The following is a 72,089-nucleotide window of genomic DNA, read 5'->3' as shown; positions in this document are numbered from 1 at the left end:
ATACTGTATTTGCAGAAAATGCTAAAATGCAATACCTACATCATAGCAATAGAAATCTTAACCTGGGCATTACACACATTTGCTATTGAGAGAAAGAAAAGACAAAACAAATGAAGAGGCCCATGACAGTTAAATCAGTCTAAATATGCACACAATATTGGAACTTTATCTTCTAAAGCTAGGGAGTCAGGGGTGTTTATCCTACTCATGCTATTCTCTTCATAGCAAATAGCATTGTAACAGGCCATTCTGTCCCAACAAGCACTATTGCCCCATAAGTCTTTGAAATGAAAGCAGAAACCAAAACACCTGGGGGAAGCCTATGCAGTCTCAGTCAGAATGTACAAAACTCCTTACAGCCACATATCATCCGCTAGTACACAACTTCATTGGTGTTGAATAGCTTACTGAAATGAGAGCATGAAGAAACTTACTTAAGTTCAATTTATTACTCTTATTTGTCAGCAGTGCTAATGCCTGGCTGCTCAGAAGGTTACTGATTCTGTGTTTCTGGGAAGATGCCATGTTTCAGATCCGATGTTAAACTGTATCTCTCTGTCCATTCATTGGATGTAAAAAGCCTTTTGTCAGGACACTGGAGCAGGGATCCAATCGCAGACCCAGTACTGTGCACACAGTGATATAAACTAAGTAACAAATCCCGAGGTGCAAACAAAGTTGATGTCAAAGTTCAGACAGAGATCAAAACATCCAGAGAAATCCAAAAACCAAAATCAGGAAACAGGCAGAGTCGATATTCAGACATATAGAGTACAGATACAAATGCTGGAAAGGCTCAGGAAAATTCACTGGCACAACCTGGCAACAAACAGGTGAAAACACAGGACTGAAATACACTGAGCAATAAACAGAGAGGCAGCTGATAGGTGGAGCACAATGAGACAGAAGTGGCAGCAACACAGGTAACAATGAGAAACAGGTGAGGGGCATACACCTCAGTGATACAGTGGTCAGAGCAGAGCAGGATCGGGGACAGGAGCACATGGGGCATGAAAACAAACAAGAGCACATGGCAATATAAAACCACAGACTGACAGCTAGGAGGAGACATTTTAACTAGAGGTAATGACACCTTTAGCATCATTTAGAAGAATGAGAGGGGATCTGATTGAAACATATAATATTATTAAGGGATTGGACATGCTGGAGGCAGGAAGCATGTTCCCGCTGATGGGTGAGTCCAGAACTAGAGGCCACAGTTTAAGATTGGGTAGGCCATTTAGAAAAGAGATGCGGAAAAACTTTTTCACCCAGAGAGTGGTGGATATGTGGAATGCTCTGCCCCAGAAGGCAATGGAGGCCAAGTCTCTGGATGCTTTCAAGAGAGTGTTAGATGGAGCTCTTATAGATAGTGGGGTTAAGGGATATGGGGAGAGGGCAGGAACGGGGTACTGATTGTGTATGATCAGCCATGATCACAGTGAATGGCGGTGCTGGCTAGAAGGGCCGAATGGCTATTGTCTATTGTCTATTTTGCATAAGACCACAGAAACCACCCAATGTTAGTACTGATCCCTCAGTCAATCCCATTTTAAAAACAAGTTTATCTGGCCCTTATGAAATTGCTGCTCATGAAAGCTTGTTACATCTACTTTGGTTGCAACATTCAAAGATTCAAAGTACATTTATTATCAAAGTACGTATACAGAATATATACAGTAGGCTGCCAGGAAACAAACACCATGGAGCCCATTCAAGGAAATATCAAACACCTATTTCACGAAAATAACACGCAAATGGCGCAAATCAAGTGAAAACATAAAATATTTCATATAAGTGACCTTGCATCTGGTAGTATTTAATTTTCTGTGGAATGTTTTGATGAATACTTGAAGTTCTAATGTAAATGTTGGATAAAAACAGATAACATTGAGGTTAATCGCTAGATCAGGGAGCGTCTTAGGAGCAAGCAATAAAGCTTTACATCAATTAAAAACCAAGTTCTAATTAATTATATGTTCTATCTTTGGCTCAGTTTATCTGTCTTCATCTACCTTTGTTTAGTTGACTGGATTTATCCAATCATTTTTAAAAAAACAAATCTTTAGCTAAATGAAGTGACTAGCAATTTACTTAATAAATTACAGCTACATTAATAATGACAATAAAATAATACCTGCACATCCAATTTTTTTTTCAAAAGGTGCTTGCTCTCTCCTTGAGTTGTTTGGTCATGTCTCTGAGAGGTATATTTTTATGTATTCAGAAATAAATGAATTTGGTCAGTAGTCATGCATAAATCTGCCTTATTAGTTCTCCTTAGTAGAAAAGATTGCACAAAATGCATCACCACAGGTAAATAATAACTTTTTTTACAAAAATTAAGTAGCTCTTTACTGTTTTTCCAGCATTGTCAATTAAACTGAAATCTTGAAGTTCTAAATGTCTGTGATTCTTTCTTTCACATGTGGTTTTGGATAGAGTTCTGAGGTAATCTCAATGCATGCTGTTCAGGTTATGACTCCAGTGAAAAACAATATTGCTCATGACATTGGTGTATAAAATGTTAATTGTATTGCACAAATCTGTGCCACATTGTCCTATGTCATATAACTCAATTATTCTGTCAAAGTCAAGAGCTCTAATTGTGTGCTACAGAGAATTATTTCAGCTTGTCTTGCCTGCTCCCTTACTTCTGATGTCTCCCAAGGCTACACATATTGAGGCCCCTTTTAATTCTCATCTACTTCCTGTGTCTACTTTCGGCTTCATTCTTTTTTGCTGATGATGCCCAGTTCTGCACTGCAATCACCACTCCAGATTCCATTAACAACTTTAAGTAGTCAGATTTCTTACTCAATAACTGCTGTTAAACACACAGTAATTTCCAGCAGCCAAACAAAGAAATAATTATACATAGTATTTTTGCATTATACCCAAACCATCATTCTGCCTTTCTCCCCATGACTGATTCAGCCTTCACACAATATTATGGTCATATCTGAATCCAAAATAAGCTTTGGATCATATTTTGAAACAACCCTTTATTCATTGATTAAATCCTCCCTGCCTCATACTTGAAACCTTGTTCATCATTTTGTTAATTCTAGATAATGTTTTTAATACACCGTTGCACCTGCTTTATCCACCGCAGACCAGGAGAATCAGAATACTGCTGCCCAGGTCTGAATTTGCATCACACTCACACATTTTCTCTGCACTTGAGGAACTATGTTGATTCTTAATTAATCAATAATTCAATTTCACAATCACTTCAGAGTCTTGTTGATCCCCATTCTTGTAGCCTCCTCCAGCCCTCCAAATGTTCTGAATAATTACTTCCTGTTAGTTGTTGGAGATAAGTGAAAGAGCAGAAAATCATCAAGATTATAGATTGTATTGAATGACAAACTGAAAATGACAGCAGAGTCTGACCATCAAATTGTGCAGGTTTACAATAAATTCTTGCTCAAAGAAAAAGAGATTTCACTTTGTTCACTTAGCCGAGATTCTGAAGCATAGTCTAGACGTACATGAAACACGCTAGCTTCCTTGGCTGCATAAGTCTAGGGAAGACAACCTCTGACCTCACCAAACTTTAGAGACTGAGATGCACTGGATCTCACCGCAGACCCCAGTTTGTGTGGACGCTGTGTCATTTGCTACCCTGTTACAAATTAATGCCACAAAATAACAGACAGTACACTGCATATGATTAAAGGAATTATATTTATGAATCTTAACTGAAGGGTTAGTAAAGAACAACAAAAAGAAAAGGGCCCATTCTAAATAAGTAATCAAATGTGCAAAGTTGGAGCTCATCTTGAATTTCTGCCTATCATTCACACGCTGGGTCTTTGGTTAACATGAAAGCATACACCACCTTCCAAATGTTGTTCACAATCCATCTCAAACAAGTGGGCTCCCACTGGATCGTATGCTATGATCAGTTCTCCCCAGCATGTTCTCTCTTCATCTCCTCTTGAACAAAAGCCCAAGACCAACCTTATTGTCCGTCACCAAGAAAGACCTCCAGCTAATTGGATGGCACACATTCCACATCATCCCTTATCTTCAACAATAAACCAAATAGGCTGAAAACAGAACAAACCGCTCTTACAGAGCTGCTGAATGAAATACCTACAGCATAACAGTAAAGATCTGAACCAGGGCATTGCATACAAATGATGCAGCATGGACCCATACTTAGCATTACACACACGACATTGTACATTATTGTTTTGGTTGTAATATGAAGAATATTGAGATAATCTCAGTGAAAGACATGCACTGCAATAATTCTCCATCAGAACGGATGAACAACATCTGCTGTTAACGTCAAACAACATATTACCTGATTACATTAAGTTCTTATATTTGTAATTCAATTAAAATTTAGTAGAATAATTTCTCAATCTACAGTCATGTTTTAAGTTTGGATGAGTATTAAAATGGGATGGTAAAGCATAGAAGGTATATTCTGCATGCACAGTTACTGAGGAGATGTTGGATTGTGCATAATTAGGAACTTGGCAAGGGCCAATAAAATGAAGTTTGGTTTAAGCAGATTGGCATTGTGTGAGTGGGTCGGTGTTAGTGAGTGGAGCAAAGACTCTGATTCATAGAGGCTTCGGTGAGGAGAAGCAAAGGCTGCAGGTATATTTTTTCTTTCTTTCTTATTGGAACGTTAGAGCAGTGGAGATGCCAGACAATAGAATGGAATGTTCCTCTTGCGGAATGTGGGAAGGCAGGGAGACCTCCAGTGTCTCTGACGACTACACCACAAGAAGTGCATCCGAATGGGCAGCCAGTGCAGAGAAACCCTGTGGCCGTTCCCCTCAGCAGGTTTAGAAACTTTGTCTGATGAAACAGAGGAAAGCCACAGCAATCAGGACTCTGGCACTGAGTCGTTCTGTGCCTCAGAAAAGAGGTGGGGTGGGGGAGGGGAGAGGAGTGCAGTAGTGACAGGAGATTCTATACTTAGAGCAGATTCTCTGGATGTGAAAGAAAAACCCGGATGGTATGTTTCTTCCCAGGTGCCGGGGTCAGGGACATCTTGGATCAGGTCCACAGCACTCTAAAGTGGGAGAGTGAGTAGCAAGAAGTCCTGATATATATTGGTACCATCAACGTAAGAAGGAAAAGGGGGAAATCCTCAAGAAAGAATATAGGGAGTTAGGTAGAAAGCTGAAAAGCTGGGCCACCAGGTTATTCATCTCTGGATTACTGCCTGTGTTACACACCACCGAGGGTAATAATAGGATGATTCGGCAGGTGAATTTATGGCTGAGGAATCGGTGCATAGGGCAGGGTTTTGAATTTCTCGATAATTGGAATCTCTTCTACAGAAAGTATGACCTGTACACCTAAACCCGAGAGGGACCAATATCTTTCTGGGATCACCCCTAAGTGGTTGGGAAGGAGGATGGGAACCAGGGTGATACAGATAAGGATGGAGTAGTTGGTATACAATGAGGAGGAACAGGCAGATAACAGAGCAAAATTGCAGTCAGTTGGATGTGAGGAGTCGCTTAAAAGACCTTATTGTATCCGCTTCCACCAACGTTATTGGCAGCCCATTTCATGCACTCACCACTCTCTGTGCAAAAAAAAACTTATCCCTGACATCTCCTCTGTACCTACTCCCAAACACCTTAAAACTCTGCCCTCTTGTGCTAGCCATTTCAGCCCTGGGAAAATGCATCTGACTATCCAGATGATCAAAGCCTCTCATCATCTTATACACCTCTATCAGGTCACCTCTCATCTTCTGTCACTCCAAGGAGAAAAGACCAAGTCCACTCAACCTATTCATGTAAGGCATGCTCCCCAATCCAGACAACATCCTTGTAAATCTCTTCTGCACCCTTTCTACAGTTTCCACATCCTACTTGTAGTGAGTTGACCTCAACTGAGCATAGTACTCCCAGTGGAGTCTGACGAGGGTCCTAAATAGCTGTAACATTACCTCTCGGCTCTTAAACTCAATCCCGCGGTTGATGACGGACAAAGCACTGTATGCCTTCTTGGTTACAGTCAATCTGCATAACAGCTTCGAGTGTCCTATGGACTCAGACTCCAAGATCCCTCTGATCCTCCACTGTCAAGAGTCTTACCATTATCACTATACTTTGCCATAATATTTGACCTAACAAAATGAACCACCTCACACTTACCTGGGTTGAACTCCATCTGCCACTTCTCAGCCCACTTTTGCATCCTATAAATGTCCTGCTGTAGCCTCTGACAACCCTCAACACTATCCACAACACCCCCAACCTTTGCATCATTAGCATATTTACTAACCCATCCCTCCACTTCCTCATCCAGGTCGTTTATAAAAATCACGAAGAGAAGGGGTCTCAGAACAGATCCCTGAGGCATATCACTGGTCACCGATCTCCATGCAGAATATGACCCATCTACAGCCACTTTTTGCCTTCTGTGGGTAAGCCAATTCTGGATCCACAAAGCAAGGTTTCCCTCGATCCTATGCCTCCTTACTTTCTCAATAGGCCTTGTATGGGGCACCTTATCAAATGCCTTGCTGAAATCCATATACACTGTATCTACTGCTCTACCGTTATCAATGTGTTTAGTCATACCCTCAAGAAATTCTAATAGGCTCGTAGGGCACAACCTGCCTTTGACAATGCCATGCTGACTATTCCTAATCATATTATGCCTCTCCAAATGTTCATAAATCCTTCCTTTCAGAATCTTCGCCATCAACTTACCAACAACTGAAGTAAGACTCACTGGTCTATAATTTCCTGGGCTATCTCTACTCCCTTTCTTGAATAAGGAATCAACATCTGCAACCCTCCAATCCTCTGGAACTTCTCCCATTCCCATAGATGATGCAAAGATCATTGCCAGAGGCTCAGCAATCTCCTCCCTCACCTCCCACAGTAGCCTAGAGTACATCTCATCCAGTCCTGGTGACTTATCCAACTTGATGCTTTCCAAAACCTCCAGCACATCCTCTTTCTTAATATCTACATGCTCAAGCTTTTCAGTCCACTTTAATTTATCCCTACAATTGCCAAGGTCCTTTTCTGTAATAAATACTGAAGCAAAGTATTCACCAAGTACCTCTGCTATCTCTTCCAGTTCCATGCACACTTTCCCACTGTCACACTTGATTGGTCCTATTCTTTCACGTCATATCCTCTTGTTCTTCATGCTTGCAGAATGCCTTGGGGTTTTTCTTAATCCTGCTCACCAAGGCCTTCTCATGGCCCCTTCTGGCTCTCCTAATTTCATTCTTAAGCTCCTTCCTGCTAGCCTTATAATTTTCTGGATCTCTATCATTATCTAGTTTTTTGAACCTTCTGTAAGCTGTTCTTTTCTTCTTGACTAGTCCAGCCTTTGTACACCTTGGTTCCTGTACCCTACTATCCTTCCTCTGTCTCATTGGAACGTACCTATGCAGAACGCCACACAAATATCCCCTGAGCATTTGCCACATTTCTGCTGTACATTTCCCTGAGAACATCTATTCCCAATGTACGCTTCCAAGTTCCTGCCTAATAGCTTCATATTTCCCCTTTCTCCAACTAAAGGCTTTCTTAACTTGTCTGTTCCTATCCCTCTCTATATTGTGGTGTTAGGCAGTACATATGGTGACTAACAGGAGATAATAGAGTAGTGCTGTTGTTGGTGTGTGGAGGTGTTGAGCAGCCTCACTGCTTGGGGAAAGTAACTGTTTTTGAATCTGGTGCTCCTGACATGGATGCTGCCTAGCCTCCTCCCTAATGGGTGTGGTGAAAGCTATCCTTGAGCAGAGTGGGTTGTATTGTTCTGGAGGTGTAGAGTTCTTTGGTACAAGGATAATGGGAGAATTACTGCTTCTCACTGGAATTGTAAAATTATATATTTTAAAAATCTGACATGATTTTGTGTCTAGCTGACTCCGTGCACAGACCATTTATCTGATAATATGGGGTTCTATAAACATCTCAATTAGTGGTTGTGAACAATGCCTTATAGGTGATATAGTTTCCCTGTAAGCTCTGTGACTTTTGTACTGATTGGTCTTTCTAAAGATGATTTAGGTGAGCTGTCAATTAGGATTGTAGCTTGTAGCTGGACTTGAGTGTCAGACCTAATTTGCCAATAGTAACGCCCATTATTTCTGTGCTGAATGAAGTTCCTTTACATAGTGGAAATCAATTTTTAACATCAGCCAGGAAACACATTTTTAGCTTTTCTTTTGAGTTTTTACACTGAAGAGTTGAAAATGTCAATTATACGTATATGGATCACTTCAATTCAATCAGTCACAAAGAATAGAAAATTCCAGATAATATCAACTACAGTCTGTTCATCCAGTGGACTGCTATTGCAGTCTTGGAGTTTGAATGATAGAGAAAAAGCAATTTGCAGTTCAAATATGACTGTGTTATTCTACACCCTCTATGTTAATAGTGAAATGTTTCGGAATCAAGTTGATTTTCTACAGCAGCATCTTCACTGTAGTTGGAATGAGCTGATAAAACTTTTAGTGAAATTGTCTCTCTAAGCTGAATGACTACACACAGAAAGTGCAAGATGTTAATATTCTTAGTGCTGCAACTGAATGTGAGTTGACTATTCTGTTTTATACTGTAGCTTGTCCTGAACTTGCCTTCACATCTTAGTGGATATGTTCATTAATCCCTCCAGACAAATGTTTTAAGTTCAAGTTTATTATCATTCAACCATATACGATTATAACACCAAAGGAAACAACATTCCTTTTTATAGGAAAGATAATAGCCTGGACAGAAGATTGGCTGTCTGCAGAAGCCTTTTCTGGTTGTCTGTAGGGGTCAGTGTTGGGACTGCTTGTGTTTATATTATATGCCAATGATCTGAATAACAGAATTGATGACTTTGTGGCCAAGTTTACAGACAATACAAAGATAGTTGGAGACACAGGTAATGTTGAGGGAGTAGTAAGTCTGCAGAAGACTTGAACAGAGTAGGAGAATGGGCAAAGAAGGCATAGATGGAATACAACGTAAGGGAATGTGTTGTCATGCACTTTACTAGAAAAGATAAAGGCACAGACTATTTTCTATGTGGGGAGAAAATTCAGATTCAGAGCTGCAAAAATTCCCTGACGGTTAACTTGCAGGGTGAGTCAGTAGTAAGGAAGCAAATGCAATGTTGGCATTAATTTCATGAGAATATAAAAGCAAGGATGTAATACTCATGGCTTATAAGTCCTTTGTCAGACCACACTTGGAATATGGTGAACAATGTTCAGCTTCTCATCTACAAAGGATATACTGGCGTTAGAGAGATTCTAGATGATGTTCACGAGAATGATCCCAAGCATGAAAGGATTAACATATAAGGAGGGCCTGTACTTGCTAGAGTTTTGAAGAATGAGAGGGGATCTCATTGAAACCGGTGAATATTGAAAGGTCTAGATAGAGTGGAGGTGGAAAGGATATTTCCTCGAGTTGAGGAATCTAGGACCAGAGAGCCTAGCATCAAGGCATGAAGACATCAACTTAGAATTGAGAAAAGGAGGAATTTCTTTAGTCAGAAGATGGTGAATCTGTGGAATTCATTGCAAATGATGGCTGTGGAGGCCAAGTCATTTGATACATTTAAAGCAGAGGTTGCTAAGTTTTTGATTAGTAAGGATGTTAAAGATTACAGGGAGAAGGCAGGACAATAGGTTGAGGGGGTAATAAATCTGCCATGATAAAATGTGAAGCAGACTTAATGGGCTGAATGGCCTAATTCTTTTCCTATATCTTATAGTTTTAATATTTACAAACAAAATGTTATATCTGTCAAAGGATTACGTATCATTTCCACTCTTAAAACTTGTTTATTTAGTTCCTGCTCTGCCTCAGTTTATGTCCTATGGATACACTCATGAGTAACTTTATTACCATAAGCTTGATATTCCAGCACAAACTGGCTGAACTCCAGTGTTATGTACTCTGTCAACAAAGTTATTCTAGGGTACTATTCGTATTGCTAAGGGTCCAATCAGAGGCATTCAGATCTGGCAAGCAGGTAAGATACAAGAGGTCCAGCTTTGATCTCTGGAAAACCATCTCATGGGTGCAGTGGCAATTCGGGACTAAACTTGAGTCTATGATAGATGCTTGATAGCTGCGTTAGGGCTTGACTGCTATCACCACTTACAAAGTGAAATCAGTGCTATGCCTCCAGCTGAGCTCTTGCTTCAATGCTTGCTTTGACAGTCAAAACATGGAGGAACCTTCACACACACCCACAGTCCCCAGTGACCCTGTGATTTCAGTTTCTGAGGTCAATGTGAGAACACTCTTCAGGAGAGTGATCCAATAGAAAGCAGCTGCCGTGGATAGGGTACCTGGCCCAGGATTAAAACATGAGCTGATCAACTGGTTGGAGTGTTCACTGAGATCTTTAACCTCTCACTTCAGCAGTCTGAGGTACCTTCCTGCTTCAAGCAGGCCTCAATCATATAGGTGTCTAAGAAGAACGTGGTTAGCTGTCTCAATGATTATCATCCAGTAGCACTTAAATCCACTGTGATGAAATGTTTTGGGAGGTTGGTGATGGAACACATTAACTCCTTCCTGAGAAGTGATTTGGATCCACTCCAGTTTGCATACTTTCACAACAGGTCCACAGCAGATGCCATTTCATTGCCTCTTCACTCAGCCGTGGAATATCTGGACAGCAAAGGTGTATACATCAGGATGTACTATTGACTACATCCTCTCAAAACTAATCAACAAGCTTCAAGACCTTGATATCAACATCTCCTTGTGCAACTGGATCCTCAATTTCTTCATTTGCAGACCTTAGTCCGTTCAGATGGCAATAACATCTCCTCCACAATCTTCATTAGCACAGGTGCAACACAAGGCTGTGTGCTTAGCTCCCTTTGCGCTACTCGCTTTACACTTACGACTGTGAGGCTAAGCACAACTGCAATGCCATATTTAAGTTTGATGATGACACCACTGTTGTTGGCCGAATCAGCATATAGGAGGAAAACTGAAAATCAGGCGGAATGTAGCACAACAACAAGCTCTCTCTGAATATCAGCAAGACCAAAGAGCTGATTATTGATTTCAGCAGAAGAAAACAAGACGTCCATGGGCATATCTTCTTCAGGAGATCAAGGTAGAGAGGATCAGCAACTTTAAATTCCTGAGTGTTATCATATCAGAGGACCTGTTCTCTGTATTTATTGCTTAGTTATTTTTACTCTGAACTTTTATTTTCCTCTCTTTTGTATTTGCACAGTTTGTATATTGGTTGTTTGCCCACCCTGTTGGGAGCAGTCTTTCATTGATTCTATTATGTTCCTAGATTTACTGAGCATGCCTGCTCAGAAATGAATCCCACTGTTGTACTGTACATGGCGGCACATATGTACCTTGATAATACATTTATTTTGGACTTTGAACGTCCAGCGTTCTGACTAAGGGTTAATGACTAATACCTTATCTGTGTTTCTGTTTCCACAAGTGTTGCCTAACCTGTCGTGTCTTTCCAGCATTTTCTATTTTTTTTCAAAATTCCAGCATCTACAGTTTTTTTTTCCAGTGACCTACTTTGTTTAAACAGTACCCTAATTTTCAAATTTTCATCTTCGCTTTTTGGTCTCTCCATGGTCTTGCACGTTTCTAGCTCTGTAATCTTCTGCATCCTAGAATTTTCTAAGCTCTCTTATTCTCATGAAGGATGAGCATCCTTCATTTTTATTCAGTTCCAAAACTTTTTTGGGTTACTGCTTCCTTGGCTCCCAGATACAGCCCGAGCTCTCCACTCTTCCTTTCGGGCCATTACATATAAACTATATAGAATTTTGATTTGGGATGCACAGTGAAACAAAATAGGAATTGCAAATTCAATGCAGTGGCAAATAATTGCAAAATTATTTAAATTTATTAAAGCTACAAATAATATCATGTTTTACCTAATTACAGTAAAAATAATTTTCATCAACAATTTTAGAGCATATATTAGTAGTCCATCTATTCACTATTTCATTGCTTTTTCACTTTTCAATGATTTGGATGGGCTTGGAGCAGTGATAACAGCTTCTCAATGTCAGGCTCAATGTCACTCAGAAGGAGTCTCAGGTCCCTATATTCAAACATTCGCAGTCTGTTTCGTTACTTTAAAAGAAGTTTGACGAGTGCACTGAAACCACTCTCTACTGAATATGATCCTGGAACGATAACAAAGAACATGTTGCCCTTTTTTCCTCAGTGTATGATAACATTCAAAGACTTCTTTCTGCAGCCAAAAGACTTGACTTGAGTTTTCGAACCTTGGCTTCAGCTCAAAGTCATCTTGTAGCAAGATCAGTTCCTCCTCCATGTTTCCAGTTAATTCCTCATTACAATTTTTCAGGACTGGATTTATTACCCATACTGGAACTGGGATCAAAATAGTATCCTGAAATTTCTCTGATATGTCTTTATGCAGCTGACCCAGGCTGGCACAGTATACCTGAAATCATCATCTAGTATTCTTTCTTTCTCTTCCCACTCAGAGATGATTGGAGACTGGTAAAGCTCACAACGGCCAAAATTGCGCTTAAATAAGCTTAACTTGGATGAAAATGTGGAGATGATTTATTTGACTTTAATAAGATTCACACCATTTCCTTATGGTTGAAGATTGATTTCATTATACTTTCTGAATAATTCTGACAAATAAGCAATATTATGCCTAATATTCCTGTTGATTACTGAATGAAGCACTTGAGTCTTTAAAGAATTTTATCTCAGTTTCAAAAAGTGTATAAAAGCATCTCAGACAGTTTCTTTTTGAGAGCCATCTGATTTCTACGTGCAACAGCAAGCATTTAAGCGATACATCATTCTCAATGCAAAGCTCTCAAAATAGTCAAGAATTGAGAGCATGGACTTTATTTACCACTGTATTTAATCATTTGTGTAGCTGATCACTTAACAACACACACAATGCTGGAGGAATTCAGCAAGCCAGGCAGCATCTTTGGAAAAAAATAGATAATTGACATTTTGGGCCTAGACACTTCTTTGGGACTGAAAAAGAAAGGGTAAGATGCCAGAATAAAAGGGTGAGGTCAAGGAAAGGAGTGTAGCTAGAAGGTGATAGGTCAAGGGCTAGAGAAGAAGGATCTAACAGGAGGGAAGAGTGAACTATAGGTGAAAGGGAAAGAAGAGGGCACCTAGAGAGAAATAAAAGGCATGTGAAAAGAGGTAAAAGGTCAGAGGGGAGGTTGTGAGTTTGTTTACCAGAAGGAGAAATCGATATTCATGCCATCAGGTTGGAGGCTACCCAGACAGAATATAAGGTGTTGACTGCTATGTCAAGCACCTCCACACCAACTAGCACAAGTGGGACTTCACAGTGGCCAAATATTTTAATTCTGATTCCCATTTCCATTCAGACACATCAGTCCAGGGTCTCCTTGTGCCGAAATGAGGCCACCCTCAGAGCGGAGGAACAACAGTTATATTCTATCTTGGTAGCCTCAGACCTGATGGTATGAATATCAATTTATCCTTCCAATAAACAAATTTCACTCCCCTCCTTCCTCTGTTCCCCATCCACCTGGCTTCACCTATCACCTTCCAACTAGCCTACTTCAAATCTCCCCAACTTTTTATTCTGGCATCTTCCCCCTTCCTTTTTAGTCCTGACGAAGGGTTTCAGCCTGAAGTGTGACTATCTATTCATTTCCATGGTTGCAGCCTGACCCTCATGAGTTAGAACATAGAACACAGAACAGTACAGCACAGTACAGGCCCTTTGGCCCACAATGTTGTTCCGACCCTCAAACCCTGCCTCCCATATAACCCCCTCCACCTTAAATTCCTCCATATACCTGTCTAGTAGTCTCTTAAACTTCACTAGTTTAAGAGACTAGTAATCTGCCTCTACCACTGACTCAGGCAGTGCATTCCATGCACCAGCCACTCTCTGAGTGAAAAACCTTCCTCTAATATCCCCCTTGAACTTCCCTCCCTTTACCTTAAAGCCATGTCCTCTTGTACTGAGCAGTGGTGCCCTGGGGAAGAGGCGCTGGCTGTCCACTCTGTCTATTCCTCTTAATATTTTGTACACCTCTATCGTGTCTCCTCTCATCCTCCTTCCCTCCAAAGAGTAAAGCCCTAGCTCCCTTAATCTCTAATCATAATCCATACTCTCTAAACCAGGCAGCAGCCTGGTAAATCTCCTCTGTACCCTTTCCAATGCTTCCACATCCTTACTTATAGTGAGGTGACCAGAACTGGACACAGTACTCCAAATGTGGCCTAACTAGAGAGCTGCATTATTACATCGCGTCTCTTAAACTCTATCCCTTGACTTATAAAAGCAAACACCCCATAAGCTTTCTTAACTACCCTATCTACCTGTGAGGCAACTTTCAGAGATCTGTAGACATGTACCCCCAGATCCCTTTGCTCCTCCACACGACCAAGTATCCTGCCATTTACTTTGTACTCTGCCTTGGAGTTTGTCCTTCCAAAGTGTACCACCTCACACTTCTCCGGGTTGAACTCCATCTGCCACTTCTCAGCCCACTTCTGCACCCTATCAATGTCTCTCTGCAATCTTCGACAATCCTCTACACTATCTACAATACCACCAACCTTTGTGTCATCTGCAAACTTGCCAACTCACCCTTCTAACCCCACATCCAGCTCGTTAATAAAAATCACAAAAAGTAGAGGTCCCAGGACAGATCCTTGTGGGACACCACTAGTCTCAACCCTCCAATCTGAATGTACTCCCTCCACCATGACCCTCTGCCTTCTGCAGGCAAGCCAATTCTGAATCCACCTAGCCAAGCTACCCTGGATCCCATGCCTTCTGACTTTCTGAATAAGCCTACTGTGTGAAACCTTGGCAGATGCCTTACTAAAATCCATGTAGATCACATCCACTGCACTACCCTCATCTATATGCCTGGTCACCTTCTCAAAGAACTCTATCAGGCTTGTTAGACATGATCTGCCCTTCACAAAGCCATGCTGACTGTCCCTGATCAGACCATGATTCTCTAAATGCCCATAGTTCCTATCTCTAAGAATCTTTTCCAACAGCTTTCCCACCACAGACGTAAGGCTCACTGGTCTATAATTACCCGGACTATCTCTACTACCTTTGTTGAACAAGGGGACAACATTTGCCTCCTTCCAATCCTCTGGTACCATTCCTGTGGACGAGGACATAAAGATCCTAGCCGGTGGCTCAGCAATCTCTTCCTTCGCCTCATGGAGCAGCCTGGGGAATATTCCGTCAGGCCCCGGGGACTTATCTGTCCTAATGTATTTTAACAACTCCAACACCTCCTCTCCCTTAATATCAACCTGCTCCAGAACATCAACTTCACTCATATTATCCTCACTATCAACAAGTTCCCTCTCATTGGTGAATACTGAAGAGAAGTAGTCATTGAAGACCTTGCTCACTTCCACAGCCTCCAGGCACATCTTCCCACTTTCATCTCTCGGTCCTACCTTCTCTCCTGTCATCCTTTTGTTCTTCACATAATTGAAGAATGCCTTGGGGTTTTCTTTTACCCTACTTGCCAAGGCCTTCTCATGCCTCCTTCTTGCTCTTCTCAGCCCCTTCTTAAGCTCCTTTCTTGCTACCCTATATTCCTTAAGCATGCTGTGGGTGTTGTTTTGAATTTCCAGCATCTGCAGACTCTTTCATGTAGCTGATCACTTAGATTTTTTTTGTGACAAAAAGCTGTCTGTGAATTACACTCTGAATGGTAAATATGTGAAGTGCAGCTTTTTTTCAAGAAAATAATAACCCCATAGTGGTGTCCCATCTGTTGCAAAAGCAAGAATGTTTTTGAGTGGAAAGTCTTTTTCTGAAAAATTTGCTAAGAACCCAATTAATGACACCCCTTTGAATCTGTTTCTACCCTTTGTAATTCATGATTCTTGAGCCACGCTTTCTTCTTTTATTGAGTGAACATAACATAATCAAGAAGCAAAGATTTGTTGCCTGGCAAAGTTGACTCATCCAACTGCAGAATAAGTTCTGGTGTTCTAAATGTAGTATGTTGCGTAATGTGTCTTCCACATTCTCGGACATTTCATTGAACAGAGTTGTTGCTGAGCAGAATCACTTTAAATATTTGATCTGGTAACTTATGTAAAACAGTACTCAGAACAGTAATCAGTTCTTCTCTAGTTGTATTGGGATTTCCAGATGTAGCAATGAAATGTTGTATGAAGCATGCAAGCCATCACTGTTTTGTTTTAAAGTGCTGGTAAACATGTTTTGAAGAATTTTACTTCTCTAAAAGTTCTCATGGAGTGGCTGAAGGTAAGTCAAGTTCTTGTTTGCTTTATCAGAGTGCTTTCTGTTCAAATGTTCAAACCTGGATGTTTCATTGCCTCATTTGAAAAGAAAACTTTTTCAGACAACAGACACATCGGCTGCTATAAATCCACATTTCAGATGTCCCACATTATACTGTCGGCACTTCTTTTGTATTTGCTCTGTTTCTGCCGTTTTCATTACGGATTATCAAACATAGTCAATCACCTATTGTTTAAGTCCACTCTCAAACGATCAATAAAGGGAAAGTTATGACATCATAATAATTCAGGTAAAAACCTTACTCTCTTCCTGAAGGTACATAAAGTGGAGCAGCAATATCTCAGTTTGGCTACGAAATAGAGAAGTACGGTCAAGACCATTTGAAAGGGCAGATTCTGAACTTTACCCCATTGAATGCCATATCCTAATTCACAAGAATTGTGACTGCATATTAAAGTACGGAAAGCATACTTGCTAAGACTGTTCTACAGTAGTGATTGTGAATAACGTGCGGACCGGGTGCAGAAATTACACGATTTCTTCAGTCCAAATTTCTCATGATATGCCAAATACAGAAGTTTCACATTGTTTTTCAACACTATAAAGTGCTTCAAACAAATTCTAAGAGAACAGTGAGTTAGCATGAGATGAGGTGATTACGTGATCATTGCAATCAATTATGAGGCATTGAGGATTAAATGCTTATAAATAATTAATTTCTTATATTAAGCCTCTAATCCCTTAGCTTTGCCCTTGCTACTGAGCGCCTCCCCACTGCTCGCTTTATTTTTCACCTCCTTAGAATCTCCCACTGCCCCCCTGTGGAGGTGTGAGCAATATCAAATGTTCTAAGGTTCAAAGGTTGAATTTAATGTCAGAGAAATGTATACAATATACATACTGAAATGCTTTATCTTCGCAAACATCCACAAAAACAGAGAAGAGCCCCAAAGAATGAATGACAGCTAAGAGTGAGAACCCCAAATTCCACCCCCCTGTTCTCCCCCCCATGTGTGTCAGCAAGTAACGATCCCCCTCCCCTCACCAGCAAAAGAAAGCACATCAGTACCATCACTGAGCCCAAGCGTGTGCTAAGCAATAGCAAAGACCCAGACCAAAGTTACCCCAAGGGCTTCACATTTCATCCGACATTGGACAAACCACAGGTTCTCTCTCTCCCTAATAAGGGAGAGGGAGGTGTCCCCCATTTTCACAATGAACAGGAGAAATAACAATATCCTGCTGGTTTATGATGTTAAACATCCGTTTGGTCGCTTTTTCCAAGCTCTGTGTCCGAAAAGACCTCGGGTCTTCGGGCCCACAGTGAAAGATCTTCTGGCCTTCCTGACGACACACGAGTCTCCTGCTGTAACGCACACCCTCGATCTGCACGTGTCTCCAGAGCCTTGAGATCCTAGGCTTTGAACACGCTCAAGACTCTCAGGCCAAATCCTTGGCATGTCGAATAACGGCCAGTTGTGGTACCCCGAGAATGGGTCTCATTCCCACAAAGAAGCAAAGCTTGCATGTAACTCCAGGTCAGGGTCTTCAAGAGAACTCTGAAAAGGAAAAATAGAGATATTAAAGATTGAAATAGAACTGTTTCTGAAGATGCAAGCAAAGGAGTCGCCATTAGGTGCAATCATCCCTCCTAAGCCCAGCCTTGTTTGAGAACCACTGTTCTAATTACTTCAGAATTGGATACCAACGGTTTCTGCTGATAAGGTTATAATTTTGATTATTCTCTTCCTAAACATCTCTTGGTCTTTACTCTCATTCCTATTTTAAGTAACTCATTTGTGTTAACCATGTTTGACCAAACTTTTTGTCAACCGCTACCCTAAATTTCAGTATGAATGGAATGCCAAATTTTATAGTGTAATGATCCTGAAAATGTACATGGGCAAAGGTGTTATAACAGCACAGGTTGTTGATGGTAGTGCGCTTTCATTGGGTATGATTTTCTTTAACCCTACCCTGCATTCAGAAATTTGAAAATACATTTACTTGCATTTTTTAAATCAATACCGTCAAATTGAGTTTAATCAAGTCAAGTTTATTGTCATATGCACAAGTACAAGTAGGTGAGAGACTTACCTTGTAGCAGCATCACAGGTACATAGCACCACATAAGTAGCATTCACAAGTAAAAACCTAAATTAAGGATTAAAAGGTTTGAAGTTTCAAAAGTTCAAGGTTCACTTGTTATCAAAGTATACAACTCTGAACAGCTTCTCCAGATAGCCATGAAACCAAGAATGAAAAGAACGGCAACACAATCATCAACTCACCCCCAAATCCACCCCCCCCCACACACAATCAATAAAAAAACCAGAAAGATCAGGGGAAAGTCACAAATATAAAAAAAAATAAGACTGGAAATATTTCTATAGTCCAAGTTCATATCCAAAATGCAGAAAACTTCCGTAACACTTTGGCAGGCTACACAAGCTTCCCTCTCCAGCAGCAGAGTAATCTCACTAGCGAACAAAAGGCAGTCTCCACTTTCCGGTAGCAGAGGGAATCCCATCAATGATGAAAAGACTGTCAGTCACCTTCCTTATTTTCCTCGATGTTTCAATCTCCCTCATCGCTTTAATCAGCGAACAATGGAAGCTTTAATCAGTGAAATGGAGTGAAACATTGGCTTGTGCCCTGTCCAGCAGCCCTCTCGCTATGAGGCTCACCCACATTGCCTCTGCCTCCTGGAATCCTCTCAGAGATTGCAGAGAACTAAAACAGCCAAACGATCTCCGAACTGCAAATCACAGGCGCCAACAGTTGGAGACTCACATTTAAGATGAAAAACAAATGTAAAAGACATAAAAGAAGTGAAATACAGTGGCATGCAAAAGTTTGGGCACCCCGGTCAAAATTTCTGTTACTATGAATTGCTAAGCAAGTAAAAGATGACCTGATTTCCAAAAGGCATAAAGTTAAAGATGACACATTTCTTTAATATTTTAAGCAAGATTACTTTTTTTTTATTTCCATCTTTTACAATTTCAAAATAACAAAATAGGAAAAGGCCTAAAGCAAAAGTTTGGGCACCCTGCATGGTCAGTACTTATTAAAGCCTCCTTTGGCAAGTATCACAGCTTGTAAACTCTTTCTGTAGCCAGCTAAAAGTCTTTCAATTCTTGTTTGGGGCATTTTTGCCCATTCTTTCTTGCAAAAGGCTTCTAGTTCTGTGAGATTCTTGGACTGTCTTGCATGCACTGCTCTTTTGAGGTCTATCCACAGATTTTCGATGATGTTTAGTCGGGGGACTGTGAAGGCCCAGGCAAAACCTTAAGCTTGTGCCTCTTGAGGTAGTCCATTGTGGATTTTGAGGTATGCTTAGGATCATTATCTTGTTGTAGAAGTCATCCTCTTTTCATCTTCAGCTTTTTTACAGACGGTGTGATGTTTGCTTCCAGAATTTGCGGTATTTAATTGAATTCATTCTTCCCTCTACCAGTGAAATGTTCCCCATGCCACTGGCTGCAACACAAGCCACACAACACGAGCATGATCAATCCATCCCTGTGCTTAACAGTTGGAGAGGTGTTCTTTTCATGAAATTTTGCCCCTTTTTTTCTCCAAACATACCTTTGCTCATTGCGGCCAAAAATTTCTATTTTAACTTCATCAGTCCACAGGACTTGTTTCCAAAATGCATCAGACTTGTTTTGATGTTTCTTTGAAAACTTCTGACATTGAATTTTGTGGTGAGGATGCAGGAAAAGTTTTCTTCTAATGACTCTTCCATGAAGGTCATATTTGTGCAGGTGTCGCTGCACAGTAGAACAGTGCACCACCACTCCAGAGTCGGCTAAATCTTCCTGAAGGTCTTTTGCAGTCAAATGGGGGTTTTGATTTGCCTTTCTAGCAATCCTATGAGCAGTTCTCTCGGAAAGTTTTCTTGGTCCTCCAAACCTCAACTTGACCTCCACCATTCCTGTTAACTGCCATTTGTTAATTACATTACCAACTGAGGAAACGGCTACCTGAAAATGCTTTGCTATATTTTTATAGTCTTCTCCTGCTTTGTGAACATCATTTATTTTAATTTTCAGAGTGCTAGGTAGCTGCTTAGAGGAGCTCATGGCTGCTGATTGTTGGGACAAGGTTTAAGGAGTCAGGGTATTTATAAAACTTTGAAATTTGCATCAGCTGACCTTTCCTAATGATGATTGTGAACAAGCCATAGCCTTAACAAACTAATTCAGGTCTGAGACCTTCATAAAAGTTATCTGAGAGCTCAAATCTCTTGGGGTGCTCAAATTTTTGCATGGTGCTCCTTCCTTTTTTCACTCTAAATTGTACAAAACAAAAATATTACAGTACTTTGCTTAAAATGTTGAAAAGAATGGTTCATCTTTAACTTTATGACTTTTGGAGATCAGTTCATCTTCTACTCACTTAACTATTCACAGTAACAGAAATTTTGACCAGGGGTGCCCAGACTTTTGTATACCACTGTATTTATTACAGGTAGATTGGTGAGAATAACATTCAGTAGGTTTAACCCCTGATTAGATTCTGCACTGACTGTCATAAATCTAATCTGGCTGCCATGTTCTCTCTGGCAATGAATTTATATGGTTTCATGGTTTATCTCAAAGATGTCCACTGTGGGAGTATTGTATGCAGGTGTCATCTTGACCAGAAGTTAAATGAAAGACAAATTTACATGTAAATTACACTCAATTTTTACATAAAAGAACATAATTAAACCTAAATATAGCTAATTGTATTTGTATTACCGAATGGCCAAAGTTGTCATATTTTTGCTATACTAAGTAGTGATTAGGGTTGTGTATGTTGGATCAAGAACAAAATGGTTAAAAGGAAGCAGCTGTCTTGAACCTGGTGAGTGGGACTTCAGGCTTCAGTACCTCATGCTTAGCATTATGCATTCTTTCCATCATATTAAAGCTGCCAGTCTTAACCCAATATTTATTTGCCTTCCTAAGTTGAGGTTATGCATTCAAATCCTACTGAAGAGCCTTGAATACAAAATGTTTGCCGATTGTAATTTGTGCTCTGACACGGAGCACACCTTTGTAATGTGTGTGTAAAAGACTTCATAACTATACAAGGAGAATGGCTGCAGCTCTCTTGAGTGTTCACTTTTATGCATTCCTCAAACAAGAACATCAGAACATAATCAAATAGGAGGAAAAATAGGTTATTCTGTCCCTCAAGCATTCACTGCAACTATATACCTACCTATCTATCTATACAGTATATAGATAGATATATAGATAGAACTCCCCTTCTGTGGCAGTTCCCTGCAGTCCACAATTCCCTGATGTTTCACAAAATGTACCCACTTCCTCCTTTGATTCTCTCCATAACCATCTAGGGTAGAAAATTCCAGTGATTCAGCACCCTCTGCTTAAAATGCCTACATTCCTCAGTTTTAAATGGCTTCCCCCTAATTTTGTAACTGTGACTCTTTGCTTGTAATGTGTCCATTAGTGGAAAGATACAGGTAACTATTTTATTTTTTCATTCATGATAGGACAACTCCCTCATTGGATAACATAGCTCATGGTAGGACAAGAATAATTAAATGTGTAATCTAAAACTTAAGTTATTGCCCTCTGTGTGAGCTTGCTGTGCAGGAATGACTATAATATTTCCTACATTGTAAAAGTGCATATAATTGAAAGGCAATGGAAGGCATTAAATAGATGTAAGTCTTGTCTTTACAAGACAGATAGGCCATTGAAAGCAACATTTTGTTGATATTGAATAACTAAACCTTCGCATAAAACAACTGCAATTTGTACTTAGTTGAAGCTCCAAAGCTGCTTAATATTCCAATATGTTTTAAAGTAGTATTTTTTAAAGTACAGAGCAACTTAAGAAGCTAATGCAGTAAATGGTTCAATGTTTGATCAAAAATTGAGGTTTTAAGAACCATCTTACAAGGGATAGAGAGATTAAGATGGTTTGAGACTTAGAAAGGTAAATTCAAATTGAGGCGTTTTGAACTGGAGGCACATCTACCTTTCAGCTTAGAAGATGACCAGGATATTGTTAGGGGTTGGAGAACTTTACATGTCATGAATGGCAAGACATTATAGTGACTAGAAATCACAGACCAGAATTTGTTAAACAAAATTTAATGTAATTAGGAGCTATTGTGAATCTGACTTCTGATGAAAGGTCCAGGTTCTGAAATGTTAACTGTTTTCCTTTCGAAAGTCACTGTCTGACCTGCTGTGTGTTTCCAGCATTTTCTGTTTTTATATCAGATTTCCAACAGCTGTAGTATGCATTTTTATTTTCCATTTACCTTCAGACTTGGAGGTTATTTCCAACTAACCTTGAACAACTGTGACTCGTCGATTCGTTGCAATGTTTCCACAGGATGTAAACAGTCTGTGCTACTGTGGGGACTTAGATTTTTCGTTCATTTGTGAAGTGGTTGTTTTGTCTCGCTGTTATACAAATCTGTGCTCCAACATCAGAGGGCTAACACCTCAGATCAACACTCAGTCGTATATCTACACCTAAAGGACATGGGACGCTCCTTTGATAATAACAATGTGCATACTTTAGTCAGGGAGAACAGGTGGATCGAAAGAAGGGTCAACCAAGTCATCTTTGTCAAACTGGGAAACCCACCTCTGAACAAAGGGGGAGAAGTATGGCACCACCTATCAGCTACTTACAATGTAGTCCTATCTTTGTCCCAGCATCTTCACGACAGTTCACACCACCATTCATGCAAAGGTAAAGCTGATGATCCTCTCATTAGCTCTATGGGTCTTAATGACCCTCATGTTATTGCTATACCTTTAAACAACTCACAGAGTTTATAAGCCAGAAAACAGCCCATCAGTAATAATAGAACATAGAACATAGAACAGTACAGCACAGTGCAGGCCCTTCGGCCCACAATGTTGTGTCGACTCTCAAACCCTGCCTCCCATATAACCTCCTACCTTAAATTCCTCCATCTACCTGTCTAGTAGTCTCTTAAACTTCACTGGTGTATCTGCCTCCACCACTGACTCAGGCAGTGCATTCCACGCACCAACCACTCTCAGAGTGAAAAACCTTCCTCTAATATCCCCCTTGAACTTCCCTCCCTTTACCTTAAAGCATGTCCTCTTGCCCTGGGGAAGAGGTGCTGGCTGTCCACTCTGTCTATTCCTCTTAATATCTTGTACACCTCTATCGTGTCTCCTCTCATCCTCCTTCTCTCCAAAGAGTAAAGCCCTAGATCCTTTAATCTCTAATCATAGTCCATACTCTCTAAACCAGGCAGCATCCTGGCAAATCTCTTCTGTTCCCTTTCCAATGCTTCCACATCCTTCCTATACTGAGGCGACCAGAACCGGACACAGTACTCCAAATGTGGCCTAACTAGAGTTTTATAGAGCTGCATCATTACATCACGTCTCTTAAACTCTATTCCTCAACTTATGAAAGCTAACACCCCATAAGCTTTCATAACTACCCTATCTACCTATGAGGCAGCTTTCAGGGATCTTTGGACATGTACCCCCAGATCCCTCTGCTCCTCCACACGACCAAGTATCCTCCCATTTACTTTATACACTGCCTTGGAGTTTGTCCTTCCAAAGTGCACCACCTCACACTTCTCCGGGTTGAACTCCATCTGCCACTCCTCATCCCACTTCTGCATCCTATCAATGTCTCTCTGCAATCTTCGACAATCCTCTACACTATCCACAACACCAACAAATTTTGTGTCATCTGCAATCTTGCCAACCCACCCTTTTACCCTCACATCCAGGTCATTAATAAAAATCATGAAAAGTAGAGGTCCCAGGACAGATCCTTGTGGGACACCACTAGTCTCAACCCTCCAATCCAAATGTACTCCCTCCACCACAACCCTCTGCCTTCTGCAGGCAAGCCAATTCTGAATCCACCTGGCCAAACTTCCCTGGATCACATGCCTTCTGACTTTCTGAATAAGCCAACCATGTGGAACTTTGTCAAATGCCTTACTAAAATCCATGTAAATCACATCCATTGCACTACCCTCATCTATATGTCTGGTCACCTTCTCAAAGAACTCTATCAGGCTTGTTAGACTCAATCTGCCCTTCACAAAGCCATGCTGACTGTCCCTGATCTGACTATGATTCTCTAAATGCCCATAGATCCTATCTCTAAGAACCTTTTCCGACAGCTTTCCCACCACAGATGTAAGGCTCACTGGTCTATAATTACCCAGACTATCCCTACAAGGGGACAAGGGGACAACATTCACCTCCCTACAATCCTCCAGTACCATTCCTGTGGAAAACGAGGACATAAAGCTACTAGCCAGAGGCTCAGCAATCTCTTCCCTCACCTTGTGGAGCAGCCTGGGGAATATTCTGTCAGGCTCCGTGGATTTATATGTCCTAATGTATTTTAACAACTCCAACACCACCTCTCCCTTAATATCAACATGCTCCAGAACATCAACCTCACTCATATTGTACTCACCGTCATCAAGTTCCCTCTCATTGGTGAATATCGACGAGAAGTATTCATTGAGGACCTCGCTCTCTTCCACAGCCTCCAGGCACATCTTCCCACTTTTACCTCTAATCGGTCCTGCCTTCACTCCTGTCATCCTTTTTTTCTTCAAATAATTAAATAATGCCTTGGTGTTTTCCTTTACCCTACTTGCCAAGGCCTTCTCATGCCCCCTTCTTGCTCTTCTCAGCCCCTTCTTAAGCTCCTTTCTCAATAGACTCATCTGATCCTTGCTTCCTAAACCTCATGTATGCTGCCTTCTTCCACCTGACTATATTTTCCATCTCACTTGTCACCCATGGTTCATTCACCCTACCATTCTATATCTTCCTCACCAGGACAAATTTATCCATAACATCCTGCAAGAGATCCCTAAACATTGATCACATGCCCAACGTACATTTCCCTGCAATAACATCATCCCAATTCACACCCACAAGTTCTAGCCTTATAGCCTCATAATTTGCCCTTTTCCGATTAAAAATTTTCCTGTCCTCTCTGATTCTGATTCATGGTGATCTTTTCCATGATAATGCTAAAGGCCAGGGAGCGGTGATCTCTGTCCACCAGATGCTCTCCCACTGAGAGATCTGTAATCTGACCTGGTCCGTTACCTAATACTAGATCTAGTATGACATTCTTCCTAGTCAGCCTATCAACTCCTGTGACAGGAATCCATCCTGGACACACTTAACAAACTCTGCCCCACCTAAACCCTTGGAACTAATCAGGTGCCAAACAATATTAAGGAAGTTAAAGTCACCCATGATAACAACCCTGTTATTTTTGCACCTTTCCAAAATCTGCCTCCCAATCTGCTCCTCAGTATCTCTGCTGCTACCAGGGGGCCTATAGAATACTCCCAGTAGAGTAACTGCTCCCTTCTTGTTCCTGACTTCCACCCATACCGAATTAAAAGAGGATCCTGCTACATTACCCACCCTTTCTGTAGCTGTAATAGTATCACTGACCAGTAATGCCACCCCTCCTCCTCTTCCCCCCCTCATCCCTTTTAAAACACTGAAATCCAGGAATATTGAAGGAATATTGAGAATCCATTCCTGCTCTGGTGCCAGACAAGTCTCTGTAATGCCCACTACATCATAATTCCATGTATGTATTCAAGCGTTCAGTTCATCACCTTTGTCCCTGATGCTTCTTGCACTGAAGTACATGCACTTTAGCCCTTCTGCCTTACTAACTTTGCATCCTTTATTCTGCTTCTCTTTCCTCAAAGCCTCTCTATATGTTAGATCTGGCTTTACTCCATGTATTTCTTCCACTGCTCTATCGTTCCGGGTCCCACCACCCTTGCAAATTGGTTTAAACCCTCCTGAACCATGCAAGCAAACCTACCTGCATGGATATTGCTCCCCCTCGATTGTGCTCTAGGTTTTCTATGTTTCTATGAGTTAGAACTAAAGAAGTCTCTTGGATGAGTGCTGAAATGTCTTCTGGACAACTCAGCAAGTCGAATTTCCTTGGTTTACAACTGCTCAATCCTCTTCCTTTAGTTTAGCTGGAATGATATTTTATGTTTTCAAATCTTCAAATACAAATGTTGTTAATTCATCATACAAATGAGAATATCCTAAATGTGCAGGAGTACAAATTGCTGAGTGATGAATAAACTTTTCTAATCAACACTCAAATCACAAGAATTATGTTTCTTTTAATCTAAATTACCTAACTTTATCTATTATAATGATATAACATATATCCGTATAACAATTACAGCATGGAAACAGGCCATCTCGGCCCAAACGCTTACTCTCACCTAGTTCCACCAACCTGCACTCAGCCCATAACCCTCCATTCCTTTCTTGTCCATATACCTATTCAATTTTACTTTAAATGACAATATCAAACCTGCCTCTACCACTTCTACTGGAAGCTCGTTCCACACAGGTACCACTCTCTGAGTAAAGAAGTTTCCCCTCATGTTACCCCTAAACTTTTGCCCCCTAACTCTCAACTCATGTCCTCTTGTTTGAATCTCAATGGAAAAAGCCTATCCATGTCAACTCTATCTATCCATCTCATAATTTTAAATACCTCTATCAAGTCCCCCCTCAACCTTCGAAGCTCCAAAGAATGAAGACCTAACTTGTTCAACCTTTCTCTGTAACTTTGGTACTGAAACCAAGGTAACATTCTAGTAAATCTTCTCTGTACTCTCTCTATTTTGTTGACATCCTTCCTATAATTCGGTGTCCAGAACTGTACACAATTCTTCAAATTTGGCCTCACCAATGCCTTGTACAATTTTAACATCACATCCCAACTACTATACTCAATGCTCTGGTTTATAAAGGCCAGCATACCAAAAGCTTTCTTCACCACCCTATCCACATAAGATTCTACCTTCAGGGAACTATTCACCATTATTCCTAGATCACTCTGTTCTACTGCATTCTTCAATGCCCTACCATTTACCATGTATGTCCTATTTTGATTAGTCCTACCAAAATGTTGCCCCTCACACTTATCAGCATTAGACCCCATCTGCCATCTTTAAGCCCACTCTTCTAACTGGCCTAAATCTCTCTGCAAGCTTTGAAGACCTACTTCATTATCCACAACACCACCTATGTTATGCATACTTGCATACTTCCTAATCCAATTTACCACCTCATTAATGATCCAGATCATTAATGTATATGACAAACAACATTGGACCCAGTACAGATCCCTGAGGCACACCACTTGTCACCGGCCTCCAACCAGTCAAACATTTATCCACCACTACTCTCTGGCATCTCCCATCTAGCCACTGTTGAATCCATTTGACTACTTCAATATTAATACCTAACGATTGAACCTTCTTAACTAACCTTCCAAGTGGAACTTTGTCAAAGGCTTTACTGAAGTCCATATAGACAACATTCATTGTTTTACCCTCGTCAACTTTCCTAGTAACCTCTTCAAAAAATTCAATAAGATTTGTAAAGCAAGACCTTCCATGCACAAATCCATATTGACTGTTCCTAATCAGACCCTGTCTATCCAGATAATTATATATGCCATCTCTAAGAATACTTTCCGTTAATTTACCCACCACTGACATCAAACTTACAGGCCTATATTTGCTAGATTTACTCTCAGAACCCTTTTTAAACAATGGAACAACATGAGCAATACACCAATTCTCTGGGACCATCCCTGTTTCTACTGACATTTGAAATATTTCTGTCAGAGCCCCTGCTATTTCTACACTAACTTCCCTCAAGGTCCTAAGGAATATCCTGTCAGGACCTGGAGACTTATCCACTTTTATATTCCTTAAAAGTGCCAGTGCCTCCTCTTCTTTAATCATCATAGTTTCCATAACTTCCTTATTTGTTTCCCTTACCTCACACAATTCAATATCCTTCTCCTTAGTGAATATTGAAGAAAAGAAACTGTTCAAAATCTCCCCCAACTTTTTTGGCTCCACACATAGCAGTCCACTCTGATTCTCTAAGGGACCAATTTTATCCCTCATTATCCTTTTGCTATTAATATAACTGTAGAAACCCTTTAGATTTATTATCATCTTACTTGCCAAAGCAACCTTGTATCTTCTTTTAGCTTTTCTAATTTCTTTCTTAAGATTATTTTTACATTCTTTATATTCCTCGAGCACCTCATTTACTCCATGCTGCCTAAATATATTATAGATATCTCTCTTTTTTCCAAACCAAGTTTCCAATATCCCTTGAAAACCATTGCTCTCTCAAACTTTTAACCTTTCCTTTCAACCTAATGGGAACATAAAGATTCTGTACCCTCAAAATTTCACCTTTAAATGACCTCTATTTCTCTATTACATCCTTCCCATAAAACAAATTTTCCCAATCTACTCCTTCTAAATCCTTTCGCATCTCCTCAAAGTTAGCCTTTCTCCAATCAAAAATCTCAACCCTGTGTCCAGTCCTATCCTTCTCCATAATTATTTTGAAACTAATGGCATTGTGATCACTGGACCCGAAGTGCTCCCCAACACATACCTCCATCACCTGACCTATCTCATTCCCTAACAGGAGATCCAACACTGAGACTTCTCTAGTTGTTCCTGACCTGCCCCTAGTATTTCAGTGCCTGCATCCTGCATTTAAGTCCAGTCTCCATGTCCCCTTGTGACATTAGGTGGTCTATAATACACCCCTGTAAGTGTTACTACACCTTTCCCATTCCTCAATTCCACCCATCTAGCTTCCCTAGACAAGCCCTTTAATCTATCCTGCCAGAGCACCACTGTAATATCTTCTCTGGCAAGCAATGCAACACCTGCCCCTCTTGTCCCTCTGATTCTATCACACCTGAAGCAACAAAATCAGGAATATTTAGTTGCCAATCACACCCCTCCTGCAACCATGTTTCACTAATAGCAACAACATCATATTTCCAGGTATCAATCAATGCTGTAAGCTCATCCACCTTTCTTAAAATGCTCCTAGCGTTAAAATAAATGTATTTCAGAAATTCTCCACCTCTTACTCTGTTTCACTAACGGTGCAAACAACTTTACTATCTTTTTCTGTCTTCCTCCCTCCCATACACCTGTTCCTACACTTTAGTTCCCCTCCCCTCGTGTGTCTAGTTTAAATCCACTGCAGCCTCTCTAGCAAACCTACCCACAAGAATATTTGTCCCCCTCCAGTTCAGATGTAAATTGTCCTGCTGGAACAGGTCGCATCTTCCCTGGAAAACTGCCCAATTATCTACAAATCGGAAGCCCTCTTGCACCATGTCTTCAGCCACATGTTGATCTGCCCTATCTTACTATTTCTAAACCTGCCTGCACATGGCACTGGTAGCTATCCTGAGATTGCTATCCTGGAGGTCCTGTCCTTTAACTTGGTGCCTATCTCCCTAAACTCACCTTTCCGGACCTCCTCACTCTTCCCACCCATGTCATTGGTCCCTACATGGACCACGACAGCTGGCTGTTCTCCCTCCCTCTTAAGAATACTGAGAGCTTGATCCAAGATATCACGGACCCCGGCACCAGGGAGGCAACAGACCATCCAGGATTCTTGATCTCTTTCACAGAACCTCTTGTGTGTCCCCCTAACTATCAAATCCCCTTTCACTACTGTTCTCCTCTTATCCCTCCTTCTCTTCTGAGCTGAGGGTCCAGTCTCGGTGCCAGAGATGCGACCACTGAGACTTGTCCCTGGTAGGTCATCCCCATCAACGGTATCCAAACTGATAGTATTGGTGGGAACGGCCACAGGGTTGCTCTGCTCATTCTGTCTATTCCCCTTCCCTCTCCTGACAGTCATATTATATTGATAAAGAATGATATCAAGGACCCTTCCAGAATTTAAAAAGGCGATCTTCATCCTGTCTCTGTACATGAGTTTCTTGCGCAAAGATAATATCTGCATGAAGAGTTTTTAATTTCTTAATCTTTTTACGCTCGAATAGCATGAATCATCTTATTATGATTCATGCTATTCAAATTCCAAGAAATTATATTAATTTTATTAGCATCCATGTTTAAGATTTAATTTTATATTTTATAAAGAAAGCTATTGTGCAAGTGCTAACTAGATCCATTGGGGAAAAAACAGCACTGACTTGACCAGATGTGACAACATGATTGATAGAAAATGTGACATCTCAGAACTGCCCAGTCGAGGGAAAAAGAATTATTCTAACACCCCTCTCCCCCGAAGCCTAAGTAGCGACCCAATAGGAAGGTCGCATGCTAGACCTATGACCTTGACCCCAAACCCATTTTGCAGCTGTATTAACAAAGTTATACACTTACCCCACTGATTTTAGACATAATAAAAGAAATGAACAAATTTCAAATTTTGTAATGTTACGTCTAACAATAGTTACAACGTAACTGGCGACGTCCATCTTAAATTCATCTGAAGTATATGAGTCATGTATTCAGCAAAGTATAAATCCAAGCAAATAGATAGACTAGATGACTAGGAGCTAGATAGGTATCTTATGGATAGGGCAATAAAGGGATATGGGGACAAGGCAGGAACAGGGTATTGATAGTAGATGATCAGCCATGATCTCAGAATGGCAGTGCAGGCTTGAAGGGCCGAATGGTCTACTTCTGCACCTATTGTCTATTGACTGAAGTTTTTTTTTAAAAAACTTAAAAATCATACAAAAAAATAAGTAAATATATATATATATATATCCAACCCAAAGCTATGTTAATATTAAGACAAGCAAGAAAAAAAATTAAATCAAACCAGGTCCTGTGCTGACATCCATAAAATGTGGAACAGATTTTCTTCAAAGCAAGCATAAATATATACTAATTATTAACAAATTAGAAAAAATTATATCAGCCAAGTCCTGTACGGGCATCCATAAAACATAGAACAGACTTTCCTCAAGGCATATATAAACATCTCCCAGCTCAGAATTACCTATAACGGAACGATGGCCGACATTTTCTTTTATACAATTCAGTCATCAATTTCCAGCATTTCCTTCTTTCGGCAAAAATCTCAGGAGCGAAATCTTCCACTACATAAATTTCTGTTGTATTATAGATTAGCTTTCCTCTTTTTCTTGCCTCTCGGAGTATAGCTTCTTTGGTTGTAAAATATGGCAAGCAAAGTATGAGTGGTCATGGACGTGGTTCGGTTGAGGGTCAAGATCTCAGAATTCTGTGCGCTCTATCGAGTACAAAAGTTACAAACTATTGGAGCTACAGGAGTAACAAGGATTTTTAGTCTTGTAGGAGCGAACTCCAGACTCAAATTTAAGTTTGAAATGTTAGATGTGTAACAGGTTTAGGCAGATGATAGTCCTGTGAGATTTTGGATTTCAGGGTACCTATGAGAAGTGCACCTAACTTTGTTTCCTGACTGACAAGGTCAAGAACCTGGAGCTGGAGATGAATGAATGCACTTATGATTCAAGTTCTAGATGGCAGCACAAAGCAGTTTGCAGCAGCCTCTCCAGAGTTGATATCTGTTATTTGTCAAGCGAGATGCTGTGTACAATCCTAATCTGATGAAAAATGGACATGGGAGCACAGAGGAACATATGGAAATCTCCAGGAATGCCTCTGCTCTCCAGGAAGCATTGCTGCTGCTGTTGTGAGGTCTGGATCTCTGCTGAGAAGAACAGGCCCCCAGTCCTCAGGGTCGCGTTGCCGGGTGACCGGCTGCCGGGGCGTCATTGTGCGCTCGGCAGAGGACGATGCTCGGAGAGACTGTGCTGGAGGGGATGGTCAGAGGCTCGGAGGTTTGACGGGGTCGGAGTCCGCTGCGGTCGGGGCACTTTCACTGTGTGCTGCATCTGTGAGGCTGGGTCCGGCAGTGCCATGCAAGTGCATAGCGGGGTTATTCCCTTCTGTCGCCTGTGTGGGATGACGAGTCTATCGGGATCCTGAGGACTTGTGGAAACTGTGTGGTGGTTTCTTTCAAACTTATAGTCTTTTAACATCTTTAGACTATTTTTCTGTGCCTGTGGTCAGTTTTTTTTAAGCAATTATGGTATTGTCTGCACTGTTGTAACTATATGTTAACTTGTACAAGGCCTTGGTGAGACCGCACCTAGAATATCATGTGCAGTTTTGGTCCCCTAATCTGAGGAAAGACATTCTTGCCATAGAGGGAGTACAGAGAAGGTTCACCAGATTGATTCCTGGGATGGCAGGACTTTCATATGAAGAAAGACTGGATCGACTAGGCTTATACTCACTGGAGTTTAGAAAATTGGGGGTAGGATCTTATTGAAACATATAAAATTCTAAAGGGATTGGACAGGCTAGATGCAGGAAGATTGTTTCCGATGTTGGGGAAGTCCAGAATGAGGGGTCACAGTTTAAGGATAAAGGGGAAGCCTTTTACGACCAAGATGAGGAAAAACAGAGAATGGTAAATCTGTGGAATTCTCTGCCACAGGAAACAGCTGAAGCCTGTTCATTGGCTATATTTAAGAGAAAGATATGACCATTGTGGCTAAAGGGATCAGGGGGTATGGAGAGAAAGCAGGTACAGGGTTCTGAGTTGGATGATCAGCCATGATCAAACTGAATGGCAGTGCAAGCTCGAAGGGCCAAATGGCCTATTCCTGCGCCTATTTTCTATGTTTCTATAACTATATGTAACTATGTGGCTTTGTGTAGGTCTTGTAGCTTTAGTTTTTGGTTTGTTGGGTGGTAGAGTCTCCTGACTTGGTGTGTCTGGGTAGTCTTGGGGGGATTGGAGCTCCTTTCCAGGGAATGCGCTAAGATGGTAGCACAATATTAATACACAGCAGCCTCCCTGGACTCTGGATTTGGGGATTGCCAAACGTCATGTGGATTTTCTGGTGTAGTCTGTTTTTGTCATGTGCTTTTGTGATATCATTCTAGAGGAACGTTGTCTCATTTTTTAACTCCATTGCATTTGTGGTTTCTAAATGACAATAAACCGAAATTCAATTCAATTCAATTCAATTAACCAGGAAGGTTGAAAACTCATAGATGAAATTTTTACTGAGGTTGGCACACACAGAGGGCAGGATTCAGATGGTAGATGGGTGATTACTAGGAAAAGTAAGGGGAGTAAGCATTTAGTGCATGGGTCCCCTGTGGCCATTTCCCTCAACAACAAGTAAACCCTTTTGGATACTACCGGGTGTGAAGGAATGACCTGTCAGAGCACAGTAGCAGTAGCCAGGCAAGTGGCACTGAGGCTTGGCAAGGAAGATTAAAGTCATGTGAAGCAATAGTGATAGTAGGTGGAAAAGACAGGTAAGGAGCTTCTGTGGCCGTAAAAGAGAAACTAGGATGTTGTATTGTCTCCCAGATGCTAAAGTCCAGGATGTCTCAGAGTGGCTGCAAAATATTCTCAAGAGGGAGGGTGAGCAGCCAGAGGTTCTGGTGCACATCAGCACCAATGACATAGGTAGAAAGCAGGAAGAGGTCCTGCACAGTGAGTAAGGGAAATTAGGGAAGAGGCAGAAGAACAGGACATCCAAGGTAGAAATCTCCGAATTACTCCCCGTCTCTGTGCTAATCAGGGCAGGAAGACGATGAATGAGTGGCTGAGGAAGTGGTTTCTGATTTATTGATTACTGAGGTCTCTTCTAGGGAAGGTTTGACCTGTACAAAAAGGATGGGTTACACCTGAACCCAGGTTTGCTAGAGCTGTAGGAGAGGACTTAAACTAATTTGGCTGGGTGATGGGAACTGTAGTGAGGGGGCTAATGATGGGACAGTTGGAATACAAGTCAATGCATTGTGTAGTGAGACTGTGAGGAAGGACAGGCAGATGATAGGGCAAAATTACAGTCAGTGGAATGAGGTGAAGGGTAAAACGGGGCAAAATCAAGAAGTGTGATGAATAGAGGACTGAAGGTGTTACATTTGAATGCATGCAGTACACAGAACAAAGTAGATGTTCTTGTAGTGCAGATTGAGATTGACAGGTATGACATTGTAGGCATCACTAAAATGTGGCTGAAAGAACTTCACAGTTGGGAGCTTGTCATGCATGGACTCAACTTCTATTGAAAGGACAGGCATGTAGGTAGAGGGGGTGGAGTGGCTCTGTGGGTAAAAAAATGGAAATCAAATCCTTAGAAAGATGAAGAATCTTTGTGGGTAGAGTTAAGGAACTGCAAAAGTGAAAAGATACTGATGGAAGGTGTATACAGGCTCACCAATAGTAACCAGGATATGGAATATAACTCACAATGGGGAGCAGAGAAGGCATGTAAAAAGGGCAACGTTATGATAGTCATGGGGGATTTCAATATACAGGTTGATTGGGGAAAATAAGTTTGGTAGGGGATCCCAAGAGAGGAAATTTTAAAATGCCTACAAGATGGCTTTTTAGAGCAAATAGGGGAAAAAAGCAATTCTGTATTGGGTGTTGTGTAATGAACCAGATTTGATTAGGGAGTTTCAATAGGTACATTTAACGTCAGAGAAATGTATACAATATACATCCTGAAATTCTTTTTCTTCACAAACATCCACGAAAACAGAATAAATGAGAGTAAAATGTTAGAACCCCAAACCACCCCCCCACCACCAGCACAAGCATTGGCACCACCCCCCACAGAGAACTCAAGCATGCAGCAAAGCATCAATAAAGACACAGACTTGAAGTACCGCAAAAAATACTTGTTCACCTGATATTTGACATAGCCCAGGCTCTCTCTCTCTCCTTAAGGGAAAGAGGGATGTCCCTGTTTCACAGCGAGAGGGGAGACATAACAAAACAACTTGTTGATTAAAGGAGCCCTTAAGAGACAGTGATCATAATATGATAGAATTCACCCTGCAGTTTGAGAGGGAGAAGCTAAAGTCAAATGTTCCAGTATTACAGTGGAGTAATATTGGGTGGAGCTACTATGACACTCAACAGTGACTTCTTCAAGCTCATCTGCGTAAACAGCTTAATTTCTACCTCTAATGGCTCTCTATTTCTTTTTCAAGGTGGATGGAGTTCTTCTGGAGACACTGACCAAGAGCTACACTCAATCTTTGGTAAGTTATGGAGATGGGACCCACTCCCGGGGCTCACCGACCGGCCATTTTTCAATATCCCAAGGCCGCAGCCCAGAAGACGAGTGTGCCTTTGGGGTTCTGAGGCTTTGCAGCTCAGGGGATGTGCCGATTCAATGCCAGTGCCACCAAATGAAGCATTGTGAGACAAAAAGGAACATCGGGAATAACGGATCAGCCGTCGGGGGCTCTGTACTCAGATCGCACTTTCTCTCTTTCTCTAGTTAGTGGGGAGAGTTTTTTGCCAATTCTTGAGTTGCAGAACTTGGAAAAAAACAACGCAGCAGACTTTAACACCATAAATCAGTGAGTTGTTTGTTTTTGTTGGTCTCCAGTCTTGCTGTGAAAGGGTGACACCTCTCTGTCCCTTTATTAGGGAGAGAGAGAGAGCCTGTAGTATGTCAAATTGTGGGATGAATGATTAGTTTTTGTTGTACTGCAGATCATGGTCTTAGGGCAGGCATGGGCAAACTACGGCCCGCGGGCCATATGCGGTCCATTAAGCTTTTTAATCCGGCCCGCAAAACTTGATGAAATTATATTAATAAACCTTGTTAACGTTTTTTCCCCGCAATTCTGGCGTTTTCCCAATAGATGACGCACTCTATATACATTTGTGGCGACCCATTTCCTGGCACATCCGAACCAGCTCACAATTAGCCAGCATTCCGGCTAAGGGAGATAGCCTGCGGAGATTTGCAAGCACAGAGCTTTGGAGCCTCTGCGCCATGGGGGGCAGGTTGAGGGAGGCTTAAAAGTGAGGCTGGGGATTTTGAATAAAGTTTTTTTCTTCAACTGCAGTTACCGACTCTGTGTCATAATTTTAGCGCTGTATGTAGCATACCGTGACACATTGACCTTTGTTGAGGTGCAGCATATTCCTCCACATTTGCACTTTACTCTTTGTTCGGCTTGACCTATTTGTGTGAACAGGCGTTCAGCGTCATGAACATCAACAAAGCCAGCCACAGATCCAAGTTAACTGACCAACACCTCAGATCCATCCTGAGAATCGCCACAACAAATCTAAATCCAGACTTTGATGCGCTGGCTAAAAAGGGAGACCAACAACACTGTTCCCACTGAAATTAAAAATAAGTTTCTTCGTTGTGTTATGTAAAAAATGCATTTGAAAATATTTTTTTCAATAAGCCTTACATGTTACATGTCATTTCTGTTAAGTGATGGACATGAGTATTGCGCAGGTGCACGTATGTCCTCAAAATGAAAAATGCGCTCCAGATCAAATAACACGCACCGCATACTGGCGCGCTGTCGGTGTTCTGTCCTTGTGCTGGTCGTTGTTGAGTTTTGGCACAGGGGACAATTGAATAAGAAGGAGCAGGACAAGTAGACCTGTATCTCCTACCATTTTTGAAATAAAGACAGGCAGGAGGAGAGTGATGATGATAATATCTTGAAGGATAACAGAATTTTCAGTGCTTTAAAATAATAACTGTTACTATTAAAAAAGATGTATTTTATTCATTTAATTTTCAGTGTTTTAAAAGTCATTTCAATAAATAGCTAAATACCATGGGACTTCAAAGACAGATATTTTGTTGTAATGCATTTGTTCATTTTCAATTGAAATTAAAGCACATGTTTTCTATATACCCATGATATTTTATTTTCTCTTATGAGGTGTATTACCAAAACACTCCGTCCATCTGCTCCTGGTCCGGCCCCCCTGTCAAATTTTAGAACCCTTTGTGGCCCACAAGTCAAAAAGTTTGCCCACCCCTGTCTTAGGGGATTTGCTATTGCTTGCTTGGTGGGTAGAGGGTGATAATGCTTTTATTTGCTGAAGTGGGGGAGGAGTGCTTTAATTTGCTACTGTTTGTACATGGGAGAGGGGAGTGGGAGAACTTTGGGATTCTAACATTTTTACTGTCACTCATTCTTTGGGACACTCCTCTGTGTTCATGGATGTCCGTGAAGAACAAGAATTTCATATTGCATATTGTATACATTCGCAGATATTAAATGGAACTATTGAACTATTGACTAAAGGGAGTTACAGACACATGAGAGAGAAGCTAGCCAAAGTTGAAATCATGTTCTGGTCCGCAAATTCTGCATTCAAGTTCACGGTCCAGTCCGTCATTCTTTATTCCAGGTTTTCTGGTTTTCCCTTGTTCTGTTGGGTGCTCCAATTGAGGCACCTGATTCTCATTTAATGCTGGCTACATAAATAGCTCCTGGGTTCTACTTCATTGGCTTGAAATATGCTATAGTATGATAAAAAACCTGAGTGAAGGAAGTCTGGAGAAACTACTGCTTCTGTACAACAAAGTCTGGGATGAAGGGAGAATATCAGGGAGCTGGAAAGAGGCAATAATTATTCCAATACAAAAACCTGGAAAAGATGCCAGCAGGCCAGAAAATTACAGGCCAATTGCCTTGATGTCTCATATATGTAAACTTATGGAATGTATGATAAATGAGAGGTTAGTGTACTTTCTGGAAAGTAGAGGTATGGTGGTTATGTATCAAAGTGGGTACAGGAAAAGAAGGAATACTATGGATCCAGTGGTGTGTCCAGAGGATGAAATAAGAAAAGCACAAGTAAATAAAGAGACAGTGGCTGCAGTTTTTTTTTTGATGTTGAGAAAGTTTATGATATGTTATGGAAGGAGGAGCTCCTAATCAAGCTGCATTTAATGGGAATTGGGGGCAATGTTCAATTGGGTTAAGGACTTTTTAAATGGGAGAACTATTCAGAACTATCCTATAATTATAGGATCAGAGCTATCAAGCAAGTATGTTGTAGAAAATAGGATGCCTCAGGGGAATGTAGTGAGTCCAACTTTATTCTCCATTTTGATCATTGATATATTTGTAAATACACCAGCAGAAGTGGGGAGGTCATTGTTTGGAGATGATGGGGCTTTGTGAAAAAGAGGGAGAAATATTGAACATATAGTTATGAAAATGCAAGATGGAATTAATCAAGTTGAAAAGTGGGGGACAAAGTGGGGTGTTAAATTTTTCGGTAGAGAAGACAAAAACCATATTCTTTACAAGGAAAAAACTCGGGACTTAATCTGACTCTGTATGGAAGTAATGTGGAGAGAATTGAAAGATTTTGGTTTTTGGCAGTGCACTTTGACTTGAGATTAACATTGAGAGAACATGTTAGATATGTAGGTGCTAAATGTGATAAATGTGATAAATGTCATGAGGTGTCTTGCTAGTTTGGAATGGAGTGCTGGTTTTGCAACACTGAAGTATAGTGTAGCATTAATAAGATCAAGATTAGATTACGGAAGTAATGTATATGGGTCAGCAGCAAAATCTGTATCAGCAGAATTGAATATTGTGCAAGCTCGGGCTCTAAGCTTGGGAGTGGTTAGAACTTCCCCAGTGTGTGCACTCCCAGTTGAAGCAAATGAAATGCCATTGGGGCTGTGACGTAAACAGCTGGAGGCCAATTTAAGGGGGCATGGTGATAGCCATCCTACAAAAAGGGTGTTGGAGACATGCTGGGAGAAGGAAAGGACATAAGGTTTTGGCTGGACAGGAGAGAAAACAGGAAAAGATATGGGTGTATATGATAAAGTTTTGTCCAAGTATGGTGTGGCCTGTCAGACCTTTATGGGTATTAGAAAATCTCTCTGTAGATTTGGAATTGCTTAAGATTAAATGCAGTAATAAAATGGCTGATATACTCTGTGAATATCATAGGTATAGGGAATGTAAATATAAAGGTGTACAGATTTTTACGGATGGATCAAATGATCCAAAACCAGTGCAACAGGGTCTGCAACTGTTGTGCCAAATTATCAAGTGGAAATTAGCAAGAGAACGCCAGATTGCTTGTGTGTTAATGCAGTTGAAATGTTTGCCATATTGTTAGCACTAGGATGGAGTGAGCAGGTTGATTGTAGTAATATTGTGATATGCAGCGATTCTATATCGGCCCTTGCAAGCATCAAGGTGGGTACAGCTAGAGGACACCAGGATCTGCTTTATGAAATCCTGTTTGTAAATTCAAGACTGGCTAGACAAGGCAAAAATATCGCATTCATGTGGGTTCCAGCACATTCGGGTATTATGGGAAATGAGACAGCAGATAAGTTGGCAAAAGCAGCAGTCAAAAAAGATCTGTAGAGGTCAATATTAAACTATCAAAATCAGAGGGGAAGAGCACAGCGTGGAGAAGGATAAATCAACAGTGGCAGCAGCATTGGGATAGAGCAATAAAAGGAAGACATTTACATTCAATTCAGAACAGAGAGTAGATATGGGAAGGAGTAGAGGAGTAAAGCGGAAAGAGCAAGTAATTATAAGTAGACTGAGAATTGGGCACAGCAACCTTAATGATACTCTGGCCATCCTAAATAAATATCCGACAGATTTTTGCGATCTATGTCAGGAGACTGAAACAGTAGAGCATATCCTTATTTCATGCAGGAAATTTGCACAGGGAAGACAACAAATACGACTGGTAGAGAACAGTGTTAAAGGTTTATTGGAATGTGGGGAGAGTGATCAGGGGAGGAAATGGTTGTATAGTTTTTTTAAGGCTGACGAGACTGGAAAGATGACATTAGGCAGTCAAGTGTATGGACAATGAGGGACAGTAAATCCTGAAGATGGCAGTAATGCAACAGTGTGGATGCCAACTGCTGTAAAAACTCAAGGAAGAAGCTTCATTGGCTGGACTGGTCCCTTCACCTGCCTCTTGAAGCCTTGCCTGGATTGTTGGTAAATTCTACTGCTAGAGCAAGACTGCAGCCTTGCTGTGTCTCGATAAGGAACTGTCTATTGTTTGGAACTGTCTCTGGTGTCCACGCCTTTGCTAGTTAGGTCTGACTGTTTGCTGCTACCTTGTGTTGGGAACTGTCTCCCTGTGTTCTGTGTATGAGTCCTGGACCCATGCTCTGCTCCCTAGAAGGAGTCCTGACTTTGTGAAGAGCCCTGGCCCCGTCCTGTTCCTAAGGAGGGGTACTGGCTCTGTCTTCCTTGCCCCTATGTTCCCGTCCCTGTGTCCCAAGATTGAGTCAAGGTTTCAAGTTCTTGTCCTGTCCATGTGCCTTGTCCTGTGCAGGACTTCCATGACTAGTCCACCATGACCCAAGCCATGTCCAGTCCTGCAGCTATGTCATGTCCTTGCCTAATACTGGGGTCTGAGCCAAGATCCAGGTTCTGGGTCTTTGTCTAGTCTGTGGCTTGGAATCCAAGCCCAGGCTCCTAGTTCCCAGTTCTTCGTCCTGATCCTGCGTTCCTAGCTCAAATCTGTGTTCCTGTCCCAGCTCCTAGTCTGTCCTGTCCCATCATTAACTCAAGTCCAGTCCAGTTCCTAGTCCTTCAGTGTCTGTGTCTTGCATTTGGGTCTGGTCCCAGTGCCCGCCTTATGACAGTTGTTTGGAAAGGGACAAGCAGGGTGATGGCAGAACAGTAATGGCTGTAGTTTCTGGGGGCAGTTTAAAAGTCACAGGATAGATACATCCCAAAGACAAAAAAGTATTCTATAGGGAGGGTTAGGCAACTGTGGCTGATAAGGGAAGTCAAGAACAGCATCAAAGAAAAAAGGGCATATAATAGACCAAAAATTAGTGTGGTTAGAGGAATGGGAAGCTTCTAAAAAACCAACAGAAGGCAACTTGAAAAGATAGAGAAAAAAGATAAAATAGAAAGGTAAGCTAGCCAAAAATAACAAAGGATACCAGAAGAGTTTTTTCTCCCCCACCCCCCCAAACCCCAGAGGATAAAGGGTAAAAGAGAAGCAAGAGTAGATATCAGACTGCTGGAAAATGATGCTGGAAAGGTACTAATGGAGGACAAAGAAATAGTGGACAAACTTAAAGTATTTTGTGTCAGTCTTCACTCTGGAAGGCACTAGCAGTATGGTCAGAAATTCGAGAGAGTCAGGGGGCAGTAGCAAGTGTGATTCTTATCACTAAGGAGAAGGTGCTTGGAAAGATGAAATGTCTGAAGATGGATAAGCCATCGGGACCAGATGGACTACACCCTATGGTTTGAAAGAGGTGGCTGAAGAGATTGTGAGAGGCATTAGTTATGATCTTTCAAGAATCACTTGACTGAAATGTTCTAGAGGACTGGAAAATTGTTAATGTCACTCAACTCTGAAAAGGAGAGGCAGAGCAAAGGAATCATGGGGCAGTGAGCCTGACTTGGAGTCCATTATTAATGATGATGGTTTGGGTTACTTGGAGATGCATGATAAAATAGGCTGAAGACCTATTGTTTCCTTAAATGGAAATCTTGCCTGACAAATCTCAAAGTTCAATGATTCAATATACTTTTATTATCAAAGTAGGTATGCAGATGAAGCTTTGATATTTGTCTTTGTTTCTTTGCCATAAAACAAAGAAACACCCTGGAACCCATTCAAAGAAAGCATCAAACATCTAACATGCAACCAAAGTACAAATCACACAAATGGTTTAAAAAAAGAGCAAAAAATGTACAGAATATATTATTTAAAACAGAGTTGAGGATGAGCTTCTTCTCCCAGAGAGTTGTGCAGGTGTGGAATGCACTACCGCGGAAGACGGTGGAGGCCAATTCTCTGGATGCTTTCAAGAAGGAGCTAGATAGATATCTGATGGATAGGGGAATCGAGGGATATGGGGACAAGGCAGGGACTGGGTATTGATAGTGAATGATCAGCCATGATCTCAGAATGGCGGTGCAGACTCGAGGGGCCGAATGGTCTACTTCTGCACCTATTGTCTATTATTATAATATTAAGCTGCAGTCCTTGAAACAGTCTAGGAATGTTGAATTCAATTTAGTACTGTCATTCATTGACTGCTGACCACGGGACCAGTCTGCCCTGATCAAAATCATGGTGAAGAGCAGTTAAAAAAGGAATAACTAGAAACCCAAACCACACAGAGCATGCACTGCAGAGTTCTCCAAAAAGAAGTCTAATCCTCAAACCTTGACCAAGATCCAATACTCCTGTACGTCCTTACAGCAGCAGCAACAAGACCAGGCATGCAGCCCTGAATACACGCTTGCCTTCCTCTCTTGTCCTCATTAACTTCAATCTTGCTCGATGCTTTAATCAAAGAGTTGGTCGATAATTGGAGCCAATCATGTGTTTGTGTTGCCAATAGGCTGTACACTTTGTTTTCAAACTTGCTCTCAACCACACAGAATTCCCTCAGATATTAAAAGTGCTAGATGATTCAGTTAACCCAAAAACACATTATAAAAATGTAAATTATAGATACCAATCACATACAAATTAGTAGTAGAAGTGTGTTTAAAAGAAGAAGTAGTAGTTTCATGAACTTTCTGCAGGACATCGCTATTGATTACTGGCACCATCTTGCCATCAGGTGGAATCTGTTGGAATTGTTTGAGGAAATAACAGGCAAGATAGACATAGGAGAGTTAGTGATGTTGTTTACTTGGATTTTCAAAAGGCCTTTGACAAAGTACAATACATGAGTCTGCTTAACAAAGTAAGAGACCAGGGTATTGTATGAAGATACTAGCATAGATAGAAGATTGGCTGATTGGCAAGAGGCAAAATGTCTGAATAAATGGGGCCTATTTTACTTGGCTGCCATGAACAAGTGGTGTTCTGCAGGGATCGGTATTGGGACACATCTTTTGTGTTATATGCCAAAGGTTTTTAGATGGAATTGATGGCTTTGTTGCCAAGTTTGCAGACAATAGGTGAAGGGGAATTTAGTGCTGAGAAAGCAGGGGGTATGTTGAAGGACTTGGACAGATTGGGAGAACAGTCAAAGAAATGGCAGGGGGATTATAGTGTAGGGATGTGTATGGTCATGCACATTAGTTTAAAAGAAAAAGGCACAGACTATTTTCTAAACAAAAAGACAATTCTAAAGTAAAAGGTGCAAAAGTACTTGGGAGTCTTTGTGTTGCATTCCATAAAGTATGTAGGTATTGATACTGAGCTTTTGTAAGCCATTGGTCACTCCACACTTGGAGTACTGTGAGCAGTTTTGGGCCCTTTATAGGAACAGACTATTTAGATAGATACTTTATTCATCCCCAAGGGGAAATTCAACATTTTTCCAATGTCCCATACACTTATTGTAGCAAAACTAATTACATTCAGTATTTAACTCAGTATAAATATGATATGCATCTAAAATCACCCTCCCAAAAAGCATTAATAAATAGCTTTTAAAAAGTTCTTAAATAGTTTACTAAAGTGCATTGAGTGGTAACTTAAGCTCAGTCCTAACCCCAGCACTTTAACATGTCTTGCCCCTGGTGGTAGAGCCGAATGGCGTTGGGGAGTAATGATCTCTTCATCCTGTCTGAGGAGCATTGCATTGACAGCAACCTGCCGCTGAAGCTGCTTCTCTGTCTCTGGATGGTGCTGTGCAGAGGATGTTCAGGGTTTTCCATGATTGACTGTAGCCTACTCAGCGCCCTCTGCTCTGCCACCGATGTCATACTCTCCAGTTCTGTGCCCACGACAGAGCCCGCCTTCCTTACCAGCTTATTAAGACATGAGGCGTCCCTCTTCTTAATGCTGCCTCCCCAGCATGCCACCACAAAGAAGAGGGCACTCTCCACAACTGACCGATAGAACATCTTCAGCATCTCACTACAAACATTGAATGATGCCAGCCTTCTGAGGAAGTACAGTCGACTCTGTGCTTTCCTGCACAGGGCATCTGTGTTGGCAGTCCAGTCTATCTTCTCGTCTAACTGCACTCCCAGATACTTGTATGTCTTAACCTGCTCCACATATTCTCCATTAATGATCATTTAGAACCGAGATGAAGAGGAATTTCTTTAGCCAGAAGGTGCAGAACCTGTGGAATTCATTACCATGGACAGTTGTGGAGGTCATGTCACTGAATATATTTAAAGCAAAGGTTGACGGTGTTTTGGTTAGTCAGGTCATCAAAGGATATGGGAAGAAGACAGGAAAATGAGTTTGAGAAGAATAATAAATCAGCCATGATGGAATGGTGGAGCAGACTTGATGGGCTGAGTGGCCTAATTTTGCTCCTATGTTTTATAGTCTTATGGTCTTGTAATTCATTCAAGAGTAGTTTTATAATAAACTTTGGTACAGCGACCTATCAATTTCTCATTAACTAAATAGTTTCCCAGGTTTCAAAATCCTAAGTCAAGTTTACAGTTATAATTTCTGTTATGTTTTGTAATTTCAAAACATTAAATTAATTCAAAAATATACCATCTCAGATTGCAAGACCCTGCAGTGGTTAGTGAGGTCAGCTGAGAAGATCATTGGGGTCTCTCTTCCTGCCATCACGGACATTTACACCACACGCTGCATCTGCAAAGGAAACAGCATTATGAAGGGCCCCATGCACCCCTCATACAACTCTTCTCCCTCCTGCCATCTGGGAAAAGGCACCGAAGCATTCGGGCTCTCACGACCAGACTGCATAACAGTTTCTTCCCCCAAGCTATCAGACTCCTCAATACCCAGAGCCTGGACTGGCACCTTGCCCTATTGTCCTGTTTATTATTTATTGTAATGCCTGCACCGTTTTTGTGCACTTTACACAGTCCTGTGTAGGTCTGTAGTCTAGTGTAGCTTTCTCTGTGTTGTTTTTTACGTAGTTCAGTCTAGTTTTTGTACTGTGTCATGTAACACCATGGTCTTGTAAAACATTGTCTCATTTTACTATGTACTGTACCAGCAGTTATGGTCAAAATGATAATAAAAGTGATGACTTGATGACACCTTTCCAGACAAGGGAGATCACTCTGCTTGGCAGGTGAGACTTGTAGCTGTGAAATTACCCTAGGTTATAGGGCTTCCTCTATGGTGTTTGTAGGAGTTGACTCGGATACTGTGATACTGACAGCTCTAGGCACCTTCTCCTTTTCTCTCTAGATCTATTTCAATCTCTTTCATTTCCTTTCTAACATTCCTCCTCTCTTTCACATCAATCTTTCTCATTAACATTCTTTCTCTCCATCTCTTCTCTTTTTCTTCTAGTTTGTGGATCTTGATCTTGGGAAGGTCCATCTTAGTTCACTGAAGTATCTTCATTAATCTTTCTATTGCTCTCTTAAGATCTGATCTCTCCTCTTGGTTTCTTCATCCTCAACATCATCTAACGAATCCTGTTTTCCTATCTCTATTGATTGCTTTCTTTTTGGAGTTTCATTTATACAGTTGAGTTTTGGACTTTGCATTTACCTTCACAGGCAGCTTTTTGTCTCCCACTTGAAGTTCATGGAATAACCTTAATGCACACAGAATAGATTCTATTTCTTTGTACTCACAGAAGATAAATGCTTGCTACTTTTTTTTTGAAGCTTGTTGAACTCTCTTCCAACTTGAAACCAAGACACATTTCTCAAGTAATTGCCCAATTAACACATCAAAAGCTTTCTCAGATATATTGCATATGGCAACTGTTGTCGTCAGACCACTCTTTTTATTTCTTTCACACTTCCTCTGGGCAACATTGCCCTTCCTGGGCCCAATATGCTTTCCAACAAGAGGCACAGAAGTTGGCACCAACAATTGTTTGACCTCTGTGTGGTGGCTTATGGTGTACAGCATGGAGACAGTGTGGCATCATCCAGTACCGCTCCAAATTTACTTTCAGTTGGCTTCATTGCTGGGGTTGTGGTATGCAAATGATGGATCTCCAATCAAATTGTAATTGCCTCTGGCAATCCCGATTCCACAATGCTGGTCCTTCTGGTTTTTTACAACATGCAAGCTCAATGTGGCTAGTTGGTTGTGTACTTCACTGCTATGGATGTCATTCAATGGGAGTTACCTTTTCTTCAGTACAAGGTCTTAGTTGGATATCTGCAGGCATCAGTTTGGTTATTTTTGAAATATCATGAAAACTCATTTTGTAGAATGACTGAAACAGCTGAGCCAGTGTCTAATTCCATTTTAATTAATTTACCATTCGCTTCTGGAGTAAGCCATATTGCTTGTCAATTGTTAATTTTCACACTGTCATTCTCAGGGCTACACAATCCTGTCACTCTCATCATTTTCATATTTAACACCAGCAGAATGCAGATTAGTGCTCTTGTTGAAACTCCTACTTGACGTTTCCCTAAGCAGTCCATTTATGTTTGTCTACCCAACATACTCTTTATATGTTTCCTACTTTGTTACATTTTCTGCAAGTTTTGCCTTTAAAAGTGTACTTGTTTAATGTAGGTGAACCCCTGCCACAATAGTAACACAATTCTTTTCTGCCAGGCCAGTTTCTGTTTAGACACTACAATTCTGCTCATGCTTTCATTCCTAACTGTAACTCAATTGTGCCTCTGTCTGCGATATCTACTGCTTGTTTGTATTTCAGCTTTGCTTCAGTTAGGAGGCACTTCAAATGCTTTATTTTAAGATTCCACAAAGTAAACGATCTCTGAGTGTATCATTAAGCCTATTACCAAACTGACAATGCTCAGACAATCTCTTCAATTCAGCTACATATACTGAAATGGTCTCCCCTTCTTTTTGACCCTGCATGCAAAACCTAAAGTGTTCTGATATTAACAATGGCTTTGGCTGTAAGTATTCCTGCATCACTTTACAATAGCAGCAAAGCTCATTTCTGATGGTTTGGCTGGAGCGGTTAAACCTTGAAGCAAACTGTTTACATTTAAACTTAATATACTTGGCAGAATTGGCACTTGCTTCACATTGGTTATTTCATTTGCTTCAAAGTACTGTTCCAATAGCTCAGTATATGAGGTAATTGCCCAATGTGTAATAAAACTCGTCAATCTTTCTGATGTAGCCAGCCGTTTCAGATTTTTGTTAATGATTAGTATCTCCTGGTATTCACAGTTTATGAACCCTGAATTCTTCTGTTTACTGCCTTAAAAAAAAACTCAGTCGTGTATTTCCTTCCAAAGAACATGTGCTGGCTGCTTTCATTTTAAACTTGACCCTCTACCCACGTGCTGCGGTGCCCTTTTTAACTCGCTGAAGTGCCAGCTGTGTTTTATTTTATTTCAAACATCTCACACTGCTTAACGGATTGGTAGCTGTGTCGGATTCATTTTTTTTTAAAGAAACTACATCACCAATGTTATAGCTTGCAACTTCAAAACATTAATTCAAAGGAAGACAGGGGAGTCTGGAATACAGGTGCAACTTCAAGCGAGGCATGCATGTATATGTGGTAGCGTGATGATATATGCAATTAACATATTTGTACATATAACCTGCAATTAATTATTTAAATGAATAAGAATACTTAATTAGATGATATATTGTGTGTGTGTATGTATGTGTATATATATGTATGTATATATATATATATACATACACACATACACGTACATATACACACAAGATATCTCAAATACTAAAATATTATTAAAATATCAAATACACAACAGGCACATATACATAAATGCACAGATATAATGAAAACCTTACTTGTAGCAACATCACAGGAATATAGCATATAAGTAACGTTCACAAAAAATACATTAAAATTAAATTATACATTGTTTTTACAAGGAAGAAGACAACTAAAGCTGAAAATCAATTAAATCCATTTTAGTGCACAGTGATCGAAATGGTTACAGTGTTGCTAAGCTGTGGGACTCTGTAGCTTCAGTTAGTGAATGGTTGAAGGGAAGAATCTGCTCTTGACTTGCTGGGGTGGGAATTCAGGCTTCTGTACCTCCTGCACAATGGTAGCTGTCTCAAGCACAAAGAACATTGTACGCTTTTGTGATTAGCTGCTGTCCAAACTCTCCATACCCTCATCCTTCAGCTCTGCACTTAAGCTAACATGGACTTGTTCTAATATCATACAATCTTGGATTCTGCTTATATTGTATAGTCTGTAGATCAAGATGATGGATGCACATTTCATTGTTTACTCAGATCATAATCTTTCCACGTTTGGATCTCTATGGCAGGCTTTTTCTTGCTGTACAGTGCATGCTTGAGTTAGATTATATCTTAATTTTAGGCTTGTTCCTATATCAAGAGAAGAACAACACTTCTATGCTCTTGTGTTTTGTCTATGATAATTGGAATGCCAACATAGATGGATTCTTCAGTTGTATTAAAAGCTCCTAAAATAAGGTATATCCTAATTAATGCCATCCCCAGATAATCAAATGTTGTTTACCTATTTCTTAGGTGGTGCTTTGGATTTCAAGCTTGGTTCCTTGCATTATAAAGTGGCTGATGAAATTAACGTGAGACCTGCAGATTTTGTCCTTGCTGGAGAAGGAGGAGATTGATGGAAGGGATGACTATTATAGGCGATGGTGTGCTCCATCTACTTTTTGTCACCAAACGTCTCCATGCTTCTGACAAAGATATTTGAGGTACTCAGTGCCATTCCAGATAGACCTCCATTCTGAGCAATCATAGGCCAGGAACTTCTGCATGCCTGTGAGAATGTTATGTTTTTAGGAATGTTTTGAATACTTAATGAATTTCATCTGTCTTACAGTTATTCTGTTATTCTTATGGAGGACTTGTTTTCTGAGTTTAATGCTGGGTGATCAAGTGATGGGACCTGCTCATTGGAGCTGAATTGAAATTTGAACCTCCAACCTGGAAATGTTGATCTGGGAAGAGTATGTATGTGGAAGCCATAGTTTGCCTGCAAGCTGGTTTGTACCTGTTTACTTGCTTCACGAACATATCCTGATGAATCTCTCATCCTCAATTGATGTACATTTTTAATGCTCATAGCTGTATTGCTGCATGCACTGAGTTACTGCTTGATGATGAGGAAGCAGGTATTGGAGGTGCTAACAGCAAAATCCACTATTGAATTTATTACATTACAGTCAGACTGTCAGCCTCTGGCTTCAATGGAAAGTAATTGGTTCCTAAAACCCTTCAAAAAGCAACTTTAACCTGTACTATCTATCACTCTGCAATCAACTATCCATGACAAAGCTCCCTTGGCTATTTTTTTAAAGTTCTCCACTGACTTAATAGTTTGGATGGCTGGTAGGAATCTAATGGCATTTCCAATGACCTTCTATGCCAAGGCATGATTGATTAACTTCATCTTCATTTGGATTCATGGTCTCCAGGAGATGCAATGCATACTTCAAACACTTTCATAGCTGTTTTCCAAAGATACATCCTTTTTGATTGGTCATTCAATCAATATACTGAACTTCAGACCCTCTGCCCCCTCTAGTCTTCAAACCTTCTAAATTATGCCATTTCTTGAGAGGCCTTTTGCACCACTCCCACAACTCCCTAGTTGAATCCCATTCTCTGAAGGTGCATCATGAGTATCTGGCTAGATTCTGCTCAAACTCCATCTTGAAGTTTGCAGTTGATACTGCCATAGTGGACCATATCTCAAATAGTCATGAGTCAGTGTACAGAAAGAAGACAGAGAGCCTAGTATCTGTGATGAGAGACCTAGGTGAGAATGGTAAGCACTCTGGTGCTAGAACATCTGAGACTAGAATTGAGACACAATATGAGACTGAGATGAGAATGGGGTTCTAAACGAGATGCTGAACGAGAATCCAAAGTAGAATTGATGATAGAGCTCTGAATTTCAGTTCAGGTGCTCCTTAATTATTAATATTCTCATGTCAAAACATGGCTGCCAATTAGTGGGACATGCCTGAGTTTTTAAAGGGGCCAGACCAGCTTTCTATTTCCCAGAGAGATGCAGTGTCTAAACCCCAGTAGCTGGCACAGTCAAATGCATATGGTAACAGCACCGCCTCCCCTACAGACAAGTCCTGATAGCCCTGGCTGCTCAGAGTTGATGGTGGAAGGCATAAATCAGAGTGACAGAGCAGATAGTGGAGCAGGGATGAAAATAAATGATGTTAAAAGTTCATGCAAAGTCACAAATGGAAGGTTTGAGTGTGGTGGTAATAGTCTTCTGAGGTGTGTCTATTTCAATATGAAGAGTACTGTAGGGAAGGCAGATGAGCTGAGGGTGTGGATTGACACATGGAATTGTGACATTTTTAGACATTAGTGAAACTTGGCTACTGGAGGGGCAAGACTAGCAGCTTAATGTTCCAGTGTTCAGATGTTTCAGATGAGATAGAGGCAGAGGGATGAAGGGTGGGGGGGGGGGGTGGCATTGCTAGTCAGGGAAAATGTTGCAGCAGAGCTTGGGCAGGACAGATTAGAGGGCTTGTCTACTGAGGCCATATGGCTGGAGCTGAGAAACAGGAAAGGTATGACCACATTAATAGGGTTGTGTTATAGACCACCCAATAGTCAGCGAGAATTGAAGGAGCAAATCTGCAGAGATAGCAGACAACTGCAGGAAACATGAAGTTTCTCATCCCCTATCACTGCTGCCATCCTCTTCCATTCCCTACCCTTTTGAGCCACAGGCCAGACTCTGTGCCAGAGGCACAACCACTGTTGCTTCCCCCAGGTAGACCATACCCCCCCAACAGTACTCAAGCTGGAATACTTATTGTTAAAGGGGACAGCCACTGGGGTAGTCTCCAGTACCTGCTTCTTGCCCTTCCCTCTCCTGACTGTTACCCACTTCTGTCTCCTGTGGTCCTGGGGTGACTACCTGCCTATAGCTCCTCTCCATCACCACCTCACTCTCCCTGACCAGACGAAGATCATCGAGCTGCAGCTTCAGTCCCCTAATGCGGTCTCTAAGGAGTTGCAGCTCGACGCACCTGGTGCAGATGTGATCGGCGGGGAGTCTCCAGGACCTCCCACATCTGACACCAAGCACAGAAAACCAGCCTCACACACATACTCTGTCTTTATTTTAAACAGATAAACCTACCTGGCTTCGTTCCTTTATCGCTGAAGCCCCATTGAGCCAAAGCCTTGCTACTCTGTTTCCCACTGCTCTGTAAATCTCTCTTCCTTTTAAACTCTTCCTGTTGTTCTCACTGACCTCCATGCATTTGCACAGTTGTGCCCTGTTCAAACTGCCGAAGAAATAACCCTGAGATCTGAAATCCTTAACCTCTCATTTCATAGTCTGAGGTATCAGCCTACTTCAAGCAGACTTCAATCGTACCGGTGCCCAGTGGAGAATGTGGTAACCTGCCTCAATGACTCTCATCCAGTAGCACTTACATCCGCAGTGATGAAAGGTTTTCAGAGTTGAGAGGTTGGTGATGAAACATATCAACTCCTGCTTGAGAAGCTACTTGGATCCACTCCAGTTTGCCTACCAGAGCAACAGCTCCAAGCCACATGCCAGCTTATTGGCTCTTCACTCAACCCTGGAACATCTGAAAGGCAAAGATGCATATATCAGGATGTTCTTTAGCAATTACAGCTCAGCATTCAATACTATCATCCCCTCAAAACTAATCAATAAGCTCCAAGACCTTGGCTTCAATACCTTCTTGTGCAAATAGATCCTCTATGTCCTCACTTACAGACCCCATTCAGTTTGGATTGGCGACAGCATCTCCTCCACAATCTCCATCTGCACAGGACACTACAAAGTTGTGTGCTTAGCCCTCTGCTCTACTTCCTTTACACTTATGACTCTGGCTAAGCACAGCTTCAATATCATATTCAAGTTTACTGATGACACCACCAAATCAAAGGTGGTGATGAATCAGCATATAGAAGGGAGATTGAAAATCTGGCTGTGTGGAGCCATAAAAATAACTGCTTTCTCTGTCAGCAAGATGAAGAAGTTGATTATTGACTTCAGGAGGAGTAAAACAGAGATCCATATGTTGGTTGACATCAGAGGGTCAGAGAAAGTCAGCAACTCATTCCACAGTGTTATTGTTTCAGATAACCTGTCCTGTGTTCAGCAATAAGGAAAATTATGAAGAAAGCATGACAGAACTTTTACTTCCATAGGAGCTTGTGAAGATTTGGCATGACATCTAAAACTTTGATAAACTTCTATGGATGTGTAGTGGAGAATATATTAACTAGCTGCATCACAGCCTGATATGGAGACACCAATTCCCTTGAACAAAAGAGCTTACAAAAAGTAGCCCAGTCCACCAGGAGTAAAGTCTTCACCACCATAGAGCACATCTACAAGTAGCGTTGTCGCAGGAAATCAGCAGCCATCATGAGAGACCCCAACAACCCATGTCTTTTTTCTCTTCTCACTGCTGCCAGCAGAATAAGGTACAGGAGCCTTGGGACCCACACCATCAGGATCAGGAAAAACTAATAACCCTCCAACATTAGGCTCTTGAACCAAAGTAAGTAACTTCACTCAGCTTCATTTGCTCAATCACTGAAATGTTTCCATTACCTATGGACTCAACTTTCAAGAACTCATCATCTCGTGTTATTTATTGCTTATTTATTATTATTTTTTCTTTTTGTAGTTGTACAGTTTGTTGTCTCTTGCACACTGGCTAAGCAGCCAAGATAGAGCAGTCTTTCATTGATTCTATTGTGATTATTGTTCTATTATGGTTTCTTTGAGTGTGCCTGCAAGAAAATGAAAATTATTTACAAGGAGTGATTGATAAGTTTGTGGCCTAAAGTAGGTAGAGTAAATTTTAGAAAAACTAGCCCATTTATTTTTCAACCTAGTCCCCTCCTACATTTATACACTTAGTCCAGTGGTGGTGGAGCTTATGGATCCCCTATTTTGTAGAAGTGGTTCACAGCAGGGGTGATTGTTAAGTTAGTGTCCTAAGGTAGAAGGAGATGAGTTATACAGCTCTCGTTACATGCATGAGCAGTTCAACGCTTTGAGTGAAAATGCAGAATGTTCAAAGTCAATAACTCATCTCCTTCTACCTTGGGCCACAAACTTATCAATCACCCCATGCTGTGGACCACTTCTGGAAGTCCAAGATGCTAAATTCTACAAAGAAGAGGTCCATATGCTCCACAGCTGCTGCACTAAGTATGTAAATGTAGGAAAAGTAAATGTGCTAGGTTTTCTAAAATTGACTTTCTACCTTAGACCACAAACTTATCAATCACCCCTTGTACTTTCATAATAAATTTGTTTTGAACCTTAGATTAAGTTTTTCATTTGTATATGTGCATACATATATTTGTGCACAAAAAATAAACTTGACTTTGATTGAAGTTGAAAAATGCGTGCATAGATATTTTCAGAACCCACACCTCCTAAATACTGTGTAGACATTAAAGAAATTAATACCCAATGCAAGTACAGAACCATCAACAACTTGTACAATTGTACCTTTTCTTAAATGTGTTTTTGGGATCATTAATCAATAAAATTTAGCGTTCAATTCATTCAGAAATCTTAGAGCAGAAGTTGACAAAATGTTTGGTCAAAGGTGGTTGATCTCAATGAGTTACTTAAAATAAGAAAGAGTAAAGAGACAGACATGTTTGGAACAGAATTACTGAGATTATGACCTTGTTAGAAGAAACCACTGGAGACCAATTCTGAAATTATTAGAATTAGAGGTTCCCAGGAGTCTAGAATTGGAAGAGCATAGAGTATTGTAGGGCGAGAAAAATCTACTGACATAGATAGAGCATGGCCATGGAGAGACCTGAAAGCCAAGATGAATGTTTCACTTTTACTCTTAACCAAGGTTGTTTTCCCCCACATGCCAAATTTCTGTGGGGTGGAATTAGCATTTTCTGTAGAGAGAGATACAAAATATTTTCAATTCCCCAAAGTTTGAAGTTAAGTGCAAAAATAATAAAATTCAAATATAAAGCATTAAACTCATTTGACCTTTGAACTACTGGAGAAAATTTAAATTCAGAAATTCTGTTATAATATTTAAGGAAGGCCAACTTCTGAGATTCTGACTGTTGGATCTTGCTTTATTTTTGTCTGCCTGACATGCTCTTTGTATGTGACCTACTTTATTGCATTCACTGTAAGACTCACCTTTAAACCTACATTTATTTGTTGTATGTGAACCCCTGCCACGACGGTAACATGATTTGTTCGGCCAGATTGGTTTCTGTTCAGACACTGCAATTTTGTTCATGCTCACTTTCATTCCTGTCTGCAACTCAATTGCATTTCTCTCTGTGGTTTCAATTCAGTTGCTCGTTTGAATGTAAGCTGTGCTTCAGTGAGGAGCTGATTTGAATGTTCTCTTAAGATCCCACAAACTAAACAATTTCTTAGTGCATCATTACGAACATTAGCAAACTGAAAGTGTTGAGATAATCTCTTCAATTGAGCAACATACAATGAAATGGACTTCCCTTCCTTTTGATTCTGCTTATGAACCTAAAGCGTTCTGCAATCAACAATGGACTTGGTTTGAAATGTTCCTGCATTATTTTGCAACAACAGTAAAGCTTATTTCTGCTGATTTTGTTAGAGCAGTCAAAGTAAACAGTATGCCTTTAAACCCAATGAACTCAGCAAAATTGGCATTCGCTTCTCATTGGTTATTTCATTTGATTAAAAATACTGTTCCAATATCTCAGTATGTATGAGCTAATTGCCCGTTCTGTAATCAAACTTGCCAATCTTCCTGATGTATCTGATTTTTAAAAAAATGATTATCATCACCCAGTACGCGATCTTTATGAGCCATAAATTGTTCCGCTTATGGACATTTTTTTTTAAATGTCTATCTTTATGAAGTCTAACTCTCTATGGGCTCACTTTAACAGGTCAGTAGCTGTCTCAGGTTTGTTTTAATAACACCTCATCACCAATGTTATGTTTTGTATCTTCAAAACATTAAACTAATGAAAGTGAAGATCATGAGTCCAGGAATTCAGGTCTAATTTCATCTTTTATTTTAAACAAGGCATACACATATCACATGGTAACATGATGACATATGAAATTAATGTATTTTTTTTACACTTAACACATAATGAATTATTTAATCAAACAAGAATGCTTAAACAATATATACAAAATTACACAGATATTAAATACTCAACAGTTTCATTACTATAAATGTTGCACTATTGTAAAATTAAGTAATGGACTGCATCCTTCATCAGCTGTACCACATCACCCAATGATGCACAACATTCTGTTACATTCAGTTTGACATGATAAGGTGCCGAGAAGAATAAATGCATTGTGAATCTCAAGCCTGAGTCTGGAAGTTTATTTAACACAAAGTGCTCTTCAAAGTGACAGATCATTAGAATGGAGGATGGAAGATGCAGGTTACAAGATAAACAACAAAATTAATGAAGGACAAGTGAGAATTCAAACTGCTGACACATTTTAGACAGTGCAAAATTAACAGCACAAACAAAAACCACCAACTATTCTGATTGGTGTTGGAAGCTGGGAGTTTCAACACTTAAATAATTTGAATAAATTATGGTTCCAAATCTTTAATGAGGTACGTGGTTGATATGAGAAGCCTCAGTACAAAATTAAATCCTGGTTGAGACCGTAAGACCTAAGAGCAGAATTAGACCATTTGGTCATCAATTCTACTCCGCCATTCCATACAGCTGATTTACTATTCCTCTCAATCCCATTTTCCTGCCTTCTCCCAGTGACCTTCGATGCCTTGATTAATCAAGAATCTATCAACATCCACCTTAAATATATCCAATGACATGTCATGCACAGCCATCTGTTGCAAGGAAATTCATAGGTTCACCACCTTCTGGCTGAAACATCCTCTGTTCTGAATGGACATCCCTGAATTCTGAGGCTGTGCCCTCTGGTCCTAGAATCCCCCTCTATAGGAAATATCCTCCCCACATTCACTCAATCCAGACTTTTTAATATTTGACAGGTTTCAATGAGAACACCACCCCCCTCATTCTTCAAAACCTCAGTGAGTACAGGTCCAGAGCGAACAAATGCTCCTCATATAATAACCCCATTATTTTTGGGATCGTTCTTGTGAATTTTCTTTGGACGCTCTTCAATGCCAGAACATCCTTTCTTAAATAAGGGGCACAAAACTGCTCACAATCCTCTAAATGCCATCACACCAATGCTTTAGAAAGCCTCAGAATTACGTCTTTGCTTTTGGATTGTAGTCCTCGAAATGAATGCTAATTTTGCATTTGCCTTCCTTACCACTAACTCAACTTGCAAGTTAATCTTTAAGGAATCCTGCAAAGCACTCCTTATGTATCTCAGATTTTTGAATGTTCTCCCTATTTACATAATAGTTCAGGTCTTTATTCCTTCACCCTGCTTCCTCAACACTATCTGCTATTCCACCTATCTTTGTGGACCTGCAAACCTGTCCACAAAGCCATTAATTTGTTTCTCCATAACATTGCAGTACAATGTGAAAGGAAGCAATCCCAACACCAACACCTACAGCACAGCACACCACTAGTCACTGGCAACCAGCAAAGCCACCTTTATTTTCACACTTAGCTCCTGGCTATCAGCTAATCATCTATCCAATCTAGTCCCTTTCCCATAAAGTGCATCACCTTGTCAAAAGCCTTCAGAAAATCTAAGTAAACAAGATCTACAGACTCTTCTTTGTCTATATTGCCTGCTATTTCCTCAAAGAATCCCAACAGATTTGTCAGGCAAGATTTCCGCTTTAGAAAACCACGCTCACTTTGGCCTATTTTATCATGTGCCTCCAATTACCCCAAAGCCTTCTCCTTAATAATACTCTTATTTCTTCAAGCACTGAGCTTGGGCTAACTGGCCTATGATTTCCTTTCCCTTCTTAAAGAGTGGAATAACCTATGATCCCAGAAAAATTATTACTAATGGCTCCACAATCCCTTCAGCTACCTCTTTCAGTACCCTGGAGTGTAGTCCAGCTGCATCCAGGTGATTTATCTACCTTCAGACTTTTCAGCTTCACAAGCAACTTCTCCTTAGTAATAGCAACTGCACTCACTTCTGTTTTCCAATCCCATAGCTTCCCATTATTTTTTGTTCTATTATATGCACTCCCTTTTGCTTTTATGTTGTTTTTTACTTCCCTTGTTGCCTCATCTTCCATTTTGAATGCTTCTTCATTTTTTGGATGTGTCTATCCTGCGCCTTCCAAATATCCCCCAGAAACACCCGGCATTGCTATTCTGCAGCATTCCAGCAAGTGTCCCAGACCAATCAACTTTGGCAAGCTCCTCCCTTATGTCACTGTAATTCGCTTCAGTCCACTATAACACTGATACATCAGATTTTAGCTTTTCCTTCTCAAACTGTAAGATGAATTCTGTCATATTGAAATCTCTGCATCCTAACAGCTTGTTTAGAACAATAAAACATTACAGCTCAGAAACAAGCCTTTTGGCCCTTCTTGGCTGTGCCAAACCATTTTTCTGCCTAGTCCCACTGACCTGCACCTGGGCTATATCCCTCCATACACCTCTCATCCATGTACCTGTCCAAGTTTTTCTTAAATGGCAAAAGTGAGCCCACATTCACCATTTCATCTGGCAGCTCATTCCACACTCACACCACTCTCTGTGTGAAGAAGCCCCTCCTAATGTAACCTTTAAACTTTTCCCCCTTCACCCTTAACCCATGACCTCTAGTTTTTTTCTCCCCTGGTCTCAGTGGAAAAAGCCTGCTTGCATTCACTCACTCTATCTATACCCATCATAATTTTATACACCTCTATCAAATCACCCCTCATTCTCCTACGCTCCAGGGAATGAAGTCCTAACCTATTTAACCTTTCTCTGTAACTCAGTTTCTCAAGTCCTGGCAACATCCTTGTAAACCTTCTCTGCACTCTTTCAACCTTATTAATATCCTTCTTGTAATTCGGTGACCAAAACTGCACATAATATTCCAAATTCAGTCTCACCAATGTCTTATACAACCTCACCATTACATTCCAACTCTTATACTCAATACTTTGTTTTATAAAGGCCAATGTACCAAAAGCTCTCTTTACGACCTTATCTTCTTGTGACGCCACTTTTAGGGAATTTTGTATCTGTACTCCCAGATCCCTCTGTCCTACTGCACTCCTCAGTGCCCTACCATTTACCTTGTATGTTCTACATTGGTTTGCCCTTCCAAAGTGCAATACCTCACACTTGTCCACATTAAACTCCATCTGCCATTTTTCAGCCCATTCCTCCAACTGGTCCAAATCCCTCTGCAAGTTTTGAAAACCTTCCTCACTGTCCATTACACCTCCAAACGTTGTATCATCAGCAAATTTGCTGATCCAATTTGCCACATTATCATCCAGATCATTGATATAGATGACAAATAACAATGGACCGGCCACTGATCCCTGTGGCACACCACTAGTCACAGGCCTCCACTCAGAGTAGCAATCCTCCACTACCACTCTCTGGCTTCTTCCATTGAGCCAATGTCTAATCCAATTTACTACCTCTCCATATATACCTAGCAACTGAACCTTCCTAACTAACCTCCCATGCGGGACCTTGTCAAAAGCCTTACTGAAGTCCATGTATACAATATCCACTGCCTTCCCTTCATCCAGTTTCCTGGTAACTTCCTCAAAAAACTCTAATAGATTGGTTAAACATGACCTACCACGCACAAAGCCATGCTGACTTTTTCTAATAAGTCCCTGTCTAACCAAATACTTGTAGATCCTATCTCTTAGTATTCCTTCCAATAATTTACCTACTACCGATGTCAAACTTAGCAGCCTATAATTTCCCGGCTTACTTTTTGAGCCTTTTTTAAACAATGGAACAACATGAGCTAACCTCCAATTCTCAGGCACCTCACCGCTAGATACCAACATTATAAATATATCTTCCAGGGCCCATGCAATTTCAACACAAATCTCCTTCAAGGTCCGAGGGGGTACCCTGTCAGGTCCTGAGGATTTATCTACTCTGATTTGCCTCAGGACAGCAAGCACCTCCTCTTCTTTCATCTGTATAATTTCCATGACCTCCCTACTTGTTTTCCTTGTTTCCATAGACTCCATTCCAGTGTCCTTAGTAAAGACAGATGCAAAAAATCCATTTAATATCTCCCCCAATTCTTTTGGTTCCATACATAGTCGACCACTTAGATCTTCAAGAGGATCAATTTTATCCCTTACTATCCTTTTGCTCTTAACATACCTGTAGAAGCTCTTAGGATTATACTTCACCCTGACTGCCAAAGCAAACTCATTGTCTTAGCTTTCCAGACTTCTTTCTTAAGTATTTTCTTACTCTTTTTATACTGCTGAAGCATCTTATTTTCGCCCTGTTGCTTATACATGTTATACATCTCTCTCTTCTTTATCAGAGTTCCAATATCCCTAGAGAACCAAGGTTCCTTATTCTTATTCATTTTTGCCTTTAACCTTGACAGGAACATACAAACTCTGCACTCTCAAAATTTCTCCTTTGAAAATCTCCCACTTACCAATCACATCCTTGCCAGAGAACAACCTGTCTCAATCTACATTTTTTAGATCCTTTCTCATTTCTTCAAATTTGGCCTTTTTCCAGTTTAGAACTTCAATCCAAGGACCAGATCTAATTTTATCCATGATCAACTTGAAACTGATGGTGTTATGATCACTGGAACCAAAGTATTCCCCTACACACACTTCCGTCACCTGCCCTAACTCATTTCCTAATAGGAGATCTAATATTGCATCCTCCCTAGTTGGTACATCTATATATTGATTTAGAAAACTTCCCTGAACACATTTTACAAACTCTAACCCATCTAGACTTTTAACAGTATGGGAGTCCCAATCAATATGTGGAAAATTAAAATCCCCTACAATTACAACTTTCTGTATCCTGCAGTTGTCTGTTATCTCTCTGCAGATTTGCTCCTCCAATTCTCGCTGACTATTGGGTGGTCTATAATACAACCCTATTAATGTGGTCATACCTTTCCTGTTTCTCAGCTCCACCCATTTGGCCTCAGTAGACAAGCCCTCTAATCTGTCTTGCCTGAGCACTGCTGTAACATTTTCCCTGACTAGCAAAGCCACCCCCCCCCACCCTTCATCCCTCTGCCTCTATCACGTTTGAAACATCGGAACCCTGGAACACTGAGCTGCCAGTCCTGCCCCTCCTGTAGCCAAGTTTCAGTAATGGCTATGATGTTATAATTCTATGTGTCAATCCAGGCCTTCAGCTCATCTGCCCTTCCCACAATACTCGTCACATTGAAATATACACACCTCAGAAAATTATTACTAGCACACACAACCTTACTATTTGTGACTTTGCATGAACTACTAACATCATTTATTTCTACCCCCGTTCCACTATCTACTCTGGCACTCTGGTTCCCATCCCCCTGCAAATCTAGTTTAAACCCACCCCAATAACACTAGCAAACCTCCCTGCAAGTATATTGATCCCCTTGTAGTTCAGGTGTTACTCGTCTCTCTTGTACATGTCCCACCTGCCCCAGAAGAGGTCCCAATGATCCAAAAATCTGAAACCCTGCCCCCTACACCAGTTTCTCAACCACGTATTCATCTGCCAGAAGATCCTACTCTTACCCTCACTGGCACGTGGTACAGGCAGCAATCCAGAGATTACTACCCTTCTGGTCCTGTTTTTCAACTTCCTGCCAAGCTCTCCGTACTCACTCTTCAGGACCTCCTGACTCTTTCTACCTATGTCATTGCTACTGATGTGTACCACAACATCTGGCTGATCACCTTCCCACCTCAGAATGCTGTACGCGCGATCAGAGACATCCCTGACCCTGGCACCCGGGAGGCAACAAACCATCCGGGAGTCTCTGTCACAACCACAGAATCTCCTGTCTGTACCTCTGACTATGGAGTCCCCTATCACTACCGCTCTCCTCTTCTTCCTCCCTCCCTTCTGCACTGCAGAACCAGACTCAGTGCCAGAGATCCGGCTGCTGCAGCTTGTCCCAGGTAAGCCATCCCCTCCAACAGTATCCAAATCGGTATACTTATTTTGGAGGGGAATGGTCACAGGGGAACCCTGCACTACCTGCCCTTTCCCCTTCCCTTGCCTGACGGTAACCCAATTACCTGTGCCCTGTTCCTTAGGTGTAACTACCTCCCAGAAGCTACTATCTATAAACTGCTCAGTCTCCCGAATGATCCGGAGGTCATCCAGCTCCTGCTCCAGTTCCCTAATGTGATCTGTTAGGAGCTGCAGCTGGATGCACTTCTTGCAGGTGTCGTTGTCAGGGACACCGGAGATCTCCCTGACTTTCCACATCCTGCAAGAGGAGCATTCCAACATCCTGCCTGGCATTTTCTCTAGTCTGAACAAATAAAAGAAGAAAACAGAAATTTACCGGAACCTACCCTCGCCTCTGCCTGATTGAGCCAAAGCCGTCCCACGCTGACTCAGTCCACTCCAAAAATGGTCACTGTATATGGTGGTGTTTCTTTTAAACCTTGGTGCGCTACATCATGCGCCTGCGCAGTCTAGCCTCTCTTCCCCGACCTGTTAAAAAAAACGACCTTCTCTCTGCGATGCCTTCAATCTTCCACTCTCCGCCTCTGGCTTCGATTGTTTACCTTAAGCTTCCTAATCAAATCTGAGTCATTACATAATACCCAATCCAGAATTGCCATTCCATTAACTGTTCTAAAATGCCATTCTACTCATTCCCTCTCTTGGGATCCAGCACCAAGCACATTTTCCCAATCTACCTGTGTCTTGGACAATGACTCCCATCCAGTCCATAATGTACTGGTTATGCACAGGAGTTCATTCAGCCAGAGACTCATTCTACCGAGATGTAACACTGAGCGTCATAGGAAGTCATTCCTACCTGTGGCCATCAAACTTTACAACTCCTCCCTAAGAGTGTCAGACACCCTGAGCCAATAGGCTGGACCTGGACTTATTTCCACTTGACATGATTAATTTATTTTTATTTAATTGTAACACTTACCCAAACGGCTGGTATATGTCTAGGGGAAACGGAGTTCCAGCAACTCACCAACCCACCTCCCGTACACGCAGGTGCTGTGAGAATCGAGTTTATGCCTCGCGCCCGCCAACAATATCAAACCCACAACAAATACCGTTATGAAATACACTTTAAAGAGTTTACTAAAATTAAAAGAGTAGTAGGCAATACTATATATATATATATATATATATATATATATATATATGTAAGGAAAAAAAACAAAAGGCGCCAACTTATCAAAGTTCAGTCTGTTTAGTGTACTTGTTGGAGCTCAATCAACGAACCAATCGACCCATCCAACCGCATGACCGCCACGCCGTCGCACCTGGGATCACCCTGGTGGTCTTACAAGCAGTCCAGCGCACGTCCACCTTCCTCGGCATCTTCTTTGGCCTCCCCCAAGTTCCCAGCATCACAGGACACAATAACATTCCCCATTGATTAACAAATGAATACAATTACCATATCAGCCATTCTAAAGTGAAACAACGGCGAGAGAAACACTTATCCGACAAAGAAGCATTCCTGCTCATAACAAACCAAAGAAGCCATTTTGAGTAACGTACACAGGACATTGTACATAATTATTTATAGTTTTATATTGCTATATTTCTTCACTATTCTTGGTTGGTGCGGCTGTAATGGAACCCAGTTTCCCTCGGGATCAATAAAGTATGTCAGTCTGTCTTTCTGTATTGAAATCCTCCATGATTATCATAACATTGCCCTTTTTACATGCATTTTCTATCTCCCATTGTAATTGGTAGCTACATCGTGTCTGCTGTTGAGAGGCCCACATATAACACCCATTTTTACCCTTGCAGCTTTTTAACTCTACCCACTACAATTCTACATCTTCTGATCCTTTCTCAATTCTTTCTGTTGATTTGATTTCATATTTTTACCAATAGAGCCAACTTACCACTCTGCCTATCTGCCTGTCCTTTCAATATAATGTGTGTGCATGGCTGTAAGCTCCCAACTATGATCTTTTAGCCATAAGTCAGAAATGCCCACAATCCCATACTTGGTCATTTCTAACCTAACTACAAAATCATTTACTTTATTCCATTTACTGTGTGCATTCAAGTTTAACACATTCAGTCCTGTATTCATCACAATTTTTGATTTTGACTCCCTGTTACACTTTAACTCATCTCACTGACTGCAATTTTGCTCTTTCATCTGCCTCTCCTTCCTCTCAGTCTCGCTATACACTGTATCTATTTGCATACCAAATGCCCCATCCTCAGCCCTATCATTCCAGTTCCTATTACCCTGCCAAATGACATGAACACCCTACCTACAGCTCTAGCAAATCATGAAGGGAAAAAAATCTGAAGAGGGATAAGGGGTGATATATTACCATAAAGACTACTGTACTCCGTAATATTTTGTCCGTCAGCTTCTAAAACTTAAACCCTAAATTGCTCCTGACTCTGCCTTTCTTCTTTTTAACAGTTACAACATCCCACATAATGTGGCACCATTTAAAATCATAAATCTTATGATCTGATACCATGATGTTGTGTCAATAGATGAATAATTTGAGGAAAACACTTGGCTAAGGTTCATTTGCAATTATTATGAATGAACTTCCAGCCACAGTAACTGAGAGTCTTCGTGGAAATACTTCCTGACAATTCTCTGAAATAATTTAAAGCTATTTAAATGGTTGCTTCTTTTAAGTGTTTGTGTATGCAGTCTTTTACCTGAAGCTAGTATGATGTGTTGCTGTGGAAACACTGTTCCCAAATAAGGAAGTTTTAGAAAAACACCACAAAAATCGAACTTGAGTGACAACCACAATTAAAGACGTGTTTCGATTTATGAAATAGGTCACAGTTCAACATCAAATATTTCATTTCAATTAACAGACAATATTGAATTTTACAGGAAGTTATTGAATAACTTTGCTAACTACCTCACACCCATGCTTTACAACAAATTGCTATTTTGTCTGTAGGTGATATTGATGGCTTTATCTGTATTTTGCAATGACAATATATATTAAACAAGAAAAGGCACAATAGACTTGATTACATCTCATGATTAAAGCAGTTGTTGTGGGATTACTTGATAATATGAATCTGTAAGGCCAAAGTTTGCAGGTGACTGAAACTCCTTGGGAGATTATGGAAGGAAACGATACGTTCAAATCATTTTGGCAAACTAATAACAAATACAAATTATTTTGATTTTTCATTCCAGGGAGCATCAAATGTATTGTTGATGGCCCAGTCCATTGTACAAAATGCTGTATTTCTCAAACGTTAAAGAATTCTGTAGCTCATAAATTTAAAGCTGACCTGCCAGGCAACACTCTCTGCCCTCACTTTTCACTCCAGGTCAGTAATATGATTCAAAACAAAATAGATCCAGCACAACCACATTGACCATGATGGCTATAAAGATGAGGGCCCGGATGTACATGGCTTCCAGGTCTTCAGCTCTTCACAACCAAGCGTCAGCCTGAGTCTCAGCACTGAATGAAATGACAGACCAGGAGTTTAGATCTACTAACCTCCAGCCCAACTTCCATGTTGCAATACAAAGGCACAGAAGTCAGGATTCAGCTGGCATGTACTATTTGTCTGGCCAACAGTTCTCTGTGCAGTTAATGAGCAGCATTATTCTGCTAGTTGCATTTGTTTCCTCAAAGTGCAAAAGTTCAAAGTAAATTTATTATGGAAGTACATATATGTTACCATATACAATACAGGGATTCATTTTCTTGTGGGAAAATCTATAGAATAATAACCAAAACAGAATCAATGAAATATCAACCAAACTGCAAAAGACAACAAACTGTGCAAATAAACGAGATAATGAGATAAAGAGCTCTTGGTTGTGGGAACATTTCAATGATACAGCAAGTGAAGTTGAGTGTACTTATCCCCTTTTATTCAAGAGCCTAATGGTTGAGGGGTAGCAACTGTTCTGGAACCTGGTTGAGACTCCTGAAGCTCTTGTACCTTGTACTTGATGGCAGCAGTGACAAAAGAGCATGGCCTAGCTGGTGGGGATCTCTAATGATGGTTTCTGGTTTGCGACGTCAGCAATTCATGTAGATGAGCTCAATCATTGGGAGGGCTATACCTGTGGTGTATTGGGCTGAATCCATTACCTTTTGTTGGATTTTCAAATTCAAGGGAATTGGTGTTTCCATACCAGGCTGTGGTGCACTCTCCATTACAAATCTATAGATGTTTGTCAAAGTTTTAGATGTCATGCCGAATCTCTGCAGACTCCTAAGTGGAGGCACTAAGTTGAAGCTTATTGATTGGTTTTGATGAGATGATGGTATTATATGCTGAGGTGTAATCAGTAAAGAGCATCCTGATGTTTGCACCTTTGCTCTCCGGATGTTCCAGGATTAAGTGAACATCCAAGGAGAAGGCATCTGCTGTGGACCTGTTAATCCTATTGGTAAATTGGAGCAGATCCACGTCACCTATTTGGCAAGAGCTGGACCATCCAGCAACTTGACAAAAGTTTCTACACCTGGGTCACATTATTACTGATCTAAAGCTCTGCATGCATTTGCTGCAAACTCAATAATTACTCTCACTGTAGTCTGTTGCAGGATTAAACATGACGTGATACTTATTTCAAAAAATTGGAGAATATTTCTAAGGCCATAAGAAATAGAAACAAGAGTAGATTATATTGAGACAGCTCCGCCCTTCCATTCAATAGCATGGCTGAACCTAGACCCTGTCTATACTTCCACAGATCCCCATATCCCTTAATCACAGTCAATCCACAGGAATACAAGAGAAGCAAAGTCTCATTGCACTGTGCATGTCATTGTTGAGTGCTTCTAGACTCCCTATACACTGTCTAAATAAAGAGTGCACTCAGTGACCAAGTTCTGTCTGTATCAACTTTAATGAATTCCACAGCTCTTCAATCCTTTAAATAAAGAAGTTTTGCTTCATTTGCTAAATAGCTAACCCTCGCTCAACAGCCAAAGGAAACAAATTTTCAGTATTTATACTCAGCTCTCAGAAATTTAAATATAGGGTTTTGTATTGATTTCATTTAGCATAGGTTATCACTCTTTAATCATCCCACTGGTCACCCTCTCTTTGGTGAAGTGGAGCTGGTTAGCCTGTCCACACTGACTCCTCAGAAATTATATCCTTCAATGTGTATAGAAAACAAACCATGTAGAGCGCTCCAGGTTTCAACTGACCAAAATCTTCTCATAGTGAAAGCCAACACACTTTTCGCCTTCTTAATGGGTGGTTTAGTTGCATGTGAACTTTGTGTTTCATGATTCAGTGAAGACACAAATTACAAAAGGGCTAAAATCAAAATCTGAGAGAACCAGAGATTGTAACAGAAACTGGGATGAATGGCATACAATTCATGAAATCCTCCCATGTGCTTCACCTAAAAATACATCTATTCCCATAATGTATGGATCTAACAAGTTCTTGAATGTTGGAATGAGGAGATCTCTTGAGTTTAATCTTCACATGTTCCCTTGTGATAGGATGTGAAATGCAGTTATATCTTTTAGTACAGGCTTTATAATCCAAATTTTGGAAAATTGTTTAATTTTAATAAGATTTGAGTTCCATAAGAATTACTGAGCATTAAATGGAGCTTCTATTTGCTAATACACCTTAAAGCAAGCAGAGTTGAAAATATATTATAAAATAAAAAATGGAATTTAATTGCCCAAGCAATTTTTTTTATTTCTTCAACAATTTTCGAAAACGAGGCCTCCAATGCCATAAAAGTGTTAGGTGGGGACAACACCACTTCCAACTCAAGTGCAATCTGACTTGGATGTAGTTTGATGTCCACAAGGCCATTTGAAATTTGTTTTCAAAACTACACAAGGCCCCTGAATGCTTTGCAAATGCCATACACTTTGAATTATAATCACAGGCAAAACACAGAAACATAGCAGCCAATTTGTGTTTAACAATTATGTGGAGTGAGAGATAATGAAACAGCTACCAAGAAAAAACAGCAGAAATAGAAAAGATAATAGTTTTAAAATTAAAAGGTCATAGATATGAAAGGCTATTAGAAAATTTAAATGCGCATTAAGAAACCTGAACTAGTCAAGTCCTCAGTCCAGAAAATGTGAAGAGTTCTGAGCTATAGCATTTTGTGAAGCCATATAGTTTTACACATTTCAGTGCATTTAAATAAATGTAAAAAATCTTAAAGTTTTGACTTTCAAATGCTTAAGTTTCTTCGTTTTACAAACTTTTGGTTAGACTGATCTGTAAACATTGAATGGCGGCACAGTCTCTTAGGGTTAAGAAAGTTCCGAGGTTAGGAAAGCAAAATCGGGAGATCCATAAAATGACCATCTGCCTTTTAAAGCAGCCGTTTAGCATGGGGCAGCATGTAGCATGGCGGTTAGTGTAATGCTATTACTGCACCAACAATCAGCAATTGAAGTTCAATTCCCACTGCTCTTTGTCAGTGACTGCATGGGTTTCCTCCAGGTGCTCCAATATCCTAGCATGGACCAAAGATGTATGAATTAAGGTTAGTAAGTTGTGGGGCTTGTTGTATTGGCGCCATAAGTGCAGTGACACTTGTCTGCAGCACTAGCACATATTTAGATTCTGTCAGTCATTGATACAAATGATGCATTTCATTGTGATCTTTAACATCCTCATAAACACAGAATCTGCCCCAATGTGAATCTATTGCAATCCTTAACATATTCTCTGTTAAATATTACAAACTAACAATATACTTTAGATGCAATTTGTTGTTTCAGGTCTCACTCTGCAACAGAAGCTGTCCTTCTTTTGTGGGTGGAGCATTTTTGACAACAATACATTTTTTTTCCAAGTCAATCAAAGATTTTAATTATATTTATAAACAATTTACTGATTCCCTAAATTTGCCTGGATAAGTCCAATATTGTTTTAATCAGGTAGATTCTCTATTTTTGCACAGGCATCATGACATTACCTTAGGGTATGCCTGGAAAATTATCTGGCTTTATAATATCAGGGAGCACAGAAAAAGGAAACAAAAAGCTTTCATTTTTTTCATGTAGCTAAATTAACCTCAAACAGTAAATCACACATAAATTTGATAACCAGGCTATTGGAAATGCCAGTGTCACTGTCTTGTATGGATATATTTAATTCAGAGAGTTATTTTTATCCATAGGTATATCTGTGAGGTATGAAGCTTGTATAACCTTATTGAGCTGTGAGAATAAAAATAATTCTCATGAGGTCTGGTCACTGATGTTTCAGAACTCAACCATGATGTATTAGCATTAAATTTTCATAGGCATTTAGAGTAGCCATTAAATTTCCTTTCAAATTCTATGCTGTTTTTTGAATTCTGAGATAAAATAGCCTTAAACCAATATCGTGCTGACAATAATATATTACAGTAAGACCATTAAACAACAGTGGTGAATTAATAGAATTTACCAACTATGTAACTCTTTCTTAATTATAATTCATACAATATCAAGAAATAAAACAGGTTTTGTTAAGTACCATCAGTACCGAATACACATTTCTATCAATAAAAAGCTTTTTAAGTTTTATTGAGTTGTTTCACTAAATATACATAGTCAGTCTGCAGTATTGAGAGAAGAGCACAGAAACATGGAGTTTAAAAGTGGGAAAATAGTCTCTGGAATTAGTGGCTTTAGAAAGGGATTCTATACTGTGATCTGAGTCTCAGTGCTGTCACCAGTTCCTGAGCAGAGTCAAAGGGAGATACGGGAAACTGATATTGTTTGGTATTGTCCAAGATGTAGAATTCAACCCAGTTTCATAGATAGCTTGGAGCAAAGAGTAGAGGTAAATGCAAAAGCTGAAATCAATCATTTGAGAGTTACAATGAAAACTCATAATGAATCTTTTCCTTATTTTGCTTTTGTTTCCTTTCCTTGTTTTTTTTTATTCCCAGCCTTGATACCTGAGTACATTTACCATTAAGTAGCATTATTGATTTTGGTAAAATAGTGTGAAAATCTACATTTGTTGTATACATTACAGTATATCAATTATAAGTTATAGGCAACAACACACACAAAATGCTGGTGGAACACTGCAGGCCAGGTAGCATCTATAAGGAGAAGTACTGTCGATGGTTTGGGCCAAGACCCATTATAGGCATCTGTTAGTCTCGTGAGACCATGGATTTGTGCCTTAGAAGGTTTCCAGGGTGCAGGCCTGGGCAGGGTTGTATGGGAGACCGGCAGTTGCCTAAGCTGCAAGCCTTCCCCTCTCCACACCACCAATGTTGTCCAAGGGAAGGGCACTAGGACCCATGCAGCTTGGCACCGGTGTCTTCGCAGAGCAATGTGTTGTTAAGTGCCTTGCTCAAAGACAAAACACACTGCCTCAGCTGAGGCTCGAACCAGTGATCTTCAGATCACTAGACCAATGCCTTATCCACTAGACCATGCACCAACGCAGTATATCAATATATACCTATTCAAATCAGTTGCATCAGTTTAAGATTGCACTACTGAAACTGGGTGACCCCTTACTAGTAGTTAAAGAGGCAAGAAATATCATTAATAATACTTTTTATGAGGTAAATTGTTGAAATCTATCACAGCAAACAATGAAGAGGCATGTGGAGGTGAAAATGATTCGAGGGATGAGTCACGCTGGTGTGTTGCGAAGTCAGAGCATGTTCAAGATGGTGTCACTGTCAGAGATGGAGTTGGAGCGAGTGATTCAGGGAGGAGTTGAGGCGGAGGAGTTTTGATGTCCATCTACCTAAACCAGGTGGAAGATTGGATTGCTTTAAGCACCAAGCCAGTTTGGAGAGGTCAAGAATGGCTTTGAACTGGGCAGCAAGGTCTAGGCCTGGAGATTATTTTAGACTGCAAGATCTAAGTAGGGAGCATATTGCTGGATGATGGGGTACACGTCCAAAGTGTATCGCTGCGGTGGGGCCTGGGTCCCAGTGTGAAGCACTAACTCGTATTTGGATGGTATAAACGCCAGCACAAGCACACTGGAAAGACAGAGCATCAGGACTGGAGGTGAGGGTCGGGCTGATGTTGCACACTCTCCTGCAATGTTCAGCCCTCTCTCTGCACTGCTGAGGCTGTGAGACTGCTCCCGCTGCTACATGCTTTGTGATTGTGGCCTTCGTGACAAGTTGCCCCACTGTATGATGAACTGAGACCAAGGCTTTGGACTACTTGGGCTGCTCCAGGGATAGAGGGTTTATGGACTCAATATGGTTTGGAATTCTGTTGTTCGCTGCTATTGTTTTTTTATGATTTGTGTTTTTTTCTCTTTCTCTGTGCATTGAGTGTTGGTCTTGCTTTTTACAGTTGAGTTTTTTGAGTATCTTGCTTTGTGGCAGCATGTAAACAAACAAATCACAAGCTTGTGTAATTTATACATATTTTGAAAACAAATGTACTTTGAATCCTTTGAAACTTACTCATGCTTGACTAATCTATTGGAGTTTTTTGAGGATGTAACCAAGAAGTTAGACAAGGGAGATCCAGTGGATGTAGTGTATCTCGATTTTCAGAAGGCATTTGATAAGGTCCCAAATAGGAGATTGATGGGTAAAATCAAAGTTCATGGCATTGGGGGGAAGATATTGACATGGATAGAAAACTGGTTGGCAGATAGAAAGCAAAGGGTAGCGGTGAATGGGTGTTTCCCTGAATGGCAGGTGGTGACTAGTGGGGTGCCACAGGGCTCAGTATTGGGACCACAGCTGTTTACGATTTACGTCAACGATTTAGATGAAGGGATTGAGAATAACATCAGCAAATTTGCTGATGATACTAAGCTGGGTGGTAGTGTGACATGTGATGAGTGACACACTCATCAGAGTGACTTGGATAGGCTGGGTGAGTGGGCAGATACTTGGCAGATGACGTTTAATGTGAATAAGTGTGAGGTTATCCACTTTGGGAGTAAGAACAGGAAGGCAGATTATTATCTGAACGGTGTAAAGTTAGGTAAGGGCGAAATACAAAGAGATCTAGGAGTCTTTGTTCATCAGTCACTGAAGGTGAATGAGCAAGTGCAGCAGGCAGTGAAGAAGGCTAATGGAATGTTAGCCTTTATTACAAAGGGAATTGAGTACAAGAGCAAGGAGATCCTCTTGCATTTGTACAGGGCCCTGGTGAGACCACACCTGGAGTATTGTGTACAGGTTTGGTCTCCAGGTTTAAGAAAGGACATCCTTGCTGTAGAGGAAGTGCAGCTTAAATTCACAAGGTTAATCCCTGGGATGTCAGGACTGTTTTACACAGAGAGGTTAGAGAGACTGGGCTTGTACATGCTGGAATTAAGGAGATTGAGAGGGGATCTGATTGCAACATATAAGATTATTAAGGGATTGGACAAGATAGAGGCAGGAAATACTTTCCAGATGCTGGGAGAGTCCAGTACCAGAAGGCATGGTTTGAGAATAAGGGGTAGGTCATTTAGGACAGAGTTAAGGAAAAACTTCTTCTCCCAGAGAGTTGTGGGGGTCTGGAATGCACTGCCTCGGAAGGCAGTGGAGGCCAATTCTCTGGATGCTTTCAAGAAGGAGCTAGATAGGTATCTTATGGATAGGGGAATCAAAGGATATGGGGACAAGGCAGGAACCGGGTATTGATAGTAGATGATCAGCCATGATCTCAAAATGGCGGTGCAGGCTCGAAGGGCCGAATGGTCTACTTCTGCACCTATTGTCTATTAAACTTACCTGTTGCATCTATATGCTTTATAGTCTTGAAGAGAGCATTGTGAAGAGCATGTACTTTCAATTATGTTATTTACATTATCCAGCAAATTCTGGATGCTAAACAGTTAAGGTGGCTATCGTCATTAAACTTAAGACTTAGAAATTATTTTTTTGAAAGCTCTCAGATGTATACCATTGGCTCCATGTGGTCTGTTGATTTAGTTCCCAATGTCAGCAACAGAAAAATACTAGAGCCAGAAGAAAGGCAAAAAATCAATTTGAGGTCTTATTAATGGCTCCACTGTAAACATAATAGGGATTAAAAAATCAAAGGTATGTGTACCTCTTTGCTGTGTTTGACGTCACTCAGACCTTCTGCACAAGGGAACAATGAGGTTACCGATTCACAAATTAATGGCCATATATTGCTTGAGAAAATCATACTGAGGGGCAGGAGATTCATACTTGGGCATGCAGCTAAAGACAGTGCATACACGTTATACTTTGCTTCCAAAAAGTTCAGTTCCACAGCACTTCCGCAGAAGTAAAGTTTCAACATATGGTGACTATTTTGGACTTTGGTTCTGTGA

The sequence above is a fragment of the Hypanus sabinus genome, chromosome 2, assembly GCF_030144855.1.
Source record: "Hypanus sabinus isolate sHypSab1 chromosome 2, sHypSab1.hap1, whole genome shotgun sequence".
NCBI classification, from domain to species: domain Eukaryota; kingdom Metazoa; phylum Chordata; class Chondrichthyes; order Myliobatiformes; family Dasyatidae; genus Hypanus; species Hypanus sabinus.
Note: the sequence above shows the minus strand (reverse complement) of the source record.